This window comes from Cryptomeria japonica, chromosome 6 (genome assembly GCF_030272615.1).
Source record: "Cryptomeria japonica chromosome 6, Sugi_1.0, whole genome shotgun sequence".
Lineage (NCBI taxonomy): Eukaryota > Viridiplantae > Streptophyta > Pinopsida > Cupressales > Cupressaceae > Cryptomeria > Cryptomeria japonica.
The window spans coordinates 454352607-454424695 of record NC_081410.1 but is presented as its reverse complement, the minus strand read 5'-3'; the positions used below and the strand labels follow the sequence as shown (position 1 = coordinate 454424695).

The following is a 72089-nucleotide window of genomic DNA, read 5'->3' as shown; positions in this document are numbered from 1 at the left end:
CCACTTTGGATTATTTTGATTATTTTCGGGACCACAAGGTTGATTTTTTTGTGTTGCATTAGCAGAGGTGTCATTATTGCACATATGATTGTAACTGGGTGGTGTATTATTCATGTTTCTTGGCCCTTGAAGGATTATTTTTGGTTGAGCCCTATTGACCACCTTGGCATCAACCACTTTGTCATTGGTTACAATTCTTTTTCAAAACCAAAAATTTGTCTTGTCATTTGAGGAATTAGTGTCATTTCCTTGGTTGAGCTCTCTTTAAATATTTTGATGAGACCCTTTTTTATGAGAGCTCTTTCCAATTTCAACCCATTTTCTATCACTTTTTAAAATAAATCTAGGCATCGAAGTTCTAATGCAAATGTCATTTCCTCATTTAGATTGTCGACAAACATTTGGACTTGTTCCTTTTTAGGGATGTCACATGAACTTTTCTAGTGAGGATCTGCCATCATTGCAAGAATGTAGCAAATGATTCCTCATTCTTTTATTTTGTAGTGCATAAGTGTATTATGGTTACCTTGTTTCAATGTTATGCACAAAGTGGGTTGTAAATTTTTCAGCCATTTCTCCCCATGACTTTATCCCTGTGGCTAGATATGAGAAAAACTCCATTGCTTGTGCCCCTATATTTTATGGAAAAGATCCATGATGTAGGTATTATTATAAGCAACCTCTACGTATGCGGTAAAGAATTATCGAATGTAATTGTGAAGATCTCCTTTTCCCTTATATTTATCAAATTTAGTAATGTCAAATTTTGAGGGAAAAGGTGGCATGTAGAGTGATATATTAAATGGATACATGCATGAATCTTCCATTGTATATGACTTCTTAGTGTTGCCTCCTTGCATGTTGGATAATTGGTGTTGTAAATTTTGCACCTATTTTGTAAGTATTTCCATTGGTGTAGGAAGAACATGTGTATTAAAATCTTGGTTGGGATCCATAATTAGATTGGTTTTAGTGTATGATGGTGGTTGAGTAAAGTTTTTAGTATGATGATCAAGATTTTGGAAAAGTTTGTTTAGGTCAATTCAAGACATATTGGAAGGTGGTGGAATGTAAGTGTTTTGAAAGCTTGCATAACTTCTTGGTGGTGTGAAATAAGTAAATGTCGGGTGACTTTGAAAATGTGTTGTAGTCAAAATTTGATTAGATTAAGATGATGCAATAAGATTATGTCAACTTATGTTTTGGGTAGATTGTGTGCTATGAGGTGGGGTTGTTTGAGTGGAGGATGTTGTCCCCAATGTGTTTTTTTGCATGGATTTTATTGTCACCATGGGTTGTGAAAAAACACTATTGTTATGTTGCGATGGAGGTTGTTGCACATTTGGATTTGTGTTTTGGGTGTTAATGTTTGAAGATACTATAATCGAGGTTGTGGTGCAAGTATTTGGAATATTGATCGTTTTGTTATAGAGGGGGTTGTTATATTGAGAATTGAAAGGTGGTATGGATGTGGTGACAATGTTAGTAGTGTTTTTAAGAGGAAGACTAGTGGTATTTGGTTTCATGATGATTGTTGTGTAAATCCTAGATTGTATGATATTGGTACCCCTGGTAGTAGTATAGTCATGACATTGTAATCAAGGGGTAATTGGGCTCCATTTTGAGCTAATAGTAAAAAGTAATTGTCCCTATCATGATTTAAGAGGGCTTTGATAACAACTAGGATTTGAGGATCTTGTTGTGCTTGATCTAATTTTTCATCAATTATCCCTTGTATCTTTTGTAGCAAGAAATGTTCTTTTCGATTTGGAACTATCATTACAGTTGTCACATGTGTGGGGTATTGTGTTGCCTTGTGGTGGTTAGGACCTATGTTCATAGATGACATGGGATTGAAATTAGGTTCTGGTGTCGAATCTTGTTGAGTTTCTTGCTATGTTATCCGGTATATGTCACGAGGACTCTCTAGGATTGACACTAATGAATGCAAGGATAATGACAATACAATCTAGTAAACGACAATGTTTTTGTTGGATTTTTCAGTAACAAAGGAACTAATATGCTTCTATGCTTTTGGATTTTTTGAGATTTTTGGATAACAATGCAACTACAAGATGAGAATACTATTCTATGTTTTTGGTTGTTTTTGAGGTTTTTGGATGAAGATGATAATAGTATTATATGTTTTTGGTTGTTTTTGAGATTTTTGAATGATGATGCAGCTAAAATATAAGAATACTATTCTATGTTCTTAGGCACTTTTTAGATTTTTGACAATGTCTTGATGAAAATATGCAATTCTATACATTTCATTTCGAGGAAATTTGTGAGCACAAACCTATGGATGTTTACCTATGAAATTCAAAAAAAAAATCCTTGATTTGAAGATAAGATTATTGTTGATTGATTGATGATGTGATAAAAGTTTGTGACTGTGTGCTAGACTGATGAGCATAATGGTTGAACTTGATGACTAGAGATTTGATGAGGTCTTGGTGTATTTTTCAATGACAAAGGCTTAATCCTAAGATCTGATTTCTTAATTTCCTTGAGAATAGTTGATTTCTATAATGCAAATTGTCTAAGGATGCTAATGTTTGCAAATTTTTTATGATCTAAAAGGACCTTAAAGGAAACTAATGTTTTAAAATACTAAATGAACCTACCGATCTTGTTAATCATAGAGTTAAAAGCGTTTCTAGACCTTAATTGAGAAATTCATATGACCTATTGTAGTTTTCAAATTTTGATAGGCAATTATGTAATTTGAATTGGTAGATGCATGAAAGATTGATAGCAATTGTGTAAATTAATTTTGAGATGAGTGGAATATTATATGCAATTATGGGATTGTTCCTAGCAGATGCGTTACTTAAACAACAGTTGCATGAGTCTATTTTCAGTTGTGTAAATGAGGTTTTTCAAATAGTTCTATGTGAGTTTTTTAGTGAAATTAGTTTATTAGACACTAAAAAAAAAATAGTTTGTTTGTTGATTCAATGAATCTAATTAACGTATATGTGTATGTTTTAGGCCAAATTCAGCTCAATTTTCAACTAATCTCAATGAAATCAAAGACAATTTTAGATAGTCTTTACATCTTAAGGACAAGGCTCATTGCAATGAATTCAAGCTTGCACTTGGAATCTCCTTCGACTCAAATGTGAAACACCTTAAGGAGTGTTGGTCATTCTTTTCTTTGTGAGAGCGGACAACTAGGGGACTCCAAGACTAGAAGCATGACCCAATCATCCTCTCCCCAAAGAGCTACATATTGTTTATGCTAAGCCCAAGATTTATATCTCATATCAAGGGAGTCATATGGCAAGTAATTGTTAGATTTATGTGAATATTGTCATTGATGTAAAAACCAATGATCCGGTTGGACCGGATGTAGCATATTGAGCAAAGCAATGATAATGAACAAATAATTTATGTAGTAAGAAGAGTAGTGATATTGAAAAGATACTGAACAACTAAGTATGTATGATCTACTGGAGTTATTTATGAAAGATCCTCTTCTCTAGAATCTTGTGTTTTTCTTATCATGGTTTGTATCAAGTTTTGATATTAGTTGTGTTGGTTGAAGTGCTATTTGAATGTTTGTATTGAATTATGATTTATGATACCTATGCTCTGAAATATGTGGTATCTGTATCCTTAAGATGGAATTTATGCTTATGGGTTTGTACTTATGGGTCCAATAGACCCTTGTTTTGTTTTGGTAATTAAGGTGCATGTTCCGGTAATTGAAGCATGTGAAGGAAGTGTGAGAAGGAAGAATTTAGAAGATCAATGAAGTCCGACTTGGTTACCTATTTTAGTCAAGGAATATTTGTGTAGTGTGTTGATCCGAGCAATGTATTATTGTATAAATCTTTTTTACTTGGCCAACATATTATCTCTGTGTATGTGCTTACAAGGTATATATACAGAAGACATATGGATGTGTATGTATGACAGTGTATGGAGTGTGTGAGTGATCATGTAGTGGTATCCAAGCTATGCAAGTAAAGTGAGTAGTATCAGTATGCAAGTAGTATGCAGTGTGAATAGTGGAGTATGATGTATCTGTAAGAGAGAAGGTGTATGTGGCAAGGTGCAAGTGTAGTGTTGTAGTGATCCTTTACCAAATCTATTGCAAGCAATTGAATTGACAAAGTGCAGATAGTGTTGGAGTAATCCTTCATCGGATCTACTACATGAAGTTATGAACAAGTTGGAGTGATCCCTTACCAGATCTGCTAATAGTTGTTATCTAAGATTATCTTGGAACTGACCTCATGCATTTGGAGATCCAATTTTCCTCAGTTTACTTATTTCTGTTGCAGTGAGCATTCCAATAGTGAGTTGTTTTGTATTTAGGCAGTGAGCTACCCTTTTGTAAACACCATATAACTAGTTATATTATCTTGAGAGTTAACCCTCTCTGTGTTTTTTCCCATTTGGGTTTTCCACGTATAAAAAATCTAGTGTCTATCTTGTGATTATGTTTTCTGTTTACTATGTGTTTGTTGTTTCATATTAATGAGATTATTTGCTAATATTTAATTATCAATTAAATTTTTTGTGTTGTACAAATACTTATTCATCCCCCCTCTCAGTATTCCACTCCATTCAACCATTCAACAGTAACTTTAGGGTACAATGCTACACCCTTGCACCAAAATCAAAGCAATATTCAATAAATCAAAAGGTGGGCCTCTAAATACAAGTTGTCTAGTTGTTGTTTAGGGGACTTGGGTGCTTGTCACTTGATCATAATCCACTTAAGGCTTTAGTCAATCTTATGTGGATCTAAGTCCACCCCCAATTTACATCAACAATACACACTCTCAAGTTAGGCTCTATATTTTACCTTTACGTTTTATATGGTGGCCCGAAGGAAAAGCCACTTTGGTTCATCCCTTTGGAGTGATCACTTCTCAAAGGTAGGACCTCTAAACATAAGGAACATACTATGATTTGTATTGCACCCAATATCATAAGAGATAAGGAGAGAGGATACCTTCAGAGCACTTCGAGTTCTAATCTAAATAAAACATGCAAAAGCACAAGACACTCAAACAAAGCTTAATTCCCTTTAAGAAACGAAGTGTTTTCTACTCTACCAAGCACATGAAAATATGAAAGAAAATACAATAACAAAAACTCTAGGACCCTCCAACAAACTTGTTAGTAGTTTCAAAGATGGATTTTTAGTCCACAATCATCACACGCTAAAAATCAAAGATTAGTAACACAAAAAATCATATTCTAAGAACAAAAAAGATAGAAACTAGAATTGAAAGACAACATGAATACAAAGGACTAGGTTTGGGATTTTTTTAAATGAAAAAAATTTAAAACATGGAAACTTTTCAAAAATGTAAATTTTCTCAAAATATTTTTTTATAAAAAATAGAAACTTGCTAAAAATGAAACCTACTAAAAATGAAAACTTGCTAAAATAGAAACTTACTAAAAATCAGAACCCTCTAAAAATGGAATCCTGATAAAATAGAAACCTGCTAAAAATGAAAACCTACTAAAACTTGCTAAAAAAACATTTTTTTAATTATTTTATTTTCAATATAAAAGAAACAAAGATAAAAGCATAGGTATACCTGACAAACGCATCAACAAAGAATTCACTTGCATAGTAGAAGAACTAGTTACTTTTGCAATCAGAGGCTCCTAATTAAAAAAAATGATCTCTAATGCCACCCTCGAAGAAGCCTTCAAAATACAAGTTCAAATTTATAGAATTTCACAAGAACAAGCATTAAATTGATCGATTCATGTTAGGTTCACCATTTATAAGCACTTGAAAATTTCAAGGAAAATATGATGCAATAGATAAACTAGGCAGCCAGCAAAACTCAATTCTATCACAAAATTCTCAATTGCAAATCAATAAAGGAATGAATAAAGAAATCAACAATTAAATGAAACAAATTAAAGCAAATCAAATACCATTTCCAATTCCATGCATCTAGCTTCCAATGTCCTTCTTCTCCTTGTGTTAAGTATGGCTCTATAAAGTAGAAAATTTGAGCTTAGTAAATTTACCACATGGAAGGGAGAAATCGCTAAGTCAATTTTCACTTGGAGGACTTTACATTCAAAAGAGGAGATGAATCCACTAGATCCAATTTTCTAAATGAGACAAGGACTGAATATTGAGTGGATTGGATTGATTTGAGTTTTCTTCTTTTGTAAGTTGAATTGTCAAAATAAGTACAATGCTTAAATTGAAGACAAAATATGCGGAAACAATGAGCTATAGGTTCAAGATTTTTTCGTGGACCTAGATTTTAGTAATGTGACCTAATTCAGAATTGCCCTACAAAAACTACCAAAAATAATAGGGACCGTGTGCAGGGGCCAAGATGCCTCCTCTTGGTCCTCTGAAATTTATAATCATCGAAAAGGGTTTTTCATCTCTATGTCTGAATCTTATTTCTAGAAGTACAGTCGCGCACCTGTTTCCTTCACATAGAAGGAAACATAAATGTGTTGGGAATAGGGGTTTGCCTAAGTCAAACCCCGGTTGAGGAATCAACCTTGAATGAAAAATTAAAAATACTGAATTAAATAATGGAAAGTTATACCTTAGATCTGCAATGAATGGTAATGATGATTTGCTTCTTGAATGTAATCACATATGTTGTATGAAATGGCATGAACATGACAAAACCCTATCACACACATGCTTGCAAATGAATGATGTAATGTTGCTCTAATGGATACAAGAACATGCAAACTTGAAGAATGCTTGAATGCTTGATGTAGTCTTCCTGCCGTATGACCTTGTCATGTTATCATATTCTTATCTAAATGAGAGTGGAAGACCTCCTTATAGACTTGCCTTTTGTGAAACTTTTTAATTTTCCAACATAGGCCGACATAAAGGGGCGATTCCCACTCAAATTTGAGATAGACCTTAGTGGCCAAAATGGGCCCCAATTGGGAAGGACCGGGGCATGGCAACCTAGTCCTACCCCAAATTGGGCCAGGGTTAAGGGCCTATGCAAGGTGTAAGATGGTAAAATGAAGCTTGTTTGCATGGGGATGAGACCACTAAGGTGAGAGCCCCAAATGCAGCCAAAATTGCAAGGGGGACAATTTTAGGATGCTACATTTAGCCTCCACTTTAGTGGGAGTATGAGCTTACACAAATACTCATAGTAAAGTAGAAGAAGATGGGGAATATCGAGAAAAATCACAAGGAGTATAGGATATCACTAATTTTGATGAACTAAGCCCTCAATCTTAGGATCTTAACTCACTCAATGTATGCAAGGGCACACAAGACAAAAAAAAAAAAAAAAAGGCAAGTGAAGACAAAAAGACAAACAAAGGAAAAAGACACACAACAAAATCTAAGAACCAAAAACAAACAAGACCTCAAGTCAACTAGCCAAAGAGACCTCAATATCGAATTGTCTCAACAACTAATATCATTCTTGAAAAATATCATCTCATGAACACAAGTGATCACATAAAAGAGAAAAGAAAGCATTATCTATGAACTATCAATAGAAAAACTATGAGTTTATGAGAGGAAGAAGAGAGAGCATGAATACACGCTAGGTGATCCATGAGAAGAATAATGAGAAAGGGCACAGGCTACTTGCCCCTAGATGTTTTTATCTAGGTGATCCATGGTGGGAAAGGACATGGACTACTCAACCCTATATGTTTTTATCTAGGTTATCCATGTTAGGGAGGAGAGTGGGAATAGTCTAGCTATTTTTAGCTAGTTCCACCCATCCTCGTGCATGTGTGCAAGTGATGTCTAGTTTCAAGTGTATAGCACCCCCTGTAAGAGTTTATGTTTTGTTTTTTAGTCTAGTTTCGGTGATGTGTAACCCCATCTATGCCATATATCAAATGTTGTGTCGGGTTTCGAGTGTGAAGCATCTCGCTCTAAGATTTTTTACCCTAGTTTTGAGAATGAACACCATGTTTAAGACATGCAAAAAAGATATCAAAAGTATAGTAAAATATAGTACAAAGGGAGAGATGTGGATGCCCCCCCCCACCCCCCTCTTAATATGTCAACATAACCTTATGTTGATGTCTTAAGGAATCTAGAGAAAGGGATACCCACCCTCAATACCAAGGAGATATCCACTAATCAATAATGCATGCATTCCAAGCTAGAAAGAAAGACTCTTGAGTAGGCTTCGTTTCTTTAAGAAAGGAAGAGATATCTTGAATCAAATGTAAAGGGATCCTTTTGAGGGATGAATGAATAACAAAGGATGGAGAGATATTTGCATAAAGATATCTACCTCCAAGAGTAGAGAAGATCATTAATAAAGATGACATCTTGAAAGCAGAAGAGGACTAAGAATACACACCTCCAATGTTTAGGAAAAAGTAGATTCTTATGATTGCACACTTTCACTAAGGAGAGATTGTTCATAAAAGATGCACCATTTTAAAAAAAGAATGTATACACACTTATAAGAAATGACATCAAATTATGAAAGATGCAACTCAACAATGGAAAAAGACAATCTTTAGAAAAAGATAAAGAGAGAATTGAAACATTATTCTTACCCCCCAAGCATGTAGATAAGTACACCAAAGAGAGATAATTTATAAAAGAAACACTCTTATAAAATAAGGAAAAGATCCTCAATAGTAATACATATCACCATATAGAAGGGTTCATTATAAAAGATACCACTCAATAAAGAGAAGAATTTGATGAATGATTATAGACTTTCAACACTAAGGAAGAGATCCAATTAAGGATATGCACTTATAAGGGAAGGATAAGATCCTTATTAGGGATACTTGTTCCAATAAGAGAAAGTAGATCCTCAACAAGGATATAAACCTCCACAATTGATAAGAAATCCTTAATAAAGGTCCTAATTCACAAATGGAAAGTGAGAAAGGATGATTGAAAGGCTATTGTTTCTCCCCAAGCATGGAGAGAAGAATAAAAAATATTACTATGTTGCTACCAAAGTATGATTGCACTTGAAATTGTACCACCATGAACGACAATGAGCCCCCAATAAGAAAGCTACCAATGTCACATAATGAGGAGAAACATAATAGGAAATTAAATGCTAAGTGAAAGGAAAAATAGGAGAGTCTAACTCTTTGCCATCTAGTATTTGAATGGTACTAGTTACAATAAGTTGTTTAATATTATCTGCTAAATCATGACATTCATTAGTAGCATGGCCAGGCATTTGATGATACTTACAAAAAGAAGAATCATGTTGATTTTTCCTAAGATTATTTCTTTGATTCTTTAAAGGGGGTGTAATCAAGTTGGCTTTAAGAAGCACATACAAGATACTCTCTTGTTGTGATGAGAAGCTGTAAGAAGAGATAGATTTATTAGACAATGGAGGAGGGGATGCCAATAAAGGAGGACTTTGGAAACCTAAATCTTCTTGGGAAAACTGTGGTGTAGATTTCTCATGACCATCAAAACTTTGTTCCACACATCCTAAACCATATCCATTGTGTCCATGCATAAATTTTTATATGTCTATAGGAGAGGGTTCATTCCTAATATCAAAATCTAAAGATCCCTCACCATCATCAAGACATGTGTTGGAAGGAGAGGTGAGATTTTATTTATAATAAGTTTGGATAAATGACACACAAGGCTCCTTCAAGGCTTCCTCCTTAGATTGATGGATTTTATACCCATTAATGGAAGGCATAAAGTCTTATTTATCCCAATTCTTTGCTAAAAAAACATCATTGATAGGAGATTGTGTTATTTAAGCAATCATAGTATTAAAGGGACAAAGGCATCCTACTTCATCATGAATAACATCATAAGGATTAGGATCAGCCTTGATTGTATGAATTTCATTGTTATATATGAATTTGATTATGCGATGATGAGTAGACGAGACTACTTTAATAGCATGAATCCATGGTCTACCCAGAAGAGGGTTATAATTAAGATGGTTGGGCATGACATGAATAGGAGTAGGTAAAGTTATAGGTCCTACTTTGATAGGTAATATGAATATACCAAGTGTCTCTCTAGGAACATTATCAAAGACATGAACACAAAGAGGGTCGGGTTGAATAGAAGATTGATCCCAATTTATCTTATCTAATAAGTCAACACGACAAATATTAAGTGTTGACCCATTATCAATTTAGGTACCTCTTATGTTATGTTCATAAATACAAGAAGTAATCATAAGGGGATCAACTCTATTTCTAAACTCTATAGAAGGTAATTCATCTTATGAGAAGGGGATCAACTCCATTTCTAAACTCTATAGAAGGTAATTCATCTTGTGAGAATGTGATATCATTTGGTTTAGAAGAAGGATGAGGAACCATTTCATGAAAGGCCTCTTAGATCAACCTATGGTATGTGTTGGCAAATGCACACTCCAATGAGAAATTGTAGGTGATTGAAGGTATTGTCATTGATGGAAACATTGCAATCATGTGATACCAACATGTAGACATGGGAATCGGCACTGACAAACTCTACACCAGCACACAGAACACCGACAGCAAAAAGGAAGAATACCGGCACCCTGGCCGATAGGAATTTTATGTATTTATACTTTGTAATTAATTGTAAAATCTTTTGTAAGCCGACATGGTGGATTGTAATATGACTCATATATGTATGAAATCATTGTAGATCATTTAAATAATAATGAGATAGGATGCGAAATATACAGACCTAATATGCAAAATATTGGTTAAGGGTTTATGTTGTAGCAGAGCTTAAACTGGTATTGAATCTAGCATAGAAGATGTTGATCTAAAGCAGTACAAGACATTGGATTAGTATAATCCATTTTTGTAAGTCAGTGAGCTCTAGACACTTGGCCATCCTGCATGTGCAGGCCCCTATTGTAAGAGTAATATTCCCTTATTGGCCAGTAAGCGAATATTATGGGTTAAAAATCCCACCGAGGTTTTTTCCACACTGGGTTTCCTCGTTAAAATACTGTGTTATGGTGTGCTTCTCATGTTGTTGTTATTGTTCTTATTTACTGCATTATTTTTGGTTTATTGTTACTCATTTTTAATATGCTTTTCATGTTTTAAATCAAGTAATTTGATATACCAGTTAGATATTGATTCACCCCCCCCCCCCCCCACTCTCAGTATCTTTGGGAATCCTAAAAATTGGTATCAGATCTTGGTCCTCTATTTTCAAAATCCTAACAACTTGAGGAAGATCTTATCACCGGTAGAGATGGAAAACTTGAGAAAGCAATTGGAAACAACTCTTACAGACTATGATGCAGAAAAAGTGAAGAATATCAAACTTGAGGATGATCTGAAAGCTGCTCAGGATATTATTCAAGCACTTCAAGAGAATTTTACTATTGCAAGGAACAAGAGGAGAGAAATTTATGAAAAGATGCAGAATGAGGAAAATGAAAAGGAAACTCTTAATGATTTGGTAAACAAGCTAAGACAAGAAATCAATACAACAAAGAATGAGATGCAGGATATGACTATGAGATTCTATAAAGAAATTGAAGACAGAAAGAAGAATGAAGAAGACTTGGTTAGAAGACTAAATGATGCTGGAAATGAAAACACAAGACTCGGTCATGAAAATGATATGTTGAAGATAGATCTTATGCACACACAAAATGACAGAACTAAACTCATGAGATAGAAAGGAATATTGGAAAATGAATTGACTGCTGCAAATCATCACAAGGAGAAATTCAAGAAAAGTTCAGAAGAACTTGGTGACATGTTGAAGAATTAGAAACCTAATGTTGATACAAATGGCCTTGGCTTTGAAGTTGGTGAAAGCTCTGGTACTGCAAACAATCATGATCATAGCAAACCGGTAAGACAACCTACTGCTTACAAATTTAATGGAAAATGCTTTAACTGTAACAAGTATGGTCATACAGCAAATCAGTGTAGATCTAGAAATCATCAGAATACTAATACACCCACCGGTCAATGTTCTAAATGCAACAAAGTTGGTCATAATTCAGAGAATTGCAGAATGAATGTAAGATGTTATATTTGTGGAAGATTTGGACACTTATCGAATCAATGCAGAACACATACCGGCATAGGATATGGGAAAGCTATTCAGAAGAACAATGTGACTTGTAATGCCCGTAACAAAATTGGACATATTGCAAAATTTTGTAGAAGCAAGTCCTCACTGGCAAATAACAAAGGTCCTAATTTGAAAGGTAAAGAAAATGTTGAAGAGGTAAAGCAAGAATTCTCAAAACAATGGATCAGAAAGTTAGATCTGAATGTTGACGAGAATACTCCTTCACCGGTAGGGGTAACACTCCACCGACAGGAGACTCTTCATCTAACTGAAGAAAAATCCTTTGGGGGTTTAGCAACAAAATGAAAAAATTGCTATTATTCCCTCGGTTGATGGTGAGAAGTTGAAATTACTTCTATATTGACATATGAGTCAAGTTGTGACTTAACTGGTGAGCATTAAATATGGTAGTTGGAGAAAATAACATTATAAAGAAAAATTTTTGGCTCCTTTTTCATTCACCGAGCATTCAAATCTTTGAGAGTGCGAAAATTCCCGAGCAAAGGCATTCTAAGCGAAGAAGTGAAGCAATCCATCAAAGCATTCATCCCTAAGGTAGATTGAGGTATTTATAGCTATGGCATCTTCATCCACTCCTGAATTTGTTGCAAACCCTACTGTTGTTGAGGTTATTAAGCACCCTAGACCCGTTTTCAAACTGGTTCCCGAAATTGCTAAGAAAGATGATAGCATAGGTGCATTTTCTCAAATTTGTAAGGGAGTAGTATATGTTGAAGACCCTAGGATGTATATACATTGTCATATTGAGGAACTAGGTGATGATGAAATTAAGAATATGTATAAGTCTATAATTTGTGATGAGTCTGGAAATGTCAAGCCGGAACACAAAATAGTGGAAATCCTAGGTTTTACTGAAATTCTTAGTATCTCGGATTTTCCCAAGGATATCATAAGGGTTGTGTTAAGTAGAGTACATGGTAAATTTTTCTGGTTGGATTCAATCCATAAAATCACAAAACAAGCGGTAAAAGTTGTAATAGGGTTACCCTCCACCGGTAACAGACCTGACAAAACAAAGAAGGTCCCAAATGACACAGTGATAAACCTAACCGGTGCAACATTTGATAAAAGGTCTTTAAGGGTAAATGATGTAAAAGACATTAATGTCAGATTTATCAGTATGATCTTAGGTTATAAGGCTACACATGCAAATAGGTTAAATTCGATTTCTAGCCTATGTATCAAAATTGCCTATGATATGGTCAATGATAATGCAAGAATAGATATATGTGAATGGCTTAAAGATCAGTTGATAGACAGTTTGGGAAAGATTAAAAGAGATAAGAAAGGAACATTCATATTTGGAAACTTGCTTGTTTGTTTGATGTTGTACATAACCAAACAAGTACCCGGTATTGGTGCTAGAGAGTTTGGCTTTGACATACCCAGAGGAAAACAACTGTTAGATTTACTAAACAATATGGGAGAGAACCAAGAGAAAAACCTAAATGAGTATTTTCAAGAATTAAAGGCTCAAATGAAAACTAGAGTAAGATTGTCACAAGCTATTATGTATAAGTATTAGAAAGAAATTTGTTTTGTGATCAAGAAAGATGAAATCTGGATGGAGGTAGTTATCCCTAGAACTATTTGGGTAACTGAAATGGGCTATGAAATAGATAACATCATAGAACCTATGCAAAATCCCTCCTTGAAGCTCCAAAGGAACCGGAAGAGAAAGTGTTTGGTAGTGCTAAAACAATAGAAAGTACTATTCAATCTAGGAAAAGGGTTAAGAAAGTTGAAGCAACTGTAAGAAAAGGAACTTGGTAGGCAAAGGCAATCAAGGAAGATGTTTTGAGACAAATTGGTATAAGTGAAAGTAAGTTGGATGCACCTCAATCAGACACTCATCTTTCACCGGTTGGAACTTCTTCTAAGAGTGATATACTGACAGTATTTAAAAGGGTAGAAAGGAAAAGAAAACCCACACCAGTACCCTCTCCTACACCAAAAAGAACCAGACAAAAACAATAGGCAGTAAGGCCTCCAACAAAGAAAATGACTCCTAAGAAGAAGAAGGTGAAACAAGATATTGCTCCAATAGACAAACTTCTTAGTGAAATTGCAGAGGATGGTAAGATGAAGAACATCAACAAAATATACAATGCACTATCAGCTGATGATAAGGAAAGCATAGAGAATAGTATAATTCTACACTTAGATATATACAAGAAATTTTTGATACAAATTGTTGATGAAATTCCAAATGATCTGTATAGGAGACTTGAAGCTAGAAGATTAGCCATTGTTGAGCTAGATAAGAAAATTAAGATTAAAAACTTACTTGCAATGCATCCAGTTAACTCACCTGCTGAAATAGACAAATTAATCAGTGAGGCTAACCGGCCAGTATTCTCCACTGCTCACCGACATGTAGCGCTAATGGCTGGTAGAGTAAATGAAGTATCTGAGGAAACAACAAATGCATGGGATATATTTTTTGTGGAAAAAGAAAAAGAGGAAAAATTACTTAGGCCAAAAACTATTAAAGTATATCAAAAGGATAGAGATAAGGGGAAAGGTAAGGTAGGTGGACCACCAAGCCTGAAAATAACTGACAATGTGCCCCCACCTCTTCTAGATACTCTATCGGTAGACACTACTGACAGACAACCGACCACAGAGAGTATGGAAACTCCGGTAGAGGATACAAATCCTAATTTTGAAATTTTGTATATGGTAAATGTAGACACACAGGAAGTAAATGTTGTGGTTGATAGAGAAACCACTGAGGATAAGGAGAAAAATGTGACTATTGAGTCACTGGCTGTAGAGATTGAGATAAACATAGAAAAACCTACACAGGCAAAGCAACCGACAAAGGATACCAGAGAGAAACCGATAGATACAACAGAAAAACCATCTAAAGAACCGGTAAAAGAGAGTTCAGAGGTACAAACTGAGATTACATCTGAGAAACTGACAGTTAAAATCTTAGAGAAACCCTCTGAGACACAGATAGAGAAACCAAAACAGGTACAGGTTGAAGCACAGGTTCAGAAAGAGACAGTGCCACCGACCCAAACTGAAAAGCAAAAACCTTTGTTTACGGAGATGCAAACACAGACTAACCTACCAGAGGTCAAATCAAGTAAAGTAATTACCACAACCGGTAGCATGGCTATAGTAAATACTATTGGACAAACATCTAGTACATCTATGGCAGAATTCAGACCTACAAATGTAACAGAGGTCCTGTTAGATTCAATAAAGAAGATCACAGAATGCAATGCACAAGCCTATAAGGCTATTGATGATACAATTCCAATTCTTAAATTGATTGCAGCAAAGTGCATAGTTGATAATAAGGATTCTTAAGGTCAACTAGACACATTGTCTAAGTTTATCATTGGTAACTTAATGACTATTGATCAAATAAATGAGGACACATTTAAGGAAAGAATGATAAAGGAAAAAGAGAAATTCTTTGAGAATATTATAAATAAGAACAAAGAGAAAATAGATACCCTATTAACGGAACTTGGAGAAATAATTCTTGACTCCAAGAAACTGTACAGGGACACTTGTAAAACAAATGTCTTAACAGAAGACCTTGACAAGGAAATCAGCAAAGCACAAGATAAGATAAACAATATTGCTGACAATCTGATAGGATCATCGAATTCATTTTTGGAGATAGAAAAGAAGAAAATAGAGCAAGAAGAGAAAATCAAGAAGTTAGAAAATGACAAACAGGGAATAAAGGATAAAGCAAAGGACTTGAAATGCAGACTTAGTCCAAGACTAGAATACCTTATTTCTTTGAGAAAAGAAATATCTGAGGCTCTAGTTCCCGGACTGAAGACACCGGAAGAGCAAATGCACATACTCACTGGTACAGTGTAGATAACTCAAGAGGCAATAAAAGGCAATAAAACATTCGGTAATGGTACAAATTTGATTTTGACATATATCTTTCAGATTGTAACCCACCGGTTACAAGAATCCATGCAGGACTCCACTGACAGCGAATGACAACCTTTGTCATTGATGTCAAAGGGGGAGTAGTATAATGAGAAAAATGGTCAGAAGGAAGTACAGATTATCTGCTCAGGGGGAGCATATATTTTTGGACATACATTTTTGGCAAGTTTTTTTTGGACTTCAATTTTTGGATACTCTTGAATTTTTCTCATGAGTGTTGCCATCAATGCCAAATGGGGAGATTACTGGTAAATGCACACTCGAATGAGAAATTGTAGGTGATTGAAGGTATTGTCATTGATGCAAACCTTGCAATCATGTGATACCTGCAGGCAAACACAAGCACCGGCACCGGCAAACTCTACACCGACACACAGAACACCGGCAGCAAAAAGGAAGAATACTGGCACCTTGGCCGACAGGAATTTTATGTATTTATACTTTGTAATTAATTTTAAAATCTTTTGTAAGCCAACATGGCAGATTGTAATATGACTCATATATGTATGAGATCATTGTAGATCATTTAAATAATAATGAGATAAGATGCGAAATATATATAGGAGTTGAGAAACACAACCCCACAGTAGCTTAAAGATCTTCTGCAAGCCGAATAACCTGTTACAAGGAGAAGCAATGAAGCAAAATCTGAAGAACATACAAAACACAGGAAAAATATTCTCAAAATATGAGAGCTCCAATTCACCAAAAATGTATTGTGAAAAGATAATACAATGAAAAGAAAAATTAACCTCTAATAGGTCAAGAAACCCTAAAAAGGGAAAACCCTAGGCTTGCACATAATAATTAATTATATGCACCTAATGTTAGTTTAAGTGTAAAAAGATAATTGGGAACTTAAAGAATTAAACAAATACTGTTTAATTAATCAAGTAAAGACCCAATTACTCTAACCCCCCCCCTTAAGCTAGACTTAGGGAGAAGATAAAACCTAGAACAACTACTGAAAGCATGAAAGATGGGTCCCGGCAACAAGGCCTAATCAGGTACCCAAATACAATGAAATCTCTATGAACTAGAGAAATAGAGAAAACCACGTGGGAACAAAACTCTACTCCAAAAAGAGATGGAAAAGAATATCACTGAAGCATGAAGAACCTGCAAACTCTATCGAAGAATAACTGGTGATCCGAAGAACATCCACTGAACTAGAACATGACCAAGTAGAGAAGATTGTAATCTGCATGAGTGCCCTCAAATGACACTACTCAAATCAGGAGGCAAACAAGACAAAAACAACTGAAATCGAAGATGTAGATGGCATGAGAAACCAAAGCCTGAAGAGTTGATCAATCAAACCATGGAAGCATTAGAACCAATAGGATAAACCTCCCCATAATGCGGAAGTGGGAGAGGGACAGGAACACTGAAAAGGACAGCCAAAAACAACTGCATGACGAAGAACTAAGAACATCAAAGGTGCTAAGACACATCATCATGAGGCGAATGTCATGGAAGGAACACTCACTTGATAAAGGAAGATGGCAAACAATAGGCAAACATCAACCCCCTCATGGCACTTGATCAATAGTGCATGTACAACAAGACACAAGATATGCAAGATTCCAAGTAAACAATGCATGATGGCACTTTATCTCAGTGTGTTTGCATATATACAATGCTACAATGATAAGAAGACTGGAAATAGAAACGAGAATCAAAATAGAAACACCCTACTCAAAAAAGAGATCCCAGGACCTGAAACAACCACGATATCCACCAGAGTGCTGAAAAGCAAAAAAATGAATAAAATATGCATGGAGTAGAATCTCAAAAAAAAACTTATATTTCTGGAAAGTACACAGAACACGCTTTCCGAAAATATCAAGTTTTCGAAAAATGGAGGTCGGATGCTCATTCTACGTCTCCCGGAGTGCAAAAAAGAGACCTCACTTTGACTGTAAAAAAACACAGTCAAACAGCAAAATTGGAAAAAAAAATACTAACACCATGAGGTCGGCCTTGGAACTAGCTTTCCGATGCCTATTTGTTTTCGAAAAAATGACTCCGTATGCCCAAGATATGGCCAAAAAATGAAAACCCCCCTTGAAAAAGCCAAAAAAGGGGGTCTGATTGCACTTTGGTGGTCTGGTGGCCAGTGGGTGGCCAGTGGGTGGCAGTCGGGTGGCAGGGTGGCAGCCCGGTGGTGGAGCGGTGGCTGGTTGGAAAAAAGGGCCGGGAGGGCCACTAGGGCGGTTGGGGAGCGAAGCGGGGGCCAGGGAGGAGGTTGCATGGCCGGCAGTGGGCTGGGCAGCGGGGGCCGCAGGGAGCCAGAGGCATGGGGAGCAGAGGGTCGGCGGCTGGGGGCCGGGTGGTGGAGGCCGCAGGTGACGTGGGGAGTGGAGGGCCGGCGGCTGGGGGCCAGGCGGTGGAGGCCGCAAGCGACGCGGGGAGCGGAGGGCCGCAGGCGGCAACGGTGGCAGCAAGGTCGCCAGAGGGAGACCGGAAGGGGGCCGACGAGGGCCTGGTTTCCGGAGCCGGAGCCGGCGGTGCCGGGAGGGGTTGGCCTGACAGGTCCGCAGGGCCATACGGCGTCGGACTGTCAGGTCCAGTGCCCAAAAACAATTTTTTTTTTTTTTTTTTTACTTTTTTTGCCTTGCAAATTTTATAATATTTTTTTGTGAATTTTAGTGAATTCTTTTTTTTAAATCACAAAAATCCGACCTGCATGCCGTAAAAAGGAAAAAAAAAAATTCAAATTTTTTTCTCGATTTGCGTGCCAGGGTCGTATGACCTGGCTGCGAGAAAAAATATCACCCAGATGCTCACGCGTCAAAAATAGACAAATTTTATATGACTATAGGGGGTTTTGGGCCTTCTAAGCATGATGGTGAGGTCTGTTTAGGCCCAAAGTGCTCAAAAAAAAAACCTTAACCCTAAGCACACAAAAAAATGCCTAAAACCCCAGATCTACTTCAAATGCAAAATTCTCAAAAAATAGGAACAGGAAGCTATAGATTTGAGCTCTGATACCATATAGGAGTTGAGAAATACAACCCCACAGTAACCTGAAGATCTTCTGCAAGCTGAATAACCTGTTACAAGGATAAGTAATGAAGCAAAATCTGAAGAGCATACAAAACACAGGAAAAATATTCTCAAAATATGAGAGCTCCAATTCACCAAAAATGTATTGAGAAAAGATAATACAATGAAAAGAAAAATTAACCTCTAATAGGTCAAGAAACCCTAAAAAGGGAAAACCCTAGGCTTGCACATAATAATTAATTAAAATAATTAATTATATGCACCTAATGTTAGCTTAAGCGGGAACTTAAAGAATTAAACAAATATTGTTTAATTAATCAAGTAAAGACCCAATTACTCTAATAATATACAGACCTAATATGTGAAATATTGGTTAAGGGTTTATGTTGTAGCATAGCTTAAACCAGTACTGAATCTGGCATAGCAGATGTTGATCTAAAGTAGTACAAGACATTGGATTAGTATAATCCATTTTTGTAAGTCAGTGAGACTTCTTTTGTATTTGAGCAATGAGCTCTAGGCACTTGGCCTTCCTGCATGTGCAGGCCCCTATTGTAAGAGTAATATTCCCTTATTGGCCAGTAAGCGAATATTGTGGATCACAAATCCTACCGAGGTTTTTCCCACACCGGTTTTCCTCGTTGAAATACTGTGTTATGGTATGCTTCTCATGTCGTTGTTATTGCTCTTATTTACTACATTATTTCTGATTTACTGGTACTCAGTTTTAATATACTTTTCATGTTTTAAATCAAGTAATTTGATATACCGGTTAGATGTTGATTCATCCCCCCCTCTCAGTATCTTTGGGAATCCTAACAGTATGAAGGGGAAGTTTGAATCAAGTCCCAAAGGGAGATCTTTGCTAAGATACCATGGAGTTTCTCAACAAGATCCTTATCAATGTTCTTCGTAGGGTGAGAGGGGGGAGAATGAGAAGTGAGAAGAATATTAGGATCTTTCTTTTTGACACAAGCATTAAATTTTTTATGTATTTCGGAGCCATATTTTTGTTCTAGTTTTCTTTCCATAGCATCTCTTTCACATATTTATTTTACAACTTTTAGGATATTGGGAGGTTCCTTGGGATTAGGCTTCTCATAACTAGAAACATGAATTGTATTGACTTGATTGATCTCTTTTTCATCCAGTGGTACATCTTTAGAAGGGAGAGAATTAAGGAAATTGCTAATTATTTCATCCTCTTGCACCAAATTATCCTCATGGGGGAGGTACATTTTAGGATAAACATCATTCTTCAAAGATTCATATTTAGGAGGGAGAACTTTGAAAGATGTGCTCATAACCTCTTCTTGCGCCAATGTATCTAGATTGGAAGGACCAAATTTGGGAAAGGGTAAATCAATGTCCATTAACACTTCTTTTCTAAGAGAGATATGATGTATGGAAGCTAAAGTGACATTAAGGAAGGTATTTATGATATCACCCTCTTGCTCTAAATTAATCTTATAGGAAAGGCACTTATTAGGAGAAAGATCAACATCAATTTTCAAAACATCATCCTTAAGAAGAAGAGTTGTAAAAGGAGTGTTAATAATCTTTTCTTTCACCAACGTATCCTCATGAACAAGAGAATATTTAGATGAGGAACTATCATGGTTCATTAGGATATCATCTCTAAAAGGTAAAGCTTGATAAAGAGGATTATCCACCACATCAACTTCTTTTAGCACAAAAGCTTCTCCATAAATAGGATTGATAGAAGGTAAAGGTTCATAAAGCAGATTGTCATGCATGACAATATCCTTGTGAATTGTTGGAGATTTAGAGGGAAGGATGAATTCATCAAGAGTTTCATCCATCACATCACTACTAAATGACTTACGCATTATATTGATTAACCTTTGGCAAAAGGATGGTTTATAAGGCTTAGGATAAAGGAAACCCTCAAGAGCCTCCTCAAGTTCTTCTCTACAATATACTTCTTCAAAAGGATAATCATTATAAGCAAATGGATTGTCAAAGGCGTGGTAATCTTGCAAAGAGTAATTTGACATTTTCAAAAGAAATGATAACTATTGAAATGAAATTAACTAAAGCATGCAAACATTCTAAATGCATAAAACACGATTTTTTTTGTATTTTTCTTCTTTTTTTTAATGTTTTTTATTTATTTTTTTTGTAAATTTTTTTTATTTTGAAAAATATGAAATGAAATTTGATATTTGGAAGTTGAAATTTGAAATTTGGAACTTGCAAAATAATTGAATAATGTGAAATTTTAGAAAAATGACTATTCAATTGAATAAGCAAAATGATTGAAAGAATAATGAGCAATAATGGAACCTCCTAGGAAATTTAAAATTATAATTAGGATTATGTAAAAATAATCTATTAATTTAAATTTACAATTATACAAAAGAGATTTAAAATTTAAAATTAGGGCCTTGTTAAAATAACCTCTTAATTTTAAAATTTAAATTTGAAAAGATGAAATTTGGGAATTAATTTAAATTTAAAAATTAAGGCTCTCTTAATTAACCACTTAATTTTTAAATTTAAATTTGAAATTGTCCACAAGAGATTTAAATGTAAAATTAGAGCCATTGTAAAAAGAACCACTTAATTTTAAAATTTAAATTAGATCTAAGATTAATATTTGGAAATTCGGAAATTGGGAAATGCACAGAATTAATTTAAATTTAAAAATTGCAGTCTTTTTAATTAACCACTTAATTTTGAAATTGAAATTTTGGTCTAAGATTTCAATTTTGAATTTGAAATTGAAATCAACAACCAAATTTGAAGAGGGAAATTCAAAATTTAAACAACCCACAAGCTCAATTCTTGAAATTTTTATAATTAGGGTATTTGAAATTAACCATTTAATTTTAAAATTTAAATTATGAAATTTGACTTGTAGATGAAATTTTGAATTTGGAAATTAAAAAATACTCAGATATGAGAATTAATCCAAATTATGCAATTCACAAGCTCAATTTTGAAATTAAAAATTATGGTTTTAGTGAAATGAACCTCTAAATTTTTAAAATTTGCAAGGAAATCAAACTTGTAAATGAAAAATTGAATTTGAAATTGCATAAACAATCATATCTAAGAACACAAATTAAAAATAAGGGTGTAAGACATCAAGTTCACCAAAATGTAAAGTGGAAAATTTGAGCTTAGTAAATTCACCACATGGAAGGGAGAAATCACTAAGTCAATTTTCACTTGAAGGACTTTACATTCAAAAGAGGAGATGAATCCACTAGATCCAATCCTAAATTAGACAAGGACTCAATACTAAGTGGATTGGAGTGATTTGAGTTTTACTCTTTTGTAAGTTGAATTTTTAAAATAAGTAGACGATTTAAATTAAAGACAAAATATGCAGAAACAGTGAGCTATAGGTTTGTGATTTCGTCCTGCACCTGGATTCGAGTAATGTGAGCTAATTCAGAACTACCCTATGAAAATAACCAAAAATAGCAGGGACTATTTGCAAGGACCAAGATACCCCACCCCCTCTTGGTCCTCTGAAATTTTTGATCATCGAAAAGGGCTTTTTCATCTCTATGTCTGAAGTTTATTTCTAGAAGTACAGTCGCACACTTGTTTCCTGCACACAGAAGGAAAGGGAAATGTGTTGGGAATAGGGGTTTGCCTAAGTCAAACCTCGGTTGAGGAATCAACCTTGAATGAAATATTGTAAATACTAAAGTAAATAATGAAAAGGTATACCTTATATTTGCAATGATTGATAATGATGTTTTTCTTCTTGAATGTAATCACATATGTTGTATGAAATGTCATGAACATGAAAAAACCCTAACACACACATGCTTGCAAATGAATGATGTAATGTTGCTCCAATGGATAAAAGAAAAATATGCAACCTTGAAGAATGCTTGATGTAGTCTTCTTGCCTTAACACCTTATCATGTTATCATCTTCTTATCTAGATGATAGGGGAAGACCTCCTTATATACTTGTATGTCGTCAAACTTATTAATTTTCTGACATAGGCCGACATGAAGGGGAAATTCCCGCTCAAATTTGAGATAGGGCCTAGGGGCCAAAATGTGCCCCAATTGGGAAGGACCAGGGCGTCTATCCCAAATTAGGCTAGGGTTAAGAGCCTATGCAAGGTGTAGGATTGGAAAAAGAAGCTTAGTTGCATGGGGGGAGGCACAAATAAGTCCCGATCAAGCATGCAGATTAGACCACTAAGGTGAGGGCCCCAAAAACAGTCAAAATTGTAAGGGTGCAATTTTAGGATACTATAGGCTCTCAAAATCATACTTATGAAAACCTGCAATATTGATGCATAAGAATACAAAGATAGTGGTTGTTGATAATGGAGATTGAAACCTGAATTTTGTTATCCTTGATTTGTAGCTGGATAGAATCGTGGGATAACCCTTATGAAAGTTATCTATTTCATAGCCATGACCTTCAAGCACATTTCATGAGGTCATTTATTGTTTCCCTCATACATGGTCCGGTCTCCTCAAAAATTGAGTTGAGCGAATCGAACATCTTCCTTTTGTTTTTGTTACTTTTCTAGTTTCTTTTATATATAATTTTGGGGTTTAAACCCGAAATTATACTTCTTGAGTCTTGAGGTGTAATTCGGGTTTTAAAACCTGAATTACAGGTTTCCAATGTTTTGGCAAGAGAAGTTGTATTTTGGGTTTCACAACCTGAAATGCAATCATAATGATGCGCAATTTGTCATTAATGCAAATAGACTTAGTTTTCGAGTTGTATTCTAACTTCTTTTTTACGCCTTTTTATTTAATTTTGAGTCATTTTCTTTTCATTTTATCTTCTCCCTACATTTCTCTATGCCTCATGTGTGCAAACTTGAGGATTTTATTCACGCTATTGTTCACATGTATATCATTTTTTCTTTTCCTTTTCATTTCATTTTTCGTTGGTTTGTCATTCTAGGGTTTTTATTTTTGTTTGTGTTGTCATTTTATTTGAATATAGAGTTGGTTTGGATTTATAACCCCAAATCATGTCTTGGGTCGTATCTTAACATGATACAGTGTTGGCCAAGGTTTATAGCCTGACCAACACATATTTTGTGTTGGTTGAGTTGCAAATACCATCCAGCACATGTATCTCTTTTTTCTTTGAAAATATGTCAAACTACTAAAGCTATTGGTTGAGATTTAGAATTTGAACATCACAACTCAAGTGTTGGTCAGATTCTAAATCCTGGCCAGCACCCACTAATGTTGCTTCAACCAAATGCATGTTGATCAAGATTTGAAACCTAATCAATACGCACAAGGTGTTGGTCAGGTTTCAAACCCCGACCAACACATGAATATGTTTATGTTTTTTTTACTTACCTTAAGTTGCTCATCGAGTTTCAAAACTCGATTTACATGCCAATCTACCTAAAGTACAAATTGGGTTTTAAATCCTGATTTACACTTGAAACACAATAAAATGGTCTGTCAAAGATTAGTTGTCAACATATAACTAAAACCATTTAAAAGAATTATCAAGGAAGATTAGATTAACAAGAAGCTAGAAAATAAATAAACAAAATGAAACATGAATATTAAACTTCCCCATGATCCTCCCTTGCGTTAGCTCTTCCTTGTCCTCCTCTCCAAGATCCTGCTAGTATGTGGAATATGCCCTCAGTTTGAGCACTAACACAATGGGATGTCAAATGGAGGATGGAAGATGATTGATTATGGTCAAGTGTTGATTGAGGATGCAAATTAAGTATTAGAGGCTAAATAGCAATTCCAACTAGTGGAATAACTAAAGCATAATACAATGGCTTACTATAAAACATTAAAATTCTAAGTAATAATGCATGGTGCATGTATAACTCTTGTGTGTGTGTCTGTGTGTCCTCGTTAATGAAGGAATTGAGTCCTATTTATAGAGGAAATGGGAAAATGAAGGGTTGAGATTGAGTTGATTGAGGAAGGCTTAGGATTTCTTGAGGAAGTTTTGATCCTATATCCATATGTTCCCCTTCAAGCCAATCCCATGTTGACAAGTGTCAACAAGGGAAGGCTTGAAAGGAGAGGAACAATGCATTAAATTCTTGAAGAGACATGATGGTTACCATGGGTAGTTAGGTTAAGGTTACGTTAATGGATAAAAGATTTATCCAAGGGTTAAATAATGTGCAAGGGTTAAGGGGTTAGATTGGTCAAAGACTTTAAGCCTTGAGGGGACTTGAGGGTTACCATGTATGGTTTGGTTAAGGGATAAGCCTTTAACCAAGGGTTGGGGAATGTGAAAGGGTTAAAGATGGATTAAGTTGGTCAAAGAATTAAATGATTGAAGAGACTTGAGGGTTACCATGGATGGTTGGGTTAATATATAATTCTCTAACCAAGGGTCAAAGGTGGGTTAGCTTGGTCAAAATCCCATGTGGGTTAACTTGTTGAAGGGAGAAGGCCTTTAAGGCTGTATAAGAGCCTTAAATGTTTTGAGAAGTGGCTCTTCCCTAATCCTTTAGTTTAGGAATGTGCAAACACTAAGAGGGGGATTAGGCTAATAAAAGGGGTTTAGACATGATTAGGAGAAGGGTTACTGTGCAACTTGCATTTTCTAGAAAGTGCAAGTGGGTGAGGGTTTTAGGATTTTAAATCAATATTTATTTATTTAAATGTGAGAGGGGGGTTAATTAAACAAATATGATTTATTTATTTAATTAATTGTTAGAACATGGTTTAATGATTTAAATCAAATAAATTCAATAATTTATTTAATTAATAGGAGAAGAGGGTTAAGATAAATTAATTAAATATTAATTTAATTAATTGTTGATCGATGATTAAATAATCAGATAAATGCTAAGTATTAATCTAATTAAGTGGACAGATTTAGGTGCCTACAACACTATTTTTATATTTTATCCCATCCTACTCACTTGTAAATTGGGTTTTAGAACCTGATTAGCAAGTTTTGGCCTATTTTGGTGTAAATTGGGTTTTAAAATCTGATTTGGTAAGCAATGAATTTTTTTAATTCTAGCAAGGTATTTGTCAAATAACCTTGCAATTTCAGATGTCGGGACCATCCCTGAGCAAAAGCATGAAATTCAAATATCAAAAATATTTGAACATGTTTACAGAGAGTTTGGTTTCTTCATGTGTCAAGGACATTGATATACCAAAATTAGGCACACAAATATGTCTGAGTTCTTGGAATTGACATAAAGACAACCAAAAAGCTTTAATATGCTCGCACTTGTCAATAGTGGCCTCCACCTAGATGCATCTTTATAAGTAGCAACTCATGATCCAAAGTTTGTTTTGGTAGCAATGACTCATTTTGACAAGGAAACAAGAAGTGTGAAAGACTCAAGTAGAAAAGTGATAATAAAGTTGGATGTTGAATTCTTTGATAGGATCTTTGGGCATCCATATATAGAAGAATATGTAGATTATTTTGAGTTAGCTCATGACTATTATGATAAGAATACAGACAAATATAAGAACATAAGCATCAACTTGTTGGAAACATCTAGACCAACAATTATTAGATGGACTAAGTTCCTTTATATGAGTGATTTCAAGCAGGAAATGGGAGATTTAATAACTTGACGAAGCAAGGTCGGAATGTTAGATTCAATGACAGTCCCAAAGACACTGAGAGGGGGGGTGAATCACTGTCTAACCGGTTAATAAAATATTTAACCTTATTTATAATTTTGCAACCCAAATCAATGTACCAGTAAACAAGAAAAAATACAGTAAAGAGAAATAACAGAGACAACATAAATGCACACCATAACACAAAAGATTTTTGGGAGGAAACCCAATGTGGGAAAAACCTCGGTGGTATTTGTGACCCACAATATTTACTCACTAGCCAATATGAATAAATATTACTATAAAGCGGAAAATCGCTGTCGAACCCCAGTTGGTCTCCCCTCTTCCAACTCCGAGGAGAGAGAAGGGAGGTTCGCTAGGATTCGATGGGTTTTCACTTAGGGGGAAGACTTTACATTCAAAAGAGGGGTTGAAACTCATAAGATCCAATCCCACACAAGGTAAGATTGGATGCTAGATGAATTTCAAGGGTTTGGAAAGCAAAGCTACCCTCTTTTGTAAAGAATGTTGATTAAGGAAATTAAGCTAAGAATGCATAGAAAGTCATAAAGATTCGCTTATAAACTGAGTTTAGGTTATAGGATGAAGCTGCGGACCTGGAATTAGCAGTAAAATGTCGATACGGCGCTGTCCTGCAAATTTGAGCAAAAGTTGTCGGGACGATGGCGCCCGGCGCCATGGTCCTCCAAAAAATCCGCGAAACGAAGGGGGATCGGTTCGTCTCTGCACAAGGATTCCAGATCTTCAATCTTAGCTGCGTACCTGCAACCTACACACAGAAAAGCAAAGACGATGGGGGGTTAGGGATTAGGGGTTTGCCTTTAGGTCAAACCCCGATTTTGGAATTAACCAAGAAATGAGCAAGAGTTGTAAATGTAAATGACTGTAATGTAAAACAAGTACTAATACCTTGTTCTAAGGATGTTTGTATCCTTATGTGCGAAGGTTTAGATGTTGTATGTTGTAGTATGTAGCATGTAATAAGTGATCTCCTCTTCAATGGTTGAATCCTTGACTTGAATGCAACACTTAGCCTTGAATGGAGACTTGAAATGATCAATTGCTTGAATGCTTGAATGCTTGAGTATAGTTTCCACGCCTTTTCCATCATATCGAATGAGAGAGGAAAATGTAGTTTATATACTTGTCAATTAGGGCTGATAGACTGATTTTCCCGACCTTAGGCCGACCAGGGAAGTATATTTCCAAATTGCAATAAAAAAGACTCGATACCACTTAGGAGACCGGGCCCAAAATAGGACCCAGGGACAAGGGCGCTGGGCGCCATGGTCCTGGAGGACCAGGGCGCTGGGCGCCTTGGTCCTGAGGGACCAGGGCGCTGGGCGCCCTAGTCCTGAGGGACCAGGGCGCTGGGCGCTCTGGTCCCACCTCCGGGACAGCGGGGTGCAAAGGAGGTTCAAGCCAAGGTGCATGAAAAATGCAGTTTTCAGTGTCGTGAGCAAGTTTTGGGGTCTCCATTCAGGTTGCGTGTTGCGTCGCCATCGTGAAGACCAAAATGCAGTCGAAATTGCAAGTGTCGCAATTTTAGGACGCTACATTTAGCCCCCACTTTAGTGGGAGTATGTATGCTCATACTTCCGGTAAAGTACAAGGAAACAACATTGAAAGACTTTCACCACGTCAAGGAGGCAAGACACACCAAGCCCCCAGTGGACTAAGGATCTTACGACTTCGATTGACAAAGTAAAAGGGAAGATCACGAGGGAGAACCATGACTGTCAGTAGTAAGGTTCCCTCACTATGAGTCATGCAAAAAGAAATACCAAAAATTTTCAAGACAAAGCTAAGTTTGCCAAGAAATTTTCAAGTATCTTTGAAAGGATAGACAGGGTGTATGCCCCCCTACGTTAAAGCGATTGCACACGCCTCAACGGGGGTGATTGTTTTAACGTAGTGATACACATAGGAAACGAGAAAGGAAAGGAGCACGTTACCACAAGGATTTAGCCCCCAAGTGTGAGATAAACCCAAGGATAATGAACACAAACACAAAGCACGAGGTGACTTCGCTTTCCTTGGGGTCAGTATGCTATATGATAAGTCATGTATATATCATATGTATGTATGCATAATTGTTCTTCATTCCCCAATCAAGGAAGGTCACCTAGAAGAAGGGAACACATGTGTCTTTTGAGTCAACATGAGAGAGACCAAAGAGATCTCAATGCTTTGCATCGTCCTCAAGTAGACAACACTAAGGACGACAAATAGAAGAATGAGAATAACATATATAAGAAGTAACAAAAGAGAGGGGGAGAGAATCTGCCATGCTAATGTAACTAGTCTAGCACGTCATCTACCCCCCGATCTTGCTGATCAATGTTTCGGGAAGGCAGGGAACACGCTAGAGGAGGAACATCCAACACAGCAGATGGAGCTATCACAAGATCCAAACAAGGGCTATGTTCATGTTCCAAGCCACGTTGTTCTTGTCTAGGAGCTAGGATAAGTGCTTTAGAAAATTCATTAGATAAATGGTTATCAACATCAACAAGTTCATATTCACTATCAGAAGCAAGAGGAGTAACATTTTCATCATGCATAACATTTTCATCTATATCATCATCAAGATTTATAAAAATAGGATCTTTAACTCGCACAAGATCAAGACCATCATGCATCTTATGTTTAGGAGATTTAGGCTCAATATCCGGCTGAGGAGAAAATGGAATAATGCTTGTTGAAGGTGTTTTTGGAGATTGCAAAGTTTGAGAAGCAGCTGCTTGAGCCCTAAGATGACGCTTTCGTCGACGTTCCCGTGCAGAACGATTACGTCTAGTCTTAGTAGGAAGTGGAGAAGATAGAGGAGGAGGAATGTTCTCATCCTTATCACTTGGATGTTTAGGTTGTGGTCTCTTAGGCTGGATAATAGGAGAAGAAGAAGGTCTCTTCTCTCTATAAAAGGAAGGAGGAGGAACCGCTCCATATAAAGGAGGAATTTTTGGTTTAAGGAGAAGACCAAGTCCATCATGACGAGGAGGTATAGATCTACTCTTAGAAGATTTATTAGGCATAGACATAGTTACATCCATGGGGACGGGTTGGGCATCTTCTTGGGGAAAGACATTAGTTTTGTCTTTCAAAGGAAGAATTTCCTTCTCAAGAATGATAGGAATGTCAAGTTTAGGTGTTCTAGGTTCACTTAGAGATAGGATCATATCTGTTTTCCACTTTTGATAAGATTTAAAAAGATGATCACTTCGCGGAGGAAGAGATTGGAATTGTTTAGGCCAAAAGTAATCAATAGGAACACTAGAGGTTCTTTCAACTGGTTTAAAGAGACTATGATTGACAGTAACAACTTCACCATTATGGGGAAATTTCAAACACTTATGAATAGGAGAAGCAATAGCTTTCATGGAAGATAGCCAAGGATAGCCAAGCTTCACACGAAATTGCTCGGATGAAGGGATAATAGCAAAGTTCACATCAAGGGATTTGTTATGGACCTCAATAGGCAATGTAATAGAACCAATTGCAGGAGAAGAAAATGCATCAAATAGTTTCACAATCACATCTGTTTTGTCATATATCACTTGATTCAATTGCAAAGTAAAAAGAAATTCTTCAGTAATAACATTAACCATGCAGGAAGGATCAATAAGCACTCCACGGCAAGGTGTATTTTTGACTTTTGCAACTATGTATAAAGGACCATCAGGTGCTCTAATGGTTTCACTAGAATCAAATGTGATGGAAGGTTCTTTAGGGATTTCTTGCTGCTCTACAAAGTTAATCACATTCGGAGTCATAGACACAAGACCATCAGATGAGAAAGAGGAATCATTAGCCTCAATCGCATTAGAGGTATGAGAGGTATGAGAAGGTAATGGATCAGTAAAAATCTGAAGATTTTGGCTAGGAGGAGCTACAGATGTGTTGCCTTTATCATTCACTCCAGAAACAGAAATAGTATTATTATCAATCAAATCTTGAATTTTACCCTTTAAAGAAAAACATTTTTCAGTATCATGACCAGGCTGACAATGAAAATGACAAAAAGCTTTGTGATCAAAATAAGGTGAAGTAATCTTTGCAGGATCAATTTGTCTTACAGGAGGAAGAGTAAGCACATTTTATCCCAATAACTTATTCATAATATCATGCAATGATTCATTCAAAGGAGTATACTTTCTTTCTTTCCTGAAAAATTTAGAAATAGGAGGCACACCTGATGCTGCATTCACATTGTTGTTGATGATGTTTTCATTGAATTTGATGGAATCTCTGTTCGGTTTAAACTTCCCAAATGGTTGTTGACTGCTATCACCCTTATCACTCGGAGCCATAGGATGTGATTGTTCCATTTGACTCACAGTCAGTTGATAATTGTGAAGAGTGGCACACAACTGTTGGAAAGAAGTAAACTCAGAAAACAGAAGTTTGTCTCGAATGTCTTTTTGCAAATTAGAAATAAAGATTCTTTGAATATCATTATCAGGCACTGGAAAAGAAATTTGAGCATACAAATGCTTATATCTACCAATGAAATCAGTCACTTTTTCTTTAACACCTTGTTTACAATGCATTAAATCAATCAAAGTAACTTTAGGACTTATATTGTTTTGAAATTGTTGAATGAAAGCATTTGCAAGTTGTTCAAAAGAAGTAATAGAATAAGAAGGCAACGAGCAATACCATTGTAGGGCTTTGTCTCTTAATGTTCTGGTGAATAGTTTTGCAAGCAACCTTGGGTCGTAAGCAAAATCAGTACAAATTGTTTGAAAAGTCTTAACATGTGTTAGAGGATCTCCTTAACCATTATAAAGCTCCAAATGCGGGATTTCAACATGTTTAGGAGGGATAGCTCGAACAATGTCAAGAGAAAGTGGGCTCGCAACATCAAATGTGGGCACACTAAACTTAGATTGGTTCATAGAGGCAATTTGTTGCTGTAAAGAAGAGACAGTTTGTGCAAGATTATTAATGGTCGCTTCAATCGAAGAATTCATATTGGATGTGTTAGATTGAGATGGAGGTGTGATGTTATTGAAAGAGGGTAAAGAGTAAGGTGGTGGGACCCTATGATAGTCAACCATAGGGGATGATTGGATAGGAGGAACACTACAAGGAGGAATGGAATGGTTAAATGAATTGCCCCCTTGCATCATGTTCATTTGTGAAGATGTAATAGGAACACTCATTGAAGGAATGTACGAAGAAGTTGGATTGTATGAAGGAAGGGGATTAATTGAAGAAGAGGGATTGCCCCCATGACTGGTAATCACAAGAGGAATGTCTTGTATAGAGGTAGCCATTATGTTTGATGTAAAGGTAGGTATACTAGCAATAGGAGTTGTCAAAGGAATAGAATGATTGACTTGTGTAGGAGGTTGTGTATAACCTAAAGATTCAGCACAACTCTTCATAGGCATCACATTCGAATCCACAATATGTGCAATACCACGCAAAACATCAATTCCATTCTTATCACTTTGAAGCATGCGTTTTAGACCCTAAATTAAAGGAAGAGCTTGACTATCGAGATACTCATGAGACATCCATTGGTGAAAATCGTCAAATTGGTTATCCAATTTGGAAAGTTGTTCAACGGAAACTTCATGGAGAGCTTCTTCATCATTCGGAGGATTAGAGGAATTACCCATGTCCTCGTTAAAAAGACTATTCAAATTAGGTTCCATCTCCTCGGTAGTTAAACCTCGGAAAGACTTAATTCTATGGCTTCGTCTAACGGGAACAATATAAGTAGGGCTTATTGTTGTAAAACTCATGCACTAGAGAGAGAGAAAAGATTTTGAATTTAGAGGTAGCAATTTTCAGTAAAAACAGCCAATCTTCCAGATTTAAGCTGTTAAATGCAATCACAACAGTCTCCCGAAATTTCGGAAAAAATGTTCGGGACCGTGGCGCTCGGAGTGCAACACGGTTCTTGCAACTTTTTTCGAAATTTGTAGGGATGAAAGGTATGATGATTTTAGAGCTAATCTGAAAAAATTGAGTGATTTTACGATCTGTAGATAGGCCAAATTAAAGTTGCAATCTCAAAATCGAACCCTATCAAGATTGTCGAAAAATGCAAAATTTTGAATTTTGAAAAAGAGAGAGAAACTAAAATTTTGAATTTTATGATTTTAGAAGGAATGTCAAGAGCAATGCAAATTTTGAAATTTAAAAATTGACTCAATTTCACGCAAAATTCAATTTTGAAAGCGGAAATCAAGGTTGTTGTAATTAAGCACTTAATTTCAAAAGCCACAAAATGCAAGAATTTGAATAAAGCACTGAAATTTTGAATGAATAAAAACACACTTTTCAGATTTAGGACAGTAAGAACACAATTTTGACACAAAATTTCAGTTTCGATAATTTTTGACTAATTAGGAGCCTTAAACCAAGCAATCACAAGACCAACTTTGACTGCAATTTTGAAAGTGTTATAATTGACAAAATCAGCCAAAATTCTGGATTTTAGCAGGAAAATGCAGCAAGATCTCGCTCCCGAAATTTTGGAAAAAATGTCGGGGACGATGGCGCTCGGAGTGCAACACGGTCCTCGCAACTTTTTTCCAAATTTTCAGGGATGAAAGATATTGTGATTTTATTGCAGAATCCAAAGTTACAGCTGATTTGGAGATGTTTTGATTGGTCAAATTGTCGGACAAAGGTTGAATCAAGAGGGTTTCAAAAATTAGGGTTTTGACACTTAACCACTTAATTTTCAAAATTAAAGTACAGATATGAATTGAAAATTTATAATAGAAAAGCAGATCTGAAGCAAGCATTAATAATTAAACATTTCGCAAGTCCAATGTTCAAAAAGAAAATTTAGGGTTTTTATGCAATCACCTCTAAAATTTTGCAAAAGATCAAACATGGAAATGTAATCAAGGAATCAAATTTCAGATCTAGGCATGAAAAATCAGAAAGGATGTTCACGTCGGGTTCACCAAAATGTAAAGCGGAAAATCGCTGTCGAACCCCAGTTGGTCTCCCCTCTTCCAACTCCGAGGAGAGAGAAGGGAGGTTCGCTAGGATTCGATGGGTTTTCACTTAGGGGGAAGACTTTACATTCAAAAGAGGGGTTGAAACTCATAAGATCCAATCCCACACAAGGTAAGATTGGATGCTAGATGAATTTTAAGGGTTTGGAAAGCAAAGCTACCCTCTTTTGTAAAGAATGTTGATTAAGGAAATTAAGCTAAGAATGCATAGAAAGTCATAAAGATTCGCTTATAAACTGAGTTTAGGTTATAGGATGAAGCTGCGGACCTGGAATTAGCAGTAAAATGTCGATACGGCGCTGTCCTGCAAATTTGAGCAAAAGTTGTCGGGACGATGGCGCCCAGCGCCACGGTCCTCCGAAAAATCCGCGAAACGAAGGGGGATCGGTTCGTCTCTGCACAAGGATTCCAGATCTTCAATCTCAGCCGCGTACCTGCAACCTACACACAGAAAAGCGAAGACGATGGGGGCTTAGGGATTAGGGGTTTGCCTTTAGGTCAAACCCCGGTTTTGGAATTAACCAAGAAATGAGCAAGAGCTGTAAATGTAAATGACTGTAATGTAAAACAAGTACTAATACCTTGTTCTAAGGATGTTTGTATCCTTATGTGCGAAGGTTTAGATGTTGTATGTTGTAGTATGTAGCATGTAATAAGTGATCTCCTCTTCAATGGTTGAATCCTTGACTTGAATGCAACACTTAGCCTTGAATGGAGACTTGAAATGATCAATTGCTTGAATGCTTGAATGCTTGAGTATAGTTTCCACGCCTTTTCCATCATATCGAATGAGAGAGGAAAATGTAGTTTATATACTTGTCAATTAGGGCTGATAGACTAATTTTCCCGACCTTAGGCCGACCAGGGAAGTATATTTCCAAATTGCAATCAAAAAGACCCGATACCACTTAGGAGACCGGGCCCAAAATAGGACCCAGGGACCAGGGTGCTGGGCGCCTTGGTCCTGAGGGACCAGGGCGCTGGGTGCCCTGGTCCTGAGGGACCAGGGCACTGGGCACTCTGGTCCCACCTCCGGGACAGCGGGGTGCAAAGGAGGTTCAGGCCAGGGTGCATGAAAAATGCAGTTTTTAGTGTCATGAGCAAGTTTTGGGGTCTCCATTCAGGTTGTGTGTTGCGTCGCCATCGTGAAGACCGAAATGCAGTCGAAATTGCAAGTGTCACAATTTTAGGACGCTACAATTACTTACAACATGGGCCTGCACATGCAAGAAATCCAACAGCCTAGAGCTCACTACTCAATAGAAGAGTCTCACTGACTACAAAATGGATAATTAAATCTAATACAATGTACTGCTCAAAATAACATCTCAAATGTCTGGTTCAGTGTTGGTTTAAGCTCAGTTAGATACCGTAACAAAAACCTTTTGTTGTCTTTACATATGCCAATAATAATCAATTATCCTTATGCTTCTTATTCAAAATGATCTATAAGATCTCATACATATATGCGTCTTTACAATACATCATGTCAGCTGACAAATAATTAATTACATTTACTATATAATTCACATAAACAAAACTTGTCTCATGTTAGCCTGAGAGTCGATATACTTCATTGCCGGTGTGATCTGGATGCTGGTGAATATGCCTATAAGCGTTGATGCCTATGCCTGTCGGTGCCTATGTAGAAACCTGTTACAAGTTGGTTGCCATCAATGATAGCATCAACCATATTCTCATAGAGTGTAGAATGCCAACAATTTCCCCCTTTGGCATTGATGACAACACTCATGAGAAAAATCCAAAAATGTTATCCAAAAATGAAGTCCAAAATCTGATCCCAAAAAGAGTATGCTCCCCCTGAGCAAGTGATCTCATATGTGCATTATTTTTCTCCATACTACTCCCCCTTTGACATCAATGGCAAAGGATGTCAAAAAGAATCAAAGAATACAAAAATGCTACCTCATAGCCTATAACCGGTTATGTACAAGTTGAAAAATGTCTGCCAAAATTATATTCAAGCTCTGCATGAATTTGTTATTGTCAGAAAGAATGGTCTTAGTTTTCTAGATCAAGCTGGTAAGATAGTGCATCTACTACTCTGGTGATTGTTCTCTTTGAATTGATGCCTTCGATAGCTCAACCCACTGAGTGATATGATTGTCCAATCTTGGACCAAGTTTGTTGTTCAGTTCCCAGCATTTTAAACTTATCCTTTCTTTCTCTTTCTCAAGTTTCTCCATCTTCTCCTCAAAAACTACCATTTCCTGCTAAAAAACTGAGATAAGTCCTGAAGAACCTATCATACTATCCACAATATCATCGATTTCTTTATGTGTCTTCTTAATATCCTCATCAATATCTTCAGTTAGGTGGTGAGGCTTGCAAGCTTCTCTATATAGTTCCTTATATTCCAAAATTTTTGAGTTAAGTACTGGTAATAGTGAATGCATGTGCTCAGTACAGTTTTTGATGGTTTTCTCAAAGAATTCACTTTTCTCTTTATCAACTCTTTCCTTTACAGTATCCTCATTCAACTTATCTATAGTTAGAAAATTATCAGGAATAAATTTAGACAATGTGTCCAATTTACCTAATGAATCCTCAATGTGATCTATCTTACAGGTTGGTGCAATCATCTTCAAGATAGGTAATGTGTCCTCAATAGCCCTAAATGCCAAGGCATTGCAATCTGTTGTCCTCTTAATAGAATCCAATAGAACATCTATTACATTGGTGGGTCTGAATTCTCCTGTAGATGTGCTTGGTTGTGCAATAGATTTCCTTTCAACAGATACTTGCCCAATTACCTTCACTATATCTTCCTTATTTCCATCGATTGCCTCCTCTTTATTCACCTTTTCAACTGGTTTCTCTATTTGTGTAATCACCTCTGCTTCTTTTGGTTTTTTAGTCTGTAAAAGTACCTCTTCAACTATCAGTTTTTCTAATTTTGGTTGCTCTGTGTTAGTTACCTTATCCTCTGTCAGTTTCTCAGTCTCTGGTTGTTCAGCTTGTGCTGGTATCTTAGTGTTCTAAGAGTCGGTAGTGTGTCCCGATGACTCAGAGATCTCACTGATCTTAGCATCATCTGCCTTAACCTCTGAATTCTCTTTATCTACAACAATGTTAATATCTTGTGTATCTACATTCATGGTGAAAAGAATTTCAGAATCAGGGTTAGTGTCATCATGAGTAACTTCTTCAGTTTCCTTAACCAGTTGATTGTCTGTATTTACTAGTATCTATAAGTTATTGGTGGAGTATCCTATGTTGGTGGAGGAATGTTATATGTTACCTTTATAGCAGGTATACTACCAATTTTTCTTTTCCCTTTGTCCTTTTGGTATACCTTAGAAAAAGATTTGTCCATTTTTTGTCTCTCCCTATCCTCTTTCTTTTCTTTTTCCACAAAAAATATGTCCCATTTGTCCATAGTTTCATCAGCAATCTCTTTCACTCTCTCAGCCATTAGGCTAACCTGCCAGTATCCACTCACAAAAACTAATCGGTTTGCTTCAAAAATTAGTTGATCATTTTCCTCTTTATAATTTACAGGATGTACTGCAAATAATACTAGCAAGTATACCACTCAAGTTCATTACATTTTCTTTAACCTCCTTGGCCATCTTGGATGCATCTCTGATTAAATTTTCTCTCCATTTTCTCTACTTTTGCATCGAAATAGCACGCTCAATGGTCTCAACATTACCAAAAATGTATTTAGATGGTTCTTTAGGTGCATCAAGGAGTGTTTTAGCATATGCTTCAAGAATATTTAGGTCAACTTCATAACCCATTTTTATTATCCAAATAGTTTGAGTAACAACTTCCATCCATGTTTCATCTTGTTTGATTACAAAGTAGATTTGCTTATCATACTTATCTACTATGCTCTATGGTAACCTTTCTCTAGCTCTCATCTTAGTTTGGAAGTTTTTGAAGTAGTCTGTTGTAATGTTGTCACTATTAGAGCCCATACCGGTGATAGCTTCCATGATTTTCTTGCCTACCGAGATGTCATAACCAAAGTCCTTATGACCAATGTAGGGTATCTCTTTGGTGAAGTAGAGCATCAAACACACAAGTAAGTTGCCAAAATGAAATGTCCCCTTCTTGTCACCCTTAATCTTCTTCAGGTTATCAATCGTTTTATGCTTAAGCCATCCAGAGATGTCAATCCTAGTATTTTTCTTGACCATCTCATATGCCCTATGAATACATAAGTTGGAAACAGAGTTTAATCTATTTCTATGAGTTACTCTATAGCCAAGTACCATGCTCACATATCTCGCATTTGCATCAGTAATGTCATTAACCCGCAGAGATATGTTGTCAGATGTAGCTTGGGTTAAGTTCATAACACCCTTGTTAGTTATCTTCTTAGTTTTGTTGGGCCTACTACCGGTTGAGGGTAAACCAGTAACTGCCTTGATTGCTTCCTTTGAGATTTTAAAGACCGAATCAAGCCACATAAATTCTCCATAAACTCTACTTAGTACAAGATGAACTACCTCCTTCAGAAATTTAGGTATGTTTAGTATTTCAACAAATCCTAAGTCTCCTATAATCTTGTGCTCTGGTTTAACCAAACCTTGCTCATCAGTAATAACATCATTGTACATATTTTTCAAATCATTAGTCCCTAAATTTTCTATGTTGCAGTGAATGTAGATTCTAGGGTCTTCGGCAAAAGCGACTCCCTTCAAATTTTTTGAAAAAGCTTTGATAGAATCATCTTGCTTGGAAATTTCAAGGATAATCTTAAACACGGGCCTAGGGCGCTTAATGTTTTCTACCACAGTAGGGTTTGCAATAAACTTAGGTGCAGAAGATGAAGATGCCATTTCAAAAGATAAATACCTCTTGCTTGAAATCTTGAATGCCTGAAAATACCTTGTTGCTTCGCCTTGGGTGTCTTTGCTCAATTTTGCGCTCTCTGAATGCTTGAATGCTTGGTGGATTGAAATGAGGGTTTTCTGATGATTTATAGCCAAAAATTTCTTCAAAAATCGCATTTAATGCTTGTTGATTAAGTGAAATCTTAACACATTTGTCAATAAAGAAGAAATGTGTCTTCTTACCATCAACTGAGGGTAGAATGCATGATTTTCAACTTGCTGCCATGCCCCCTAAAGATTATTTCTTAGTTAGATGAAGAATCTTCTACAAGTGGAGGATTACTCTGTTCTACCAGTGCAGACACAGATTCATCAACTCTCTGGTCTCTTTTCTTAATCCATTGTTTAGAAAATTCTTTCTTTATTTCATTTACCTTTTCTTATCCCTTCTCATTAGATCCTTTATTGTTCGCCGGTATAGTCTTACTTCTACAAAATTTTGCAATATGCCCAATCTTGTTACATGCATAACAAGTTACATTATTCCTCTGAATAGCTTTTCTATAACCTTGACCGATTTGTGTTCTGTATTGATTAGATAAATGTCCAAATCTACCACAAACATAGCATTTCACATTCATTCTGCAATTTTCTGAATTGTGACCAACTTTGTTGCATTTGGAACATTGATCGGTGTTAGAGTAATTGGGTCTTTACTTGATTAATTAAACAATATTTGTTTAATTCTTTAAGCTTCCTATTATCTTTTTACACTTAAGCTAACATTAGGTGCATAATAATTAATTCTTTAATTAATTATTATGTGCAAGCCTAGGGTTTCCCTTTTTAGGGTTTCTTGACCTATTAGAGGTTAATTTGATTTTCATTGTACTATGATCACAATACATTTTTGGTGAATATTGAGCTCTCAACTTTTGAGCATATTTTCCTATGTTTTTTGTTCTTCAGACTATTTTGCTTCCTTGGTTCTCCTTGTAACAGATTATTCATCTTGTAGAAGATCTTCAAGATCCTATGGGGTTGTATTTCTCAACTCTCACATGGTATCAGAGCTCAGATATGCAGCTATTTGTTCTTGTTTTGAGAATTTTTGCATTGGAAGCAGATCTAGGGTTTTAAGGAAGTTTTTATTTTGTACTTAGGGATAGGCCTTTTTCAGAGCACTTTGGGCCTAAAAGGACCTCACCATCATGCTCAGAAGACCCAAAAACCCATATAGTCATATAAAACTTGCCTAGTTTTGACTCCTGAGCATCTGGAGGTAATTTTTCTCCAAAACTAGGTTGTACGACCCTGGCATGCAAATCGAGAAAAAAATTTCAAAAGAAAAATATTTTTGCCTTTTTATGGCATGCAGGCCAATTTTTTTATTTTAAAAAAAAAAATCATTAAAAAAATCAAAAATCAAAAAGGCCATCGAAAAAAAAAGGGAGGGTTTCAAAAAAATAAATTGGGGATTTGTTTCTGCAGGGTACCAGATTTGACAGTCCAGACGTCGTATGACCCCTGTCGGACCTGTCAGTCTGGCTCCCATAGGCCCTTGCCAGCCCCCACCGACCCCACTCTCCGGCTCCTATCGGCCCGACCCCCGCCAGACCTCCCGCCTCCCGCCGGCTTCCGCAGGCCCTCCGGCCACCTCGACCACCGCCCGACCCAGCCCGCCACCGCCGCCACCACCCAGCTCACCCTACTACCGTTGCTCCGCTTGGCCTCCTTCTCTAGCACCCGCCACTTCACCGCTCCTCCCCAGAGCACCGCCTGAGTGCCACCCGAGTGCCACTCGAGCACCGCTCGTGCGCCACCTCCTCTTGGCTCCTCCACCAGACCACGACCCTCTTGCCTTTTTGAGGGGGGGTTCGTTGTTTGGTCTTATCTTGAGCTTCCGGAGTCATTTTTTGGAAAATGAATGGGTGTCAAAAAGCTAATTCTGAGCCGGACCTCATGGTGTTGGATTTTTTTTTCTGAATCTGCTGTTTGACTGTACCTTTTTCCAGTCAAAGTCAGAACTCTTTTCTACACTTCCGGGGCCGTAGAATGGGCAAACAAACTCTGTTTTTTGAAAACAAATAGATGTTGGAAAGCTCTCAGCATGCTCTATTCAGTTTTGTGATATTTTTTGTCAAAATTTTCATCAAGTACATGAGATATCACTTTGAAGTTTTTTTTCTTATGCACTACTTCCTTCTCATCAGTATGTACTAGGGTTTGGGTTTATCTATTGTGGGGGGGTGTTTTTTCTTGCTTTCTGTCATTTATATCAGAAATGAACAACACCAAAACTCTCAAAACAAACAAACCCTTATGCATCTTCTATTTATTCTAAAAGATCACATAATAAAAAAAACCAACTAGCAGGTGCAGGTGCAGAGTTTTGTTCTCATGGAAGATCCTTCAGTTGTGTTGTTGACTTCACACAACTATCACACCTAGAATCCCCACATCATGAGGCTTCTTTAGGCATGGGGGTTGTGGTCTTGTTTGGATGAGGTTCATCCTATATTGCAGTGTCCTTATGAGCTTCATCAACATAAGAACAAGATGGATGAGGCCATGGGTTTACTCTCCTTGCATGTCTCTGACAGTCTTTTATTTCACCTTGATGAGTTGCTCACTCCTCGAGCTATGTGGTAGAATTTTGAGACTCTCTTTGGGAGGGTCAATGAGATTCAGGCATTTCAGATTGAGGTAGAGTTGGTTTCCTTGTCACCTGATTCCTTTTCCACCATTGAGTATTTTTTGAACAAGTTCAAAACTACCAGATCTATTCTTCAGGGATGTGGCAAGATCAAGATTGACATAGAGTGCATTCACTTGATTCCTTCAAAGCTTCGGGTCATTTTTAGTTTTTTGCCTCTGCTTTCTACTCCACCATGAATGGCTTGGGTGCTCATTTCAACATGCCTACCTTTGATGTCTTTTGTGAGAGTTTGTCTTGTGAGCAGTCTCATCTTTCTCACCTGGATATGCTTTCGGGATCCAAGAACAAAGCATTGGTTGCTCAATCCTCTAAGGAGAAACAAAAGCTGAAACCGAAGCCAAAGAAGCCTTCTGCAGGTAGTGAGCATTCATCCAAGCTTGCTCCTAAGTCTAAGTCTAAACCACCATTTCCTCCCAAACATGGGAAATCTTCACAGTATGGTGAGTCTTCCTCCAAGACTAAGAAGAAATCAAGAGACACTTGTAGTTTTTGTGGCAAGGAAGGACATCTAGTTTCCAGGTGTTGGAAATGTTTAGAGGCTTTAGAGGAAGCCATGTAGCAGCATCACATTTCCTCACCTCAGGCATGTTCTCCTTCCATAGAGAAAGTTCATTCTCTCACTGCTCGAGCTTCGACCTATGGGTCCACATGGATACTAGATTCTGGTGCTTCTCACCATATGACTCACACTCAATAGTTGGCTACTTCTCTTTCCTCTTGTGGTACTTCACAGATTGCAGTGGGTGACTCAGTTCAGCTTTCAGTCTTGGGTTCCAATTATGTCTCATTCGATGGGGGTATTCCGTAGGATGTTCTGGTTGTCCCTGACATCTCGACAAATCTTCTGTCCATTTATCAGATTTGTCACTCTGGCTCTGGTAAGACAGCTGAGTTCTCACCATATGATGTGGTTATTCGGGACCTCCATGACTCTAATTTAGTTGTCGCTACTAGGAGTGTTGATACTGCATCTCATCTATATAGATTTGATGGATTTGAGCCCTCTGAGGGTGCAAGTTCCTCTCTTATAGCACATGTAGATTCTGTAAGTAAGCTTTGGCATGAGTGCTTTGGGCCATGTCAATTAAAGATATCTTCAGCAGATGAGTACACAGGCACTTGTTCTTGGGCTCCCACAGATTTCTTGCACTGATGGTTTTTGTCATGGTTGTGTGCTTGGCAAGCATCATAGAGATCCCTTTCCAAAGGGAAGAGCCTCTCGTGCTTTGGCACCCTTGGAGTTGATTCATAGTGATCTCATGTCATTTTCCACTACTTTTTCTGGGGCCAAGTATGTACTCACTTTTATTGATGACTTCTCCAGACGCACATGGGTGTACTTTCTTAAGTACAAGTCTGATGTCTTTAATTCATTTCAAATCTTCAAGACATTTTTAGAGAAGCAATCTGGTTGTTCTATTCAATAGATACGTACAGATAATGGGGGGGAGTATGTGAATCGGGCTTTCAGAGATTTTTGCACTCAGCATGGTTTGCAGCATCAGTTTACTATTCCCTACACCCCTCAGCAGAATGGTGTCATTGAGCACAAGAATAGAACTTTATGCGAGATGGCAAACTGTATGATTTAGTCCAGGTCCATGGATTTGTCTTTTTGGGCTGAGGTAGTCAATTGTGCCAATTATATTCAGAATCGGATGCCTCACAAGGCGGTTTGACATATGACTCCTGAGAAGGCTTGGTCTCATGACAAGCCTGATGTTTCTTTTTTCCAAGTGTTTGGCAGTGAGGCATGGGCTTTCATTCCTTATGCTTAGCAGAAAGCCATGGAGCAGATGAGCCAACCACTCATTTTTGTTGGCTACTGTGAGGATCTTAAGGCATACAAGTTGTTTGATCCTAATTCCAAAGAGGTCCTATTTCGATGGGATGTTCAGTTTGATGAGCGTCTTCCCACAGTGGATACCCTGACTCCAGTGTCTACTCCTCTACCTACTCTGACCACTACATCTCTTCAGGATATTTTTTGAGGATGATTTTGATGATGGTTTTGATGATCCACCATCCCCCTCCACCTGCTCCACCTTAGATGCCCAAGTGGGCTTTCTTTACTATTGAGGCGGCAGCTTCTATGGCCGGTGATCCTTCAAATACTCGTCACACCCATTCTCATATTGTGGGTTCTAGTCTTTTGAGTCATGCTATTTCAAATGATCCTCAGAAGTTTTCAGAGGCTACAAGACACCCTGAGTGGAATTTTGATATGGAGGAGGAGTATTCTTCTTTGATAAGGAATCATACTTGGGATCTCTATCATCTTCCTAAGGGCAAAAAGATGGTTAGGTGCCGCTGGTTGTATCGCACTAAGTATGTTGTTGATGGTTCCATTGATAAGTACAAATCACATCTTGTTGCGAAGGGTATTGATTACTCCGAGACATTTGCCCCTGTCACCAAGATGAACTCCATTCGCTTTGTACTATCTCTTGCAGCTTCTTGGGGATGACCTATTATTCAGATCGATGTGAAGAGTGCCTTCTTGCATGGGGAACTACAAGAGAAAATCTACATGGAGCAGCCTCAGGGATTTGTGCAGGACAGTTCTTTGGTTTGCAAACTTTGGCATTCATTGTATGGTCTCAAACAGACCCCTTGGGATTTGTATGAGAAGATGGATTCTTTCTTGCTCTCCACTTGGTTCACCCGCAGTCATTCTGATTACACAGTGTACATTCAACTTCTTAAGGGTGAGATCTTGATTCTTGTGCTATATGTTGATGATCTCCTCATCACAGGTAGCTCATCCTCTATGATTCAGCATATTCAACAAGCCTTGATGGACCAGTTTGAGATGATAGATCTCGGTCTTCTACATTATTTCCTTGGTCTTCAGGTGATTCAGTCTTCTGATGGGATCTACATTTACTAGCAAAAGTATGCTCTTGACATGCTTCAGCTCTTTGGCATGCTTGATTGCAAGCCTGCTCCCACTCCTTTTCAGTCAGGGGTTGTTTTGATTATTGCTTGTCCCACTCCTTCAGTAGATTCTACACTTTACAGGCAATTGGTTGGCAGTTTGTTGTACCTGACTCACACTCATCCTGATATTTCCTTTGCAGTTGGCCTTGTCTCTCGATTCTCCAATGATCCTCATGAGAGTCATTGGCAAGCTACCAAACATATTTTGTGGTACATTCAGGGCTCTAGTTCTCATGGCATTCACTACATATCAAGGGACCCTCACATTGTTGGCTACACTGACTCAGATTGGGCTAGTGATGTCACTAATCAGAAGTCAACTTATGGCTTTGTTTTCTATCTTGGCTCTGGTCCTATCACATGGTCTTGCAAGAAGTAGACTGCTCCTGCATTATCATCTACAGAGGCTGAGTACCGAGTTGTTGTGCTCGTCAGTCAAGAGATCTTATGGCTTTGATAGTTGATGACTGAGTTTGGTTTTCCTCCTAATAGTCCCATTGTTCTTTGGTGTGACAATCAAAGTGCTATTCACATTTCCTACAACCCGGTAGAGCATCAGCAAACAAAGCATATTGAGCTTCACATGCATTTCATCCGCCAGTTGATTCAGGATGGTTCTCTCATTCTGGAGTACATTCCCATTGCCGAGCAAGTTGCAGACATCTTCATGAAACCTTTTGCATCACCGCGATATCTTCAATTGTGCTCTATGCTTGGGGTGAAGGAAGTTGTCCTTGGGGGGTCTTTATGAGGCCTTCCTTCCTTCTTCTTCTTTCAGCATGTTCTTTTATCTCTTTTTGGAGAGGAGTTTTTTCCCACTGGGTTTTCTCCTTTTTCTTCGTTTCATAGAGATTTCATTGTATTTGGGTACCTGATCAGGCCTTTTTGCCGGGACCCATCTTTCCTACTTTTAGTAGTTGTTCTAGGTTTTAGCTTCTCCCTAAGTCTAGCTTAAGGGGGGTGTTAGAGTAATTGGGTCTTTACTTGATTAATTAAATAATATTTGTTTAATTCTTTAAGTTCCCTATTATCTTTTTACACTTAAGCTAACATTAGGTGCATAATAATTAATTCTTTTATTAATTATTATGTGCAAGCCTAGGGTTTCCCTTTTTAGGGTTTCTTAACCTATTAGAGGTTAATTTGCTTTTCATTGTATTATGATCACAATACATTTTTGGTGAATATTGAGCTCTCAACTTTTGAGCATATTTTCCCATGTTTTTTGTTCTTCAGATTATTTTGCTTCCTTGCTTCTCCTTGTAATAGATTATTCAGCTTGCAGAAAATCTTCAAGCTCCTGTGGGGTTGTATTTTTCAACTCTCACAACTGGTGGGTAAGTTTGTATTCTTATTATTTCTAAACCTGCACTAATTTTCTCTATGACTAAATGTGTTGCAATTGAAACATTTCCCATTAAATTTATAAGCATTAGGTTGTCTTACCGGTTTACTGTGATCTTGATTATTTGTAGTCCTAAAACTTTCTCCATTTTCAAATCCAAATCCAATTGTATCTCCATCAGTTTTTTGTCTTTTCAGCATGTCATCAAGTCTTTCTGAACTTTTCTTGAATTTGTCTTTGTGTTCATTTGCAGTGATCAACTTATTTTCCAGAATGCCAATTTGTCTCCTAAGCTCTTCTTTATCATGTTGCATGTGAATCGGATCTGTCTTTAGCATATCATTCTCATGACAAAGTCTCAAATTTTCATTTGCTCCATCATTAAGTCTTCTAGTCAAGTCTTCTTATTTCTTCTTTTTGTCTTCAATATCCTTACATAGCCTCATGGTTAAATCTTGCATTTCATTCCTCATGTTAGTGTTCTCTTGCCTCAACTTATCTACAATATCACTAAGAGTTTCCTTTTCATCATCATGTTTCTGCATTTTCTCATGAAGTTCCTTTCTCTTGTTTTGTGCTATAACCAAGTTCTCTTGAAGTCCTTTAATGAATTCCTTATTAGTCCTCAGATCATCTTCAAGTTTTATATTCTTCAATTTTTCTGCATCAAAATCTTCAAGAGCTCCTTCCAACTATTTTCTCAAACTTTCCATCAGTATCGGTCTCAGAATCTTCCTCAAGTTGTTAGGCTTTTGCAAATAGAGGACCAGGCTCTGATACCAATTGTTAGATTCAATGACACTCCTGAAGACTCTGAGAGGGGGGTGAATCAGTGTCTAACCAGTTAATGGAATATTTAACCTTATTTATAATTTTTCAACCCAAATCAATGTACTGGTAAAAAAGAAATAATGCACTAAAGAGAAATAACAAAGATAGCATAAATGCATACCATAACACAAAATATTTTGGCAAGGAGACCCGGTGTGGGAAAAACCTCGATGGGATTTATGACCCACAATATTTACTCACTGGCCAATATGAATAAATATTACTTACAACATGGGCTTGCATGCAAGAAGGCCAACAACCTAGAGCTCATTGCTCAATAGAAGAGTCTCACTGACTGCAAAATAGATAATTAAATCCAATACAATGTACTGCTCAAAATAGCATCTCAAATGCTTGGTTCAGTACCAGTTTAAGCTTAGTCAGATACCTTAACAAAAACCTTTCATTGTCTTTACATACACCAATAATAATCAACTGTCCTTATGCTTCCTTATTCAAAATGATCTATAAGATCTCATACATATATGAGTCTTTACAATACATCATGTCAGATTACAAATAATTAATTACATTTACTATATAATTCACATAAAAAAAACTTGTCTCATGTCAGCCTAAGAGTCGGTGTACTTCATTGCCAGTGTAATCTGGATGTCGGTGAATATGCCTACCAGTGCCGGTACTTGTGCATGTCGGTGCTTGTATAGAAACATGTTACCAATTGGTTGCCATCAATGACAACATCAACCATATTCTCATAGAGTGTAGAATGCCAACACAGAGGCCTACCAACTTCAAATGTCTTTTAGGAATGGATGTATTAGAACATCCAAGCGATCGAGAAAGGTAGAGATATGATTTACTGGGGTGAACATATTAGTGAGTCAATTTGTAAACAACTGTCCCAAGTGACCATCACTCTAAAACTTCACAAGACCTCTTATCTAGTGTATGCCACAACATCTATGAGACACTTCCCAAGTCTCAATTTAGAGGGAGATAGAAACATTATGTTTGTCCATAAATATTATCCTTGGTTGACCTTCAAGCAAAGATTGAATCAATTTAGAAGGGTCAACAATGCTTTCTTTGGCACACTAATGTGCTCACTTGATCATGGTTTAGAAAAAAGAAGAGTGTCAGAAGGTGCTTAGAACATAGAAAAGAAGTAAAAATGGGTGTTTGTTCCTTCAATTTCCTACATTCTCATACATGAGGATTGGCTGCTATGAGGGAGCCCCCTTCATGTTGCTGAGATACCCCAATGACAAGATTATTCTCATGGAGTTAGTTGGGAAATCATAATTGTTCATGGTAAAAAATTTGAGGCACACAAAGCCAGCTTCAAATCCCCTCTCTTAATTGATTGATATTTGATGACTACATCATAGAAAGACAAACAAATGGAAATTGAAATGCAATGGTTCACCATGAAGAGATTCAAGAGGAGGGAATATATTGATTATCATGGCATGAAGGATAAACTCAAGAAGAGATACACTCATGTACATAGGATTGAAAATATTTAGGCCAAGTGCTAGATAGATGAAGATATGAGGAGATTAGACTATAGTCGACTCACACTTGAATAGATAGAGAATATTGAATTGACAAATATTCCTGATGCAATGGAAGATGAGGATGATATTGTAGATCCCAAATATGTATAGAATAAGATTTTTGAGACCCCTCTTGCGAGAATCTAGTGGTCCCAAAAGGAATCAATCTCCATTAGGGAAAGATTCCAGTGAATTCTTTTTAATACCAATATTTGGTTACAGAATAAAGGGATCAGGTTGAAACTTTTTAAGACTGGGTTAGAAAAGGACACTGCAGGCCTCTTGGGAAAGGGTATCAGTTAACAACTTAGAACAAGGAAGATGTGTCCAGCCCAAAGAAGGCACCAACACCCAAGCTTAAATTCACAGTGTAAAAGGACAAGATGAAGGATAAAGGTGAAACATCTTCTCAAGCATCTGAACAAGTTGAAGTACAAGTTATTGAATAGGATGAAGAACAAGAAGAATAAGAAGGAGATTACAAGGAGGAAGACCTCCTACAACAACAAAGCCAAAAACTATTGTTGAAGTACTTATAGAGGTTTCAACTCCTCTTACTACAATCACTAATTTTGTGATTAGTGTACAATGTTTCCCCCAATTTGATTTGTTTCTTCTTTTCTTATCACTTCCATTATTGTGTCTACACCCATTGTTTCATAGTTTCCACTATAGTTCCAACAATATCTATTCATTCTTCCACCTCTAGTGAGTCAATCCTAGATACTCCCCAAGATAGCATGGGAATTTTTTTTAGTTCTCTTTCTTCACTACCTAGTTTGTTAGAAGTTACTACCTCCATGCTTGATGTTGCCTATATAGATTTTGATAAATTCATGTGCAATGCCCTCCCAAGCACCTTAGCTGTGAAATTCCATCTCCATTCATGTAACATACTAAGCCCCTCATAACTGCGACCGTGTCACAACAAACCATGCTTGTTCAGATCACAACCACCAAAGCAAGGGTAGTTTCTACCCTTCTTCCTTAGTTACAATCAAAGTCAACCAAAAGGAAGAAATAAGCCACCTCCCTTGATGACTTCAACTTTTGTCAATCGGTTCCTACCAAACCAAAGGGTGTTAAAAAAGCCAAAACTCTTTCAAGAATAAGGGTGGATGATTCAAGAAAGAAGTATGCAAAGGTAGCAATCCCACCATATGATTGACAGATTATGAAATAAGTAGGATTTACCTAGGAAAGTAGACACATGAAAGTACCAAATAATATTCTCAAGTGGCACTTGAGGCTTTAATTGTCAAATATGATAGGATAAAGCCATCAAAGATAAGCTCAAACTTCAAGTTGAGGTAGCTTACTTTTGTTGGTATGTGGCAACAGTTAGCTCAAGTACTATACACTCGTTGGGCGGACATGTCAGCCCGAAGGGTTGGAGTATTTGGGAGTTGAAGCCTCTTGGTGAGTGGAGCTTACCAAGCGATTTCTAATATGTACGAGAATATGAGAGTTTGAGAATATGAGAATATGAGTATTAGAATATGTGTACGGGGAGAATATCGTGTTTATACACTACCAGTTAGATGCACTATGTGAATATTATGTTTTGTCTTCTAGAAGGTGTTATCACTGTTTTTGATAATGTTGAAAATCTTGCCTTTTAGTTGTTGGAGTCTATCAAAATTCAGAAATTTGACCTTTGTCTGCGAATTTATGGTTCTAAGGGTTTAGGGTTTTATTTTACATTTCAAAACCATTTGAAAAAATAAACCTTTGTGTCGCTTTTTCTCCAAATATTATTTTTTCTCGTTACCTTTTTCCACTTAAGTGGAAGGGTCGTCACATCGTTGCAGAGGGGGTCCCTTTTAGGTCTAGGCTTAGGCGGGTTCTTATAATTTTGATATATTTTGCAATATTTTCTTAAGTCCTATGTCTTTTCCTATGTATCTGTCAGGTTTCCTAAAAATTGAGCAAGTTCATGTTGATCAATGGTTGGCATGAGATCGCAACATAAAGTTGTGCGATGGAATATTTGTCGCGACATAGTGACCTAGTGGTGGGGCCTGTGAGAAGAGAACTGCTCAGGCAAGGTAAAAGTTGAGCAAGTCCAAGGAAAATCTAACAGTCAATGATGGTTGTCGTGAGACCACGATATAAAAGTGTGCGACGGTTATTTCTTGCAACCCAGTGACAAACCACTAGTGGCAGGCCTCGGCAGATAGTTAAAGCAGACAGTTTAAGTAGTGGCAGCTAAGTTCTGAAAGAAATTTAAAGATTGAACGGTCAGTTCAAAATGATCGACGGTTGTCGCGAGATCGCAACATAAAGCTGCTTGTTAGAATATCCATCGCAACCCAGCGACAAAGAAGAGTTTCATTCTGTTGGTTAGTGAGGCCATGCTAAGGTATCAGGGCAGGGACTCCGAAGCCAATCAGGGGGTGCCAGGTGGCAACACCCGGCATAAGGGAGCAGCTCAAAATGAGTTAAAGGTCGAGTAGATTGAAGAAGATCCAACGGTTGTCGCTATACCGTGAAGGAAAGTTGCACAATGAATACCCTTCGTGGATCAACGACTAGATAGTGAGGCGCAATCTAAGTGAGTGGCCTAAGTAAGTTAAAGGGCATGCAAGTTAGGGAAGATCGACGATTGTCACTGAGCAGCTATGCAAAGTTACATGACCGATATTCTTCATGGATCAACGACAAAGAAGAACCAAAGTCTGGTGTTGATGTGGCGGTGTTGAGGTGGCAGACAGGTTGCGGACAAGTGGCACCCAAGTAAAATTCTAGGACTATCAGTGGTTGTCGTTGTATCGCAGTTGTGAAGTGCCCAAAATGTTATTCCTTGCGACTCAGCGACAGACCGCCAATAGTCCCAATGGTTAATTTTAATCTGTCATGTGTTGGTTGTTAAAGCGGGTGGTTAAGTTGTGATTGTTCTTTAAAGCCCGAGTAATAATGAAGTGATCCAACGGCTGTCATGATACCGCGATGGGAAAGTGCTCATTTTGTAACCTTTGTGGATCAGCGACTAAAAGAGAAATACTCAGAGGAAAGTTTCTCCGGTCCGTTGGCACCAAAATTTGAATTTTCAAAAGGACTAATGGCAAAACTGTGTGGCTTCCCATCTGAAATTGTTTTGAAGAGTAAACTTGTAGAGAGGTATTCAGGGGGATTTGCAGAGAAAATAGGTGCGGTTTTGTGATTTTCTCAGGCAACAAGAATTGGAAGGTAAATATTTGATGAAAGGAACAAGGTGAAGGAAGAATCAACTGACGCTCCAATATGTAGTAACCCTTGGGCAACTAGAAGCGGTTAGTTCTTGCAACAGTTCTTTGGAAATCAGAATTCTGAAGAATCAAAGACACCTGGTACTTGATCGAAGAATACTCAGTAGTCAGTTGGCCTTTCTCCATCTAGTTAACTGATTTGTTATGATCCTGCTTTGATGGTAATCAATGTAACATTTTTAGGGGGGATTATGGTTAGTATTTATAAATTTTGTTTTCTAGGGAAGTTCAAAGCTTGTCGCATCCATATCTCTATAAATGGATACCAGGACTACTTAGAAAAGGGATGCAAATTTTTTAGCTAAACTCTGGCAAAATTAATATATGCCATTTTCTTAGCAATTTCTGAGTCAAATAGGATGTACTTGTAATCTTTTGATGGAGAAATAAAATATACAGTCCAGAGAATTTAAACTCAGTCTTGTATTGTCTCTATGTCATTGTATTGGTGTTTATTTCATTTAAGTAATCAAAGATTGTTTATTTCAATGACTTGTTAGGCATTTGATGAAGTTTTGTTTAAGTCTTTTTCTCAAGAAGGAAATATAAATGTACTTTCAACAAAGTCATTGATATTAGTATTTTGGTGTGGATCTGATAATGAAGTCTGGTGCAGATTAGGACTCTGTATATGTCAAGCATATACAGATTTGACAGATCACTAACTTGTGACTTGTGTACGTGTTTCTCTTGTCAGGTTGCAGTATGTTGCAGATGACTCTATTTTTCGGATAAGGCATTGGTTTACCTGTTGGTTTTTGTTGCATTTTGTGGTCCCATTCAAAAGTCAAATCAACTTTCCATTTTATGTTTTAGTTGTACCAATCAATAAGGAAAGTTTATAGGAATGTACAGTGGTTTTCTATAAACCTTTTACTATTTTTGTAAGAAAATAGTCATAAAAGGGTTCACCTTCCCAAGGTTTTATAAGCTTAAAGTGTAGGAGGTTTCCTAATTGGAACCTCATCTTGTTGTTCTCTTCCATTGCACCACAGAGGCAGTAACATTCACTTTTAAAAAAGAGAGGGAACAGAGGTTTTCAAAATGGAGAACAAAAAAAATGGCGACTCTGCTGGGGACGAGTCAAATAAGATAAGTTTTATACTCCAAATCTGTGTCTTTATTGCATAAACATTATTCACTATGTTAAAATATATTTTATTCTAAATATTTTGGGTGGTGACTCTGAAGTAAGGAAAAAACCAGTGTTCTTTTAGAAAAAATCACAGTCACTTTTAAAAGGTTAGCAAGATGAATAGGGGAAGGAATACTAGGTCTTATATGAAGAAAAACCCTCAAGAGAAGTTGCATGAAGGGTTACCTGAACTAGTTAGGAAGGGTTGGAAGTAAAATGTTATTCTTGATCAGTCAAATCAGTCATGGAAATAGAAGAGTAATCAAATAGGTAAGTCTTCTGAGTGTCTCATATATGCAAGGGCCAATGCCTCTTCTCATGACTCTGACCATGATATTATGGGTTTTCATGTTGTCCTCTTTGGTGTTAATGATGATATCCAAACCTTTCACCAAAGATTGTCTAATACTAGTGCTTCTGGGAGACATAGGCATAGTACAAGTAATAGGGTCAGTTTCATTCCCAAAACTATGGAAGGAAATATCAGTTTGATTGATATGGACCAACTAAATGTATTAGATTTGGAGGAAACCTTGCCAGATCAAGATGAAGTGTCCCAGGAAATTGAGGTTCTCAATAAGAGAGTACATCAATTGATTGCTATGAGAAAAAAGAAGGAAAGGGAAAAGGAGAATGAAACCAAAGCCAAACTTATTGAAATAGAAAGATTATTAAGACATATTGTAGATCTTGAGTTGTTTCCTCAAGAAGAACCTAGGAGTGAAGAGCATGGTCTTTTTATTAGAGAAATCTTGGATCCTAAAATTGATTCTGTACCTAAAGTTGTAGCACAACCTAGTAGGGATGTTCACAATGATCCCCAACGTAACAAACCTGTTATTGACAAAGGGAAGCAAAAAGAAATGGAGAATAGGTCTGTAGATCTAGTGTTAGGAAGTGCAAAAGGACCCCAAGGAATGACTTTTCTTGAGATTAAGGTAGAAAGGATAAGGAAAGAAAATGAAAACTTGCAAAGGGAGTTAGAAAAGGCTGAAATAGAAGCACTTAATACTGAGTTCAGAAGAAAGATACATTGCTTAAAAGCTCCTCCTATAACTTTCCCAACTGTAGATCAAAGTAATTTTACATCTCAACATACTTCTGCCTCTCTGTTGAATACTCAACCAATGATGCAAACAAATGCTACCCAAAATATTTTTGTTGTTCCCTCAAGTACAATTCCAGCAAACCAAACCAGTCATGGACCATCCCATAATCAAAGTCATCAAATTCCTAGAGCTAGTGGTTCAGGCCCAAGGGTGAATATTGGAAATAACTTTGTTGGAAATCAGTTTCAAAGGAGACCTATAAATGTTGAGTTGTATAGGCAGTTATATTTTGATGGAATTCCAGGATATCCAAACTGTGTCCCTATTGAAATGAGGGATAGACTGTAGAAGTTTGTTGGGAACAATGCTATCAATGTTGAAGAGCATCTGAAATCTTTTGGTGACATGATTAATGACTATGAAATTGGTGATGAGGTTGTCATCATGAAGCTGTTTATGCAATCTTTGATTGAGGATGCTAGAGATTGGTACAGAGGGTTACCAGTAGATAGCATTAGTTCTTGGGAGGAATTCAAGAATTGCGTTAAAGAGAAATATGGAGATAACACAAATGTGAGCTTCATGCTCAATGAATTTAACAATATCAATAAGTCTGATAATGAGGTTGTTACAGATTTTAATGCACGGTTTCAAAAAGAAATGCATAGGCTCCTTCAATGTATGAGGTTAGACGAGAATGTATGTCTAACCACTTATTACAATGCCTTTGATCCTAAGATGGCTTACATTCTCAGAGATAAGAACCCACGTAGTTTAAGAGATGCTATTAGAATTGCAATCAATGTAGAGAGTAATAGAAAAGCATCAGGTAAAGTGAGAAGAAGGACTGATGGAAGATTGTGGTAGGAACAAAAACCACAACAAAATAAATCCTCTAAAGAAGAGGATAAAATAGAGAAATTAATGATTGTTGTTAAGGATCTTACTGCTAAAGTAAGTAAACCTAAGAAGCCTCACTACAACTGGCAAGACAGACCTTCTAGATTGCATGATATGCCATATAACACTGCATGGAAAGATGACAAGCCTGTGCAAGATAGATCAAAAGGCACACAAAATCAGGATATCCCTGATCCTTTAAAGTCAGGAAGTGTACATAATATGGAAAATACCCCTTGGTGTATGGCATGTGATGGGCCACATTCCCCCTATCAGTGTGTTGTGGCTTAAGCTCTAAATGAATCCATGAGAAATGAGGGTGAACCTGCAGTCAATATGTTTGAGTATACTATGGACAGTGACTGGGAGTCTTCAGAAGATGAAGCAAGTGAATATGATGTCTCGAGAAGCAATGCAAATTGCCAAAGGCAATTGACAATTGACTAGCATCCCACTTTGAATGTAGTCACAATAGAAGATCAAAAGATTCATCTCAGAAGGCCTAGTGAGGAGGAAGTCAAGAATCTCACCAAGGCTAGAATACCCAAATCTAAGCATAACTGTAATTTGAGAAGCAGCAAAGATGATGAGGATCAGGGTAAGCCTGGTTCTATATTTTTTAAAGAAGTTCCTTCTAAGAGGACCACTGAAAACAAAACTCCTGTCAAAGATAGTCAAACTAAAAGTAATCAGTCAAGTAATTCAGGGAAACCTGATATTGTTAATACTACTGGTAATAAGGTAGAGATTACTAGTGACAAGAGAACAAGTCACCAAAAGATAGAGAAGGTTAAAGCTCATGCTAAGTCTAATGTTAATACTGCTTTTGATATGACCTAAGCTTTAAAATAGATGAAAGTTTCAGTACCTTTGATAGAGCTGTTGAAAATGAAAGAACATAGAGGCTACTTTTTCTTTGATTTCAAGTATATCAGATGTGGATACTTCTTCTAAAAATGAAAAATGCAAAAGATGAGAAGGATCAAGAACAAAAGGTCCCAGAATTTTATGTGGGCACCACTATTAATCAAGAACCATCTCAAATTGATCCCTTTTATGTCACACTGTTAGTAAATAACAGATTGATAAAAAATTACATGATAGATTCTGGTGCAGCTGCTAATGTAATGCCTTATGGGGTTATGAGAGAACTAGGTTTGTCAGTACACACTTCATATGGGAGGTGTTATGCTATGGATAATAGAGAAGTGCCTGTTGTGGGTACTATGAAAGATGTAGAAGTAAAAATAGCAGCATTCCTTGAAGATACTTATAAAATGGATGTAATAGTCACAGACACCAAGCCCCATTATGGCATGCTTCTGTCTAGACAGTGGGCTATTGTTGTTGGAGAACATCTTCAACTAGATTTATCTTATGCAACTATCCCAGTGAATGGGAATTCAGTAAAATTGTACAAAGAACCATGTGCCCTAGTGGTTATTGAAAAAATAGACCCAAACATGATTAATTGCATTATAGATGTAGATCTTAATAACTTCAGGATTGAATCCATTTAGCCTCAGTTGAAGAATACTAATCCTATTGTTGATGAGCTGAAATCCCAATAAGAAGGCTTGTGGCAGATGTATTTTGATAGAGCTTTCTCTAAAGAAGGGTTTGGAGCAGGAGTGCTCTTTATTTCCCCATCAAATATTACCTTCAAGTATTCTTTTCCGTTGGCATTCCAATGTACAAATAATACAGCTGAGTATGATGCTCTGTTACTAGGCTTAGAAATTGCTAAAAGACATGGGATCAAGTTGTTAAGGGTTTATGGAGACTCTGAACTTGTAGTTTCACAGATAAGGTCAAGGTATGCATCTAAAAATGACAAGTTAAAAAGGTACAAGCATGTTGTTTGGGATGTCATTGAACACTTTGATGCATTTTCCATTGATTGGATTGAAAGGTCTAAGAACATTATGGCAGATTTTTTAGCTAATGTTGCATTAAAAAATGATGATGTAACATTGACTGGAGTTTCAATAATTGAGACAAAAGCTAGACCAGCCATCCCAGATAATGTGTACAATTGGGAAGTTTTTGAGGATGATGAAGACATCCTTAGATTTGTACAATGCATAGATGACTATGCAGGTCAATTTATTGATTGTAATGTATTGGTGGAGGTAGTAGATGGACAAGAAATAATTTTTGGAAGTGACATAGTGCAGTTAGAGACTAATGAAATACCCAGGGGACTAGTTGAGCTAGAGGGTATGTTCAATTATAGTGATGGTCACTTACATCAAGCGTCATCTACAAAGTTGGAGGAGTTGGAAGAGGTAAAGTTGGGGATAAAATCTTCCCCTGAGTTAGTGTATATCAGGAGAAACTTGTCTCCCTATTAAGACTAACCTCCTTAATTTTCTAAGGAAGTACAAACATGTTTTTGCTTGGTCCTATGAGGATTTGAAGGCATATAGACAAGACTTATTTCAACATGAAATACCTCCGCATCCTTATGCTATTCCTTTTACACAAAAGCAAAGACCTATTAACCCACTCCAAGAACCCAAGATGCAGCAAGAGTTGATTAAGCTGAGAGAAGGGGGTATTATAAAGCCTATAAGGCATTCTTCATGGGTATCAAATTTAGCGCCTGTAAGAAAAAAAAATGGGGACATAAGGCTTTGTGTGTATTTTAGGAACTTGAATGTTGCTTCCCTAAAAGATAATTATTCATCCCCAAACATGGAAGCTATGTTACAAAGGGTAATTGGTTGTGATTTACTAACAATGATGGATGGATTTTCCAGTTACAATCAAGTATTAGTGAAAGAGTCTGAATAGTTTAAGATTGCTTTTACTACCCCTTGGGGAACCTATGTGTACGTAAGAATGCCATTTGGTTTGAAGAATATCAGTGCAACTTTTCAGAGGGCTATGGATGTATCCTTCAAGGAATTTATTAATATCATAATGGTTGTCTACCAGGATGATCTGACATGTTTCTCAAAGAAGGCAAATGACCACTATGGTCATTTGGAAAAAATATTTTACAATGCCTTGGAGTTTGGTGTATCTTTAAATCCAAAAAAATGCCACTTTGTTGTAACTGAAGGAAAGTTACTAGGGCACATTGTATCCAAGGAGGGAGTCAGAATTGACCCTAAAATAATTGAGGCTATTAACGGGGTGCTTCAACCAAAAAATATTAAAGGAATTCAGTCTTTTCTGGGTAAAGTAAACTTTGTCAGAAGATTTATTGCAAATTTTGTTGAAATTATTAAGCCCAATGTGATGCTTTTGAAGAAGGATGCCAAGTTTGTTTTGAATGATGAGGCAGCACTAGCATTTGATAAGATTAAACAAGCTATTCAGAAAGCCCCAATGCTTAAGTCCCCTAACTATAGTAAGCCTTTTTCACTATTTTCTTTCACTTCATATCATACTATAGCAGTTGTACTATTACAGAAAGATGGTGAAGGTTATGAACATCCAATTGCTTTCTACAACAAATCATTACAGGTTGTTGAATTAAAGTATGAAATCATGGAAAAATAGGCATATGCTCTAGTCAAGGTTGTTAAAGTATTTAGGCCTTCTCTGGTAAATGCCCAAATTGTAGCCTATGTACCACATGCAGCTGTGAAAGACATCCTATCCCAATTTGAAGTAACTGGAAAGAGATGCAGATGGATAAGCAAAATACAAGAATTTGATCTTGAGATCAAAATCACAAAGCTCATGAGAGGTTTAGGCTTAGCCAAGTTAATGACTGAGACATACTTTGAGGATATTGACAAAAAATAATGTTGAGGTTGAAGAGGTTATGGTTACTAGTATCGAGAGGCAGCCATGGTATTCAGATATAGTATACTTCTTAAAGAATGCCTCATGTTCAAAAGGTATGACACATAACCAGAAGAGAACACTAAAGTTAAAATCATAGAAATATGTTCTTATTCAGGGAGACCTGTATTGGAGGAATAGTGATGGGATGCTACTAGTTTGTCTGGATGAATTCTAAGCTGAGAAGGTTCCAAAAGAGATGCACAATGGGGTATGTGGATGCCACTATTCAGCTAAGACTACTGCTGGTAGGATAATTAGAGCAAGGTATTATTGGCCAACTTTGTTCAAGGATGCTCATAAGTATGTTCAAAAATGTGATCCTTGTCAAAGGTTCTCTTCTAAACTAAAGTATGCTGGTGATTTGCCTTTGAATTTTGTTATAGTTGAAGCCCCTTTTGTTCAATGGGGCATTCATTTTATTGGAGAGATAATAGAAAAATTAAGTAGGGGTCATAGATGGATCCTGGTGGCCACAGATTATTTCACCAAGTGAATTGAAGCCATACCTATCAAATAGGCCACTAGTAAAGTGGTCATCAATATTTTGATGGATAATATAATAACAAGGTTTGGTGTGCCTGCTATAATGGCAATGGAAAATGCCATGTGCTTCAGGTCTGAGGAGTTTGCAGAGTTTTGTGCCAATTACAGGATTATTATGTCATACTCTTCACCATACCACCCATAATAAAATGGCCAGGTGGAATCAAGTAATAAAAGTCTCCTCAATATTATCAAGAAGATCCTAGAGGAAAATAAAAGGTCCTGGGATCAAAAGCTCGGGTTAGCTTTATGGGCTGATAGGGTGACTATAAAAAAGGCCATTGGTACATCCCCTTTTGAGCTGGTTTATGGAGTGAAAGCTAGACTACCTATGAATAATTTGCTTCCAGTTTACAAATTTTTGCAGATTGAAGAATTAGAAATGCTTGACCCCATGGAAGAAAGAATGATTCAGTTAGTAGAGCTAGAGGAAATGAGGGATGCAACCCATAAATGGAATATGAAACTTCAATTCGAGTCAAAGTACCTTTTTGATAAAAGGACTAGTATAAGAAAATTCCAGATTGGTGATATGGTGTTGCAGTGGAATGCAAGAGATCAATACAAAGGAAAGCATAATAAATTTGAATTGCTATGGATAGGCCCTCTAATCATTTTTTATGTCAATGGAAAATATTCCTATTTCCTTCAAAGATTAAATGGTTAGTTACAGGAACCACTAGTGCATGGATAGTTTCTGAAACAAAATTTCTCATGAGTTTTCCATGCACAGTAGTTTACATTAGCTTTTGTTTGTTCTGCTTTGTTTTAGTTTTCTTTTGTTAGGGTTTTGTTGGTCTGTGTTCCAAAGTTTTTGCCAAATTCTTATGTTGGTCTTGCATCCAACAATCCCCAGTCAAAGCCATTGTTATTACCATTTTTTATAATGTTGAAAATCTTGCCTTTTAGGTGTTGGAATCTGTCAAAATTCAGAAATTTGACCTTTGTCTGCAAATTTATGGTTCTAAGGGTTTAGGGTTTTATTTTACATTTCAAAACCATTTGAAAAAAAAAACCTTTGTATCGATTTTTCTCCAAATCTTATTTTTGTTCATTACCTTTTTCCACTTAAGTGGAAGGTTCGTTGCATCGTTGCAGAGGGGTGCCCTTTTAGGTCTAGGCTTAGGCGGGTTCTTATAATTTTGAAATATTTTGCCATATTTTCCTAAGTCCTATGTCTTTTCATATGTATCTATCGGGTTTCCTAAAAATTGAGCAAGTTCCTGTTGATCAATGGTTGTCACGAGATTGCAACATAAACTTGCATGATGGAAGATTTGTCGTGACCCAGCAACCAAGTGGTGGGGCCTGTGAGAAGAGAACTACTCAGGTAAGGTAAAAGTTGAGCAAGTCCAAGGAAAATATAATGGTCGAGAGGAATATCTGATGGTTGTTGTGAGACCGTGACATAAAGGTGTGTGATGGTAATTTCTTGCGACCCAGAGACAAACAACTAGCGGCGGGCCCATGCAGACAGTTAAAGCGATGATGGCTAAGTTCTGTAAGAAATTTAAAGATTGAACGGTCAATTCAAAATGATCAACGGTTGTCGCTAGATCGCAACATAAAGTTGCTCATTAGAATATCCATCATGACCCAACAACAAAGAAGAGCTCCATTCTAGCGGTTAGTCAGGTCGTGCTAAGGTGTCAAGGAAGGGACTCCGGAGCCAATTAGGGGGTGCTAGGTGGTGATACTCGGCAGAAGGGAGCAGCTCAGAATGAGTTAAAGGTCAAGTATATTGAATAAGATCCAACGGTTGTCGCTATACCATGAAGCAAAGTTGCACAATGAATACCCTTCACGAATCAGTGACTAGATGGTGGGACCCATTCTAAGTGGGTGGCCCAGGTAAGTTAAAGGGAATGCAAATTAAGGAAGATTGACGATTGTCATTGAGCCACTATGTGAAGTTGCATGACCGTTATTCTTCATGGATCAGCGACAAAGAAGAACCAAAGTTCAGTGCTGATGTGGCAATGTTGAGGTGGCAGACAAGTGGCACCCAAGTAAAATTCTGGGACTATCAGCAAAATGTCATTGTACCGCGGTTGTGAAGTGCCCGAAATGTTTTTCCTTGCAACTCAGTGATAGACTTCCAATAGTCCCAACGGTTAATTTTAATCTGTCATGTGTTGGCGGTTAAAGAAGGTGGTTAAGTTGTGACTGTTCTTTAAAGCCCGAGTAATAATGAAGTGATCCAACGGCTGTCGTGATACCATGATGGGAAAGTGCTTATTTTGTAACCTTTGCGGATCAACGAATAAAAGAGAAATACTCAAAGGAAAGTTTCTCCAATTCGTTGGCACCAAAATTTGAATTTTCAAAAGGACTAATGGCAGAACTATGTAGCTTCCTGTCTAACATTGTTTTGAAGTGTAAACTTGCAAAGAAAATAGGTGCGGTTTTATGATTTTCTCAGGCAACAAGAATTGGAAGGTAAATATGTGATGATAGGGACAAGGAAAAGGAAGAATTAATCGATACTCCAATATGTAGTAACCCTTGGGCAATGAGAGGTGGTTAGTTCTTGCAATGGTTTTTTGGAAATTAGAATTCTGAAGAATCAAAGACACCTGGCACTTGATTGGTGAATACTGAGTAGTCAGTTGGCCTTTCTCCAGCTAGTTAACTGATTTGTTATGCTCCTTCTTTGATGGTAATCAATGTAACCTTTTTAGGGGGGATTATGGTTAGGATTTAGAATTTTTATTTTCTAGGGAAGTTCGAAGCTTGTCGCATCCATATCTCTATAAATGGATACCAAGACTACTTAGAAAAGGGACGCAAATTTTGTAGCTAAACTCTGGCAAAATTAATATAGGCCATTTTCTTAGCAATTTTTGAGTCAGATAGGATGTACTTGTAATCTTTGATGGAGAAATAAAATATACATTCTAGAGAATTTAAACTCAAACTTGTATTGTCTCTATGTCATTGTACTAGTGTTTATTTCATTTAAGTAATCAAGGATTGTTTATTTGAATGACTTGTTAAGCATTTAATGAAGTTTTTTTAAGTCTTTTTCTCAAGGAGGAAATATAAACGTACTTTGGACAAAGTCATTGATATCAGTATTTTGGTGTGGATCTGATAATGAAGTCTGGTGCAGATTAGGACTCTGTATATGTCAGGCATATACAAAGTTGATAGATCACTAGCTTGTGACTTGTGTACGAGTTTCATTTGTCAGGTTGCAGTATGTTGTAGATGACTCTATTGCCCGGATAAGGCACTGTTTTACCTGTTGGTTTTTGTTGCATTTTGTGGTCCCATTCAAAAGTCAAATCAACTTTCCATTTTATGTTTTAGTTGTACTAGTCAGTAAGGAAAGTTTACAGGAATGTACACTGGTTTTCTGTAAACCTTTTACTATTTTTGTAAGAAAATAGTCATAAAAGTGTTCACCTGCCCAAGCTTTTATAAGCTTAAAGTGTAGGAGGTTTCCTAATTGGAAGCTCATCTTGTTGCCTTTATTTCAAACTTTTGTTGTTCTCTTCCATTGCAGCACAGAGGTAGTAACATTCACTTTCTAAAAAGAGAGGGAACAGAGGTTTTCAAAATGGAGAACAACATAAGGTAATATGTTGAATTCAAAGAGCTTATGACCAATAGAGATGAGGTTGCTAAATATTATATGAGTGATCTAGAATCAGCCCTAAAATCATGTGTTGAAGATGATAAATAAATTCACTCTTAATTTGAGAAGGTCTCTTGTGAATTGGTAGATAAGGATAAGAAGTTACAGTTAGAAAAAATAGTTTGTTAAAATTTTAATTCTTTGATTCATGTAGAAATGGAGGCTGATCATTTCACCTTAAATCTCATTGATAAGCTAACAAACCTCCAAGCTCTCATAAGCAAAATGCAAAATGCTCAAAAGAAGTATCAATTTTTTTTCACAAGTTATTGAGATGTTGTTATGAAGATCACAACAGTATCAAGTCACACTTTTGGGCCAAATGATGATGAGGTGCAAGCTTTGCTGTGGAAGTTTGCAGAATTTGTGGCCAAAGAGAAAGGCCAAGAAAAAAGTACCCCAAAACAGGTAGTCATTTTTCTATGTTTTGTAGAAAATAATTTTGTTGAGACATATCACATGAAAAGTCAGAATATGTAATTGCATGTGATCATTGTTGGTCCTCACAACTAGAATGGTAACTATGTAATAAAACACAATTCAAAGATTGCATTGTTAGGATTCCCACAGATACTGAGAGGGAGGGGGGGGTGAATCAGTATCTAATCGGTAATAATATTTTCTTAACTTAAAACATGTAGAGAAAATTAGAACTATGTACCGGTAAACAAAAAGTAATGTAATAAATAGAGATAAAAACAACCACATGAAAAACACACCATAACACAATATTTTAACGAGGAAACCCGATGTGGGAAAAACCTCGGTGGGATTTGTGACCCACAATATTCACTTACTGGCCAATAAGAGAATATTACTACTACAAGAGGGGCCTTCACATGCAGGAAGGCCAAGTTCCTAGAGCTCACTGCTCAATTACAAAATGGGAAGTCTCATTGGCTTACAAAATGGATTATATAAATCCAATGTCTTGTAATGCTTCAAAATAGCATCTACTATGCTAGATCCAGTACTGGTTTATAGCTCTACTTCTTACATAAACCCTTAACCTATAATTTGCATAATAGGTCTGCCTTATTTCGCTTAGTTACATTCCTCTATTACAATCTATTTGTTCTACAATGATCTCTTATATATAAGAGTCATTTTACAACTTGCCAAGTCGGCTTACAATGATTTTACAATAATAAACAAAATATATTAACAACAAAATTCCTATCGGCTTCTGTGTCGATATGCTTCCTTTCACTGCCGGTGCCAGTGGTTTGTGTGCCAGTGTAGAATTTGACTTTGTTGGTGCCAGTGGATTGCCTTGCCAGTGTCATAGGATTGTAAGGTTGCCATTAATGACAAAACCTTCAATCACCTACAATGTCTCATTGGAGTGTGAATTTGCCAACAACAGTATCAAGTCACACTTTTGGGCCAAATGATGATGAGGTGCAAGCTTTGCTGCGGAAGTTTGCAGAATTTGTGGCCCAAGAGAAAGGTCAAGAAAAAAGTACCCCAAAACAGGCAGTCATTTTTCTATGTTTTGTAGAAAATAATTTTGTTGAGACATATCACATGAAAAGTCAGAATATGTAATTTCATGTGATCACTGTTGGTCCTCACAATTGGAATGGTAACTATGTAATAAAACATAATTCAGAGATTGCCTTGTTAGGATTCCCACAGATACTGAGAGGGGGGGGTGAATTAGTATCTAACCGGTAATAAGATTTTCTTAACTTAAAACATGTAGAGCAAATTAGAATTGTGTACCGATAAACTGAAAGTAATGTAATAAATAGAGATAAAAGAAACCACATGAAAAACACACTATAACACAATATTTTAACAAGGAAACCCGGTGTGGGAAAAACCTCGGTGGGATTTGTGACCCACAATATTCACTTACTGGTCAATAAGAGAATATTACTGCTACAAGAGGGGCCTGCACATGCAAGAAGGCCAAGTGCCTAGAGCTTAAATTTCATTGATAAGCTAACAAATCTAGAAATGGAGGCTGATCACTTCACCTTAAATTTCATTGATAAGCTAACAAATCTCCAAGCTCTCATAAGAAAAATGCAAAATGCTCAAAAGAAGTATCAAATTTTTTTCACAAGTTATTCAGATGTTGTTATATCAAGTCACACTTTTGGGCCAGATGATGATGATGTGCAAGCTTTGCTATGGAATTTTGCAGAATTTGTGGCCCAAGAGAAAGGTTAAGAAAAAAGTACCCCAAAACAAGTAGTCATTTTTCTTTGTTTTGTAGAAAATAATTTTGTTGAGACATATCACATGAAAAATTAGAATATGTAATTGCATGTGATCACTGTTGGTCCTCACAACTAGAATGGTAACTATGTAATAAAACACAATTCGGAGATTGCATATCCTTAAATAGATAACTTTTCATGTGGAAAAGGCTCATTTAGTAATCGACCAGGGACGTAAACTTGAAATGGGCCAGCACTGTATGTGCACCAAGTTCATATTGCAACCATCATATATTACTATAGAAAAGGGAATTCTTCTTAAAGTAAACACACGAAATCTAAAATGAACTAATAATTTAATCTTACAACTGGAAATTACTTTAAACAACTACTGTTAAATGATAAAGTTCTGGCGGGCAGCAGGAACTACTCTGTTGTTGTGGCTACAGGAACAGACATAGGAACTATTTCCAATGGCTGTAGGAATAGACAACTATAGAAACAACTACTACAGAAGTATAAAACTAACTGGAACATACAAAGGATTACTCACCAAGTGGGCCCCCTTGAGTGAGTATCTTCAGAACTCCAGATTACAATTATCTAATCATTCAAAATCACATTGATCTCTTTATTTCATCTTTACTGGAAAATACATAAATAATACCAGAAGACTGTGTATTACAAAATACTATGGTTGTTCTCTGCTATCCCCAAGAGGATAGAGATCCCTTTATTTATAGGAAAACTTATAACAACTTCTAACTGATCGACCACATTCCTACGGAATAGGTGAACAGGTTTTATTAACAAGAGAAGAAGTCAACGTAGGACAACAGAACAACGTTTGTCCTGTAGCTGAGAAGATATAGCATGACTAGCCTCCTAGATATAAGCTCCACTAAGAATAGTTATAAATGTTTCATAAATCAATTTGTTGAAGAACTGATCAAGTGGTTTCAATCATTACTACATTTATCTAAGTAGGTTTGCATTGTGGTTATATATTTGATGATCTTTTGAACCGTCATTTGTCTTTACTTCACCTTTGTTGACCCTGCATCATGATATTAATGCACAACAAACATGTGTATATACTAATACTAATATGATATAATGCAAACCATACTTATAATTGTTTTTCAGATATTTGGATAGATAGATCATTTAAAATTATTATATGACATCCTTAGGTATAAGTAAAACTAGTTTCAAAAACACTTAAAATGTATCAACTTAAAAGAGAATTATAATCAAAATTTCATCTAATCATAAGACCTAGGCAGGAGTATTATTTCAAAAATCTATCAAAATAGAGCCATTATTTAGGCTCCTCATCTCTCCCTAACCTAACTTCTTGTTGATCCTCCCGCAACAAGAAAATTTTGGATTCCGGCATTGATTTAGAAATTGCCTGGGGTATCCTGTCCACAACCGCATGTAGATAATCTCTAGTAGAATCCTTTCATTTTCTCCAATCTCTTCCACCTGGTACATTTTGTTGCTTCACTGTATGATGGATCATTGTCCCTGCATCCCATCAATGGCCATAGGAGGATTGGAGACTAAAAACTGAGAGGCAGCCAATGTCGTCCCTTTGTTCTTCCCAAGTGCATATACTTGGGTGCTCTATTTAATGTTGCATGGTAATTTTGTGCAGAGTGTGGCTCAGATTGTTTCAACTCATCTGTTAGGTTATTCCAGTGCTGGACTACATGTCCTATTGCCACTTGTCCTTCCCTTAGAGAGATTTGTTCATATTCTTTATACACTTCTTCCCTTAAGGGTAGGATTTCCCTTTCATAATTTGGCTCTGATACAATCTTCTGCCAATCAAAGTAAAGTCGCTTGGGTTCCCTTGATTCAACCCTTAAGGGCAATGAAAGCTCAAGTTCTTCCTTGTGATGCACCTGAAACTGCTCTCCCCTTGATATTTTATTTTGCATCCATGACATAAGAGCCCTCAATTGGATATCTCCAATGCAAAGGAGAGGGTTCCAATCAACATCATCAGGAACAACATAATTATGTATATATAGTTCACAGAGTAGATTTTTTTTTGTTGAAGGAGATATCTGATAAGCGCTGTAAAATTCTTTTGGTGTTTGCAATGAGAGACTTAAATCTCTAACAATCCTCATCATTTGGAAACTAATGTGTTGTTCTCTTAAGTATAGTGAGTAAACATGAGGAGGAGCTCAACATTGCATCAGTTGTGGTACCATGGTGGCTATTGTTTCCACCTTAGCTTTAAGCTGGGATATTTTCTCATCCTTTTGCTCAATAACTTTCTTCTGGTAATCAATTATCATTTGCATTTTTACCTTTTCAAGTTCTCAATCCTCATGAAGAGCAATTCCTACTGCATGACTAGTAAGGGAAGTAGGTGGCCTATGAACAAGTGCTTTAGGTTTCTTCCTTTCTACTTTGCCCCCTGCTTCAATAACCCACTCTATAGCAGATGTTAAGTTGTCCAGACTTTCAAAACCTACTTCCTTCTAAGGCTACTCAATATCCTGGAGTTCCCCTTCTTCCCGAGGTTGTAATTCCTATTCCTCCTCAATATTTTGCAATTCTTCCTCTTCTTCGTGTTCTCTCTAAGGTTCATTTGGTGGAGAAGGAGGGATATCATCGTGGAGTAGACTGTGTTGTTCTTGTTCTAGGGAGTCAATTAGGATTACAATATTGGCTTTGTGGGTTGGTCTTGGCTTTTAAACTTTTTACGAAGCCTACCACTACTTCTTCAAGATTTTCCTTTTTCGATTGTAGGACTACTTCCTATAGCCAACTCTTCAACTACTTCAACAGTTACTGCAGGAACTGGTTTTACAATTTTTCTCTTCTTGGCCGCAGGAGGGGGTAAATTTTTACTTTTCTTCTCCTTATGCTCTATATCAACTTGTTTTTCTTTGCCCTTTTCCTTTCGTGTGGCAGCCCTAGTTTTTCTAAGACCTTGAGAAGGAAACCCTACTATAACTTCTTCTTGCAAGGGTTCCTATGTTGTAGAAGATTTTGTTCTCAGGATATCAATGAGGATGAGGGTTCAAGAGGGGAACCAGGTTCTTCAAGGTTTTCTTGTTCTTGAGATGGAATAGGCTCCTTTATAACTATTTTCCCTACCCTAAACATTCTAGTTTCAACAAATTCATTCCAAAGCATTGGAGAAACATCTCTCAAAGATTTTTCAACTAAAAGCTTAATTAGGCAATGATGAGAAACATAGTGAGGCCTACCTTTCTAAGTCTCTATTGCACTTATGGAAAGAAGGTTGTACAATAGGTGTCTACTCCAACTATAATAATAATAACTCTAATTGAAATCTCAACCCAAAGTTTGGACATTCATCTGGTAAAGTTACTATTTTCATGGCTAGTGTTCATTTAGTTATCAACCCCAGGGACGTAAAACTTGAAATGGGTCTACACTATATATGCACTAAGCTCCTTCAATGGCTATTTTGCATTGCTGCAGTAACTAACATTATGCAGAAAGGAAAGGCAAGAATGGAAATTATAGAAGGCTACAAGAAAGCTTATAAAAATAATGTTGGAATGATCTAATATAAATAGCAGAAATCACTATGTTCTGGCTTGGCTGCAGGAACAATCAGTGGATCTATTTCTAGTGGTTGCAGGAACAGTCAAGGCACGAACTTCTACTGCAACTAAAGAAGAATTAATTTCAATGAGCATAAACATAGGATCACTCACTAAGTGGGCCCCCTTGGATGAGTGATATCAAGCTTCTAGAAAAATACTTTTAGCAGATCAGAACAACATATCTTTTATTCATTGCTTCCTGAAAATGATTACATGTTTTAACAGAAAAACTCTAGAATGCTTATCAAAATTCTCTGCTCTATTCCTTTCTATTTTGTCTAACCTCTAAGAAAAAAGGAAGATCTTATTAAAAAGAAAAGATCAACTACAATAGACAACTCAAATCACGCCCAGAAGAAGAGGCAGATGATTGACTGATGAAGAAGATAAATAGAGCTTGGCTGTAGGAAACGTGGATCTAGACCGAACCATAGTCTTTACATGCCATAGTGATATTTTGTGAATTCAATGTCCACTAGATTTAAACTTTCGTAGTGCTACTTGGCTTCTCCATTCATGTCGTAGCTTGCGCTCCCTCAGCTCCTCTTCAGCTTGATCTCCAGTTATTTCTTATGTGATTCTTCCTTCTTCATACAAGAAAGGAGAATATCCATTGCGGCATCATTTATTATCTGCACTACAACAAAAGCAACATACAAGGACATGCATATGTATTTTATCTAATTAATACACTCACTAATTCACATATGATATTACCCTAAATAATCCACATAGCAACAGGAACAAATCATTTGGCTACAGGAATAAATGGTATGGCTACAGGATTAGATCGGCAAAATTCAAATATGATTTCATAAGTTTAGGTTTAACACCTGGAATACATATAGTCAATTTACAATACTTCACTACTACCATGCAAACCAAAAGATGTCAAAAACCTAAGAGTTTTGATGATAAAAACATGACAAAGTCTCAACTTATCAATAGGCTTGGAACATTCATCCTTCTTTCATGGTGTAGTTGACTTAGGAGCTTGAAGTGATGAGAATGCAGACATGAAAACCTTCCTTCATAGGTTAAATATTTTAAAACATACAATTCTATTGTTTTCAATTCAGGCAGAAGGGATTCTCGCCTAGTTCCTTGTCTATCTACTACTAATGGGGGGTCTCTTGGACGTGTAAATTTTTCTCTTTCACTGCGTCCATCCTTGGACTCTGAGTACTTCTCCCCATCTATTGGTAACCTAGTTACCTCTGCTATCCATTCCTCTGTAACCACTACTCTCAAATCTTTTTCCTGAGCTTCATCATTTGAAAGTGTGCGGGTAAATTCCCTCACAATTTCTTTATTAAACTCTATCAGCTTTAAGAAATAATCCAGCCATCCACTGTTCCTGAATATTGGTACACAATCCTGGTCCTGAAGAAGAACTTCATGGACTATCGGCTCATGTCAAATAGGTGAACCACCCATTATAGCGATAACACCTTCAACTCTATAATGGCATAAATGTACTCAGTTTATGCACTATGTTATACACTATAGCATACTCAATGTGCCTTTACTTGGTTGGAACCTAGCTGTAGTCTAAAAATATCTCTAAGCAAACAGACAAGCAGAATGCAAGATATCACCTCAAACTAGAAATTTGAAAAAATAAAATGCAATCCGAGAGGACATCAAAATTATCTGCTAGAGTAATTATCAGTGTACTCCCCCCCCCCCCCAACCTAAGGCTTGACAGGTGTCCACACATGCAGAGGAGGACCGAGAAAGGAAAGTATGCAAAATATCATAATTAGAGTTAATATGGTTTAATTATATACATGCAACAAAAATAAATACACATGAGCGTACCTGACATCACACGAGAATGACTGCAACTTGAAGATATTTGAGCCGTCATGCATGGAAAATGGTGTGGAAATGGATGGAGTGAAAGGAAGGAAATGAGTGAATACATAATGGAATATTTATTATGTAGAAAAGTACTCCCACTAGATGGGGAAGTATTTATTATGATTGTGTAGCAAAGATATTAAGATGGAGTGGTGACGGCAAAGCCATTAGTAATGGTTGCTAGAATCTCGGCATGCTTGGCAGTGGAAAAATACCATAGGAATTCATCTTTGCTTAGAGGTTTATGGTATAGGCGCAACCGATAGCCATTGACTAACAATTTAAACTTAACAGGATCTATTATAGATAATCTTATAGCACCATGAGAAAATGTTTCAATTATTTCATAAGGTCCTAACCACCGTGTCTGTAATTTTCCCAAATCATCTTTATACCTAGAATCATAGAGTACAGCCCAATCTCCTTGCTGGAATGATTTGTCCTTGATATAGCAATCATGCCACTTTATGCGCTGATTTTGAATAGATTCAGTATGTTGCGGGGTGGACTTTCTTATCTCATCTAAAGCATTAAGCTGCAAGAGCCTTTCTTCTTGTGTTGTAGACAAAGTCATATCTAAGGAAATAGTTGTTCTCAAAGTTTTATGTTCAAACTCCACATGCATTATTGCTTTTGTCCCATTTACCATTTGAAATGGTGTAAACCATGTTGTAGTTTTCCAAGTGGTTCTATAAGCCCATACAGCCTCAAATAATCTGCTAGACCAATCTTTTTTGTTGAGTGCTACTATTTTGGTCAATATTGATTAAAGCTCCCTGTTAGTAATCTCTGCTTGGTCATTAGCTCATGGATGATAAGAAGTGGATTTCCTATGCCTGCCATTATGCCCCTTGATTTGTCACTATTTCTCTAGGAACTTCATACTGAGTGAATATTTCTTCATATAAGAATTATGCCACCTTATTGTCTCTGGCATGCTTGAAGGCTTTGACCTCTACCCATTTAGTAACATAGTCAGTACAAACAAGAATGTAGGAGTGACCATTTAATGGTGGATCAATTGGCCCAACAAACTCTAGGCCCCATTTGTCAAATGGTGTAACAACCACCTGAGGGTGTAGAGGCATTTCATCAGACCGAATCGTTCTGCCCATTCTTTGACATTTGTCACATTTCCTGGTGTATTTAACTGCATCCTTGTGCAAGGTTGGCCAATAGTACCTTGTAGTTAATATATTGAGAGTTGTTCTTTTGGTTAAAAAATGACCTCCACAAGGTTCATCATGAGAGCCATGAAGTATATCATATGTCTCATCTTCCCTTACACAGTGTTTCATAACTTGATCTGGCCCTGTATAAAATAAGCAATCTGCTATCCATGAGAAGTTGAAACTCTTTTCTACTAGCAGTCTTTTCTCTTCAGGTGAAAAATGTGGGGGTGTCTTTGGTGTAGGGCACCTAGCACTCCAAGAATGTAAGCTTTGATTTATTTTTAGTTTGTGAGGTAATGTGTGATGTAATAATGGACCAACCATTGAGGACTCAGTAGAGCCATAGTTGAGGTGTCCAAATTTTGGTTTGAGTCAATTCTGCTCAGGATGTTGTTAGCCTAAGAAGTGAGATGCTTAGGTAGTTCATAGGAAAAATACTCTAGATGAATGTATTCATGATTTAGGAGTCAATTGAGTTGTGTTTGGTTCTTCTAGGTTGTTTGAGGACCTTTAGGAGTCTTAGAATGCAAGAGAATGCAAATTTGCATCCTGGAGCAAAAGTTGTAAAAAGTTACTAAGCAACATTTTGAAATTTCTTGCAAAAGTTGAATTTTTGGTTATGGGCACTAGGAAGTTGGTTGAACCGACTGAAACAAGTGGATATAATCCAAATTTCACTTCATTGTACAGGTTGGAAGGATTGTAAATGCATGAACAAGTTTTGGGTTTGTGAAACAATCTTGTTTCAACCAGTTTTTGACAGTTTTGTCTTGTTTTTCATTGCTTGTACGGTCTAGTACAGACAAGATGGTGTAAAATCATTGCCATATGTGTATGTTCATTGTATTATCTTTCAATAAGGTTTATTTTCAGGTTGTAGAGATTTCTCTCATTCTTTGCAACTAGGAGCAAAACCCTTGCAAGTAGGGTTTAAGAGCAAGAAATGGCTCTAGCCTAAGCATTCTTTGATGGCACTTGTTGAAATCATAAATATTTATAGGTTAGGGTCTATATATATTTTTGGAATTGGGTGTGTGATGTTGCATTTCCAGGAGGAGGAGAAACAATGAAGGCCTAGGCTCACCACTGGGAGTAGATGAGTTAGGACAGTAAGCAAAGTGCAATTTGTGAGCACATGGAGATTGATGTAGGCCCAAGTGGCATATGAATGGAAATACCTATGAGTTACCTTGAAGGTTCTTAAGGTTTTTAGGTCAGGATATTTGACTGGTGAAAGTTTCTAGACCAATTTTGTCAATCCACCGGTTAAGCCTAAAACCCCACAAAATAGTGCAGCATTGGAAACCACACCTA

The 72089-nt window shown here is 36.8% G+C and overlaps 2 protein-coding genes across 2 annotated transcripts; one reads left to right on the top strand and one right to left on the bottom strand.

Moving 5' to 3' along the window:
- The first annotated feature begins 17997 nt into the window (after positions 1 to 17997).
- LOC131876655 (uncharacterized) lies at positions 17998 to 47960 on the top strand. The gene is made up of 2 exons (XM_059222098.1): positions 17998 to 18510; positions 47880 to 47960. Exons 1-2 carry the CDS (start codon positions 17998 to 18000, stop codon positions 47958 to 47960), a joined length of 594 nt encoding a protein of 197 aa, XP_059078081.1.
- A 21782-nt stretch (positions 47961 to 69742) lies between these two features.
- LOC131051033 (uncharacterized) lies at positions 69743 to 70252 on the bottom strand. The gene has a single exon (XM_057985378.1). The coding sequence runs from the start codon at positions 70250 to 70252 to the stop codon at positions 69743 to 69745; it is 510 nt and encodes a 169-aa protein (XP_057841361.1).
- Positions 70253 to 72089: the final 1837 nt, after the last annotated feature.

Bases quoted from the DNA above. Each gene is read 5' to 3' on its own strand.
- LOC131876655 (XM_059222098.1), top strand. From the start codon at position 17,998: ATGAAAACCCCCCTTGAAAAAGCCAAAAAAGGGGGTCTGATTGCACTT. The intron at 18,511-47,879 runs GTCCAGTGCCCA...ATTTGGTTACAG, and splicing joins ATACGGCGTCGGACTGTCAG to AATAAAGGGATCAGGTTGAA.
- LOC131051033 (XM_057985378.1), bottom strand. From the start codon at position 70,252: ATGGTAAATGGGACAAAAGCAATAATGCATGTGGAGTTTGAACATAAA.